Raw genomic sequence first — 61,914 nt, forward strand, 5'->3', positions numbered from 1 at the left:
TCCACTGACCCCTCCTCCCCTCATTATTTACCCCTTCACCACTAGACTAGACCATCCAGGCCACTGTAATGAGTAAAGACTCACACTGAGGTAAAACGAAACAGTCTATCCTGTTTTCTATGAAAAACTTGGCTCACAAAACTACAGGATGCTCACGTATATATGTTCTACTCATTATAAAATGTGCAGTATCAAGAAACTGATCAGAATCAAATCAACAAGTTACCAACATGAGGTATACTGTTTTAATAAAACCCTTACAAAAAGAGGATGAAATAAACATAATTATTGAAGTAATTATCATCTCTAGGAAATGAGAGCATGAACAATTTTCCTCCAAAAAATCTGATTGTTCTAGCCGACAAAAAGACGAACAAAAGCAAAAAAAAGTTACATGTATTTCAGAGACAGTGGTTAAAAGACTTAAAAGAGCTCCTATAAGGAGAGCATACATCCTTTATGCTGGAGGCAGGCTTCATGCTAATCCCCATTTCAGATCCTCTGTGTCGGCTCCACCCACCATAATAACCCACTACTGCATCAAGACTTCAAACACAGGCAAAATGGTGTGATTTAACTGAAATATCTGTGGAAAAAAAACAAACAACATGAAAACCCTAATTTTAAATACTGGATGTTACTAAAAATTTTCAACAGTAGCTTTTACATTAGATTTTGGCAGCTATATTGTCATAAAATCATAATCATGTCATAAAGTCCTGCATCACAAATGTGATATTGTCATTGTTTAACTGACTAACATCCACAAAACTGCAACTCACTGGCACAAATCAACTCATTTCCAAATGTGAAGAATGTCCAATAGAACAAATGTGCTCACTGGTTCAGAGTTTACTTTATCTATTATTGGGCAGAGGAGCATCAGCAAATAATACGTACTTTCTGTTAGTCTACTTGAGTGCCAAATGGCTGTGGTCTGTCTGCAGTGACAACAGAGGCTTTTTCACAAAATTAACACCCTCCGTGTTGGAGAGCGGAACAGCTGCTATGTGCAAAGCAAAGCCTGCTTTTCATGCGTTTATGAAAAATATACATACTAAATAAAAACTTGTACTTGGTGTATTATTTTCTCCTGAAAATGTTGGGTGTGAGACAACTTCACAAGAAATTATAGGGTGTGAAAAGCCTCTGTAAGATGAGGATCAACAAGAAAATGTTTTTGTCACCATGACTGACTCAAAACACTTATCTTTACTGCCCTGATTCAGTGATTGCCTCCCACTTGTTGGTTGTCAAAGCAGTTTTGCACACATTGCAGCTTAGGCTGCAGTACCTGCAAATGCTGTAGTGAATGGAGGAGCTGAACCTGGGTCTGGATGAAGCCTGTCAGAGCAGCAGGAACACAGTCACTGGGGTTTTAGCACGTCTCTTCTTAAGGTAGCATGGCTAATCGTGGCTGACCTGGACTGAGAGAGGTATGTTTAAGATATCAAACTGGAATGCTTTTGAGAATATTTCTGGACTGAGGACTTACAAGTGTTTGAGGATGATGAGAAACAGTTATCAATATATAGAACAGTATCAGTAAAGAACCTGGGTCAAAAATATGCACAGTTTGGGTGGTTTGCTTCAGCTTTTACTGTGTATAGACCAAGTGATCCTCAAGCCACAAGGCAGGAAGCTGTGGCTGCATTGCTCTCTGTACACTTAACCTGTCACCTGAATCAATGAAGTCACAGCAGGTGCTTCACTGTTACCTGCTCTGACATGACTGATTGGACCATGGCCACAAAAAAAAAACAAAACACGCTTGCCACTTTAGATTGATGAGTTGAGAGGTGCAGCAGCAGTCTGCTTCCAATGTGAGCTTTCTGTTGAATTGCTCTTTCCATACTATTCAAATGTGGTTTGCCAAATAGCACTGTGCAGTGAGTGCCATATATTTTAGATGTATTTAGCCGTGAAATCTGAATTCACCTGATATAGCAAACCCCCCTCATGCACACTTAGATGAACTTCCAATTACTGTTTGACCCAGGTTTGCTAACAACACATTCACTTCTGTCCCTATATGACTGCTAATGCAGTAAAAAAAAATCATATTCATCTCGCTGTGATGTTAAGTACATACATGGCAAGGCTAAATAACAAATAAGTCTCTTTGAGGTACCAACTATGCAACAATAAAAGTTTTTAAGCAAACACAATTATGTTGTTAAGAAACCTGTTGAGGGTGTTTCATAGATGTCATGAAGAACCTTTTACATTTCTGTTGCTGATGTGTTTGAGTTGAGCTGGAGAGATTTTTTACAGTTGCATGGACATGGGTAGAAACACAGGCAGGACAGAAGAAGGGGTTTGTCACACTCCTTTTTCACTGCTGGATGACTAGAAGAAAACCACCTGAGAGAAGATGAGACATCATGTACAATAGGGCTGGATTCAATGCTCTGCTTAAATCTCTAATTTTTGTAAGAGGATGTTATCATCATTATTATCATTATTAGTAACTGACCCCAACTTTTCCTTGTTTCAGGATCACGCACATGTATGCCATAATAGCAGGACTACATCACACTCATACAGAGTAACACCAGCCCTTTCTTTCCACCACAAGTTAAATTTGTTAAATTATAGTGTTAGCATCTTCAAAATAGTCTTTCTGGGAAGCACCTATGGGAACTAGATTGTAACTAACTCCCAAACTCATTCACATGTCAATTATCGCTTACCTACAGGCATACACTGTTAAAGCTACTGTCATTTTAACACTTGTGCCACCTGCAGGCAATGAGTGTTAAGTCATGATCACATAGTAACTACTCACAGGGCTAACTGGTGAACTGATTTTGAATAATCAGGCTCATACTGTGTGGTTGTTTTTTTTCCTTTGTGTGGAAAGTGTGCAGTGTTTGATCAGATATGATTGTTTGGATTTATTGCAGATACATGGGAAAAATTCCAGACTATCAACTTCGAATGACTTTGTTGTTGATGAGAGTGTCAGTGCCACAGCAGGCTCACACATCAGGCTGCGAAAACCCAGGAAACGAGAGAGACAAGCTGGCCTTCTGGTCTGCCAAAGATGGTGTGGACACTGCACACCATTACCTAGTATGATTCTCTCTCAATGAACATGACAAGCTTGCCTGTCCGGTCGCGTGCTTGTACTGAAACCCACAAGATACATGACTCGGCGCCGCAGCAGGAGGGTTTCACCCTATACCAGGCGGATTGCACAGAGAAGTCACTGAGGCAGCGCAGAGGTGGTGGTGTACCGACATTAAGACTGTGTCATAGTCTTGCTCTCCTGAACTTGGGACCCTTAATATCACATGCAGACGATTCTATGTGTGCATCTTTCATCCTGATAACGTATACTTCCCTCCTAAGTCCCAAGTATCATCAGACCAAAAGCCAACACACCGTGCAGGAGCACTGTTGAACAGTGTTCCCCCCAAGTGACAGATATGCTGATCAACTGTCTTGCTACAAATGACTGTACTGTATTGAAGTAGCCAAATGATGACTGGACTCTTTTACTGATGTGGTCATGTCTTACATCAAATGTGTTGAAGATGTATGTGCTCCATCCAAGTCTGTAATGGTTTACAGTAATAATAAGCCATGGTTTAGTAAAGATATTAAAACAGGGGAAGAAAAATGCAGCTTTCAATTCAGGTGACAAAATCTTTATAAGACATCTAAGTATGAATTTCAAAAGCCAGTAAAGAAACAGTATAATGACAAGCTAGAAAAGAGCTTAACTCTAAGGACAGCAGAGGGCTACGGCAAGGCTTTCAATTAATCACTAATTATAAAGCAAATTATGTCACCCAAGGTACTGAACCTAACCTGTTTTGAAGAACCTATTGCAGGTTTGATACTAAATCAAACCCACAGCCTTGTTCTGTCACTGTATCTGAGCCTGCTACTCCACCATTTATTTATCAGGGAGCATGAGGTAAGAAACCCACTGTGCAGGCAAAACAGTAGGAAGGCTGCAGGCCTCAATCTGGTATCATCTTTAACTGGTTCCTTGCACAGCAGAGGGTCCCAGCATGCTTAAAATCAGCTGTCATTGTGCCTGTGCCTAAGAAACCCAACCAAAGCATGCTGAATGACTACAGACCTGTTGCTTTGACATCTGTTATCATGGAAACGCCTGGTACGAAACCATTTCTCCAGTGTTGTCCTAGAACCTTATCAGTTTGTATCTACTGATGCAGTTTTATTTGCCCACACTTTAAAAAACCTAGAGGCCTCTGGTACCTATGCAAGTGTGCCATTTGTCGATCACAGCTCAGCCTTTAACACTAAACTCCCATTGAGGCTGTATGACAAAGTCCTTCATTTGGGAGTTAAACAGTCCCTGTGTCAATGAGTCCTTGAATTTTTGTTGAAGAGGATGAAAGTAGTCAAACTTTGCAAATTCTCTACACCCTTAACAATTAGCACTGACGCTCAACTGGGGTGTGCACTGTCCCCACTCCTGTACTCATTGTGCACAAATGACTGCTTCTCTCACTCCGAAGCTGTTAGGATGTTTAAACCTGCTGATGACACAATGCAAACAACCTCAAATGTTTCCAAAAACCAAGGAATTAGTAGTGAACTTTCACAGGAGCTGTTGGGACCACCTACCCCTGGTCATCAACACTGACATTAGCTACAAATTCCTGGGAGTGGCAATCTCCTAGCCCCTTGAAATTGGGGGAAAACGCCAACCACCACAGACTTTTCTTTTTAAGACTATCTGAAAAAATATATCCAGGAATGGTATTGTGCAGTTTTATAGAGCCGCAGTTGAGATCATCCTTATGTATGCAAAAACTAAGTGGTAATGTATTGAATCTTGAATCTTGCTGTAGCTGGTGAGCAAACTGTTAACTTGCTAGCCACACAATTATTCAAAAGAGGTATTTGTACCATCGACTCCAGTTCTGTAAACCATTGCTCTTTTGTGGAACAGTTTTTACTCTGACAGAGGAGGTTAAGTAAATGTTAATGCAGGAAAACAGCTAATAAATAAGCTGTGATAGTTTCCTCCATTCTGGACTCTCAGGCTCTCTGATTATTGTTATTGTTGCTGTTTTCTTGTGCGTGAGTACTTTTAGGTTTCACATTTTACACCTTGTTTTACCGGTCAGGTAAAAGCCTAACGCTAACACACACGCACACGCACACACACACATATATATATATATATTTATACAGTATATGTGTATGTATTCCATTGGGTGTACAAGTGGCACAAGTGTCAAATTGCAGGAGCTATCAATTTCCTTGTCTGTAGCTGGCGTCAGATTGACGGGAACTGCAACTGGAAGAATTTGGCTAGACCTAGTTTTACGTGATTTGTGTGTTCTTGTTTTCTGTAAGGGTTCAACATAATACTGAGTGAAACAATCTTTCAGCGAACTGAAAGGAGGTTGCAATGCACTAAAGCGACATAATTTCCTGTTGAACATAACACAAGAACATACAGTCAGTATAGGACGATCATTTCTGCAAATACCAAAGGCTGTCAAATCAGACAAGTTAAGAAAAAGATCTTAAAAAGGTGCTAGTTACATAACACTAATAAAACCACACTGGAAACCGTCCTGAAAAGAAATGAGGTAGTGCTGTTGATAAGGAGTAGGGATGCACCAGTTCCCCTTTTACATTAAAAACCATACTGACTCACTCAGCTCTATGTATTGGTTAATTAGGAAAAGCAATATGATCCAATGGGGTCAGAGAAAAAAAAATGGAGCAAATTTATTTATTTTTTCTCATCAAACTCCTTTCGTATCTGGGTCTGACTAGAGACCCATACAGCTGAATCAGGTTTGTCAAGATGAATGTCCCGTAAATTAAAAACATGGCAAGCATTTCATATAATCAAAAATTTTATACTGAGCTGAAAATGACAATTGGGTCCAACTAACAGCACAGTATCTTGACAACAGTATGGACATTGGTGCATCCCTAACTGGGAGACAAACCAGAAGAGTGGTCTACAGATGGGTTGTTGTAACATCTCCTCTAGTTCTCCCACCAACATAATTAAACCAGTGTCGACATGAATGTGTAAATACTTTGATTCCAAAATGAGATATCCACCATCTTAAAAAAAAAGCAAAACAAAAACACTTCACTTTTCAACTGAGTGTCCCTGGTTTACAAAATCACACCACCTGGACATATGGCATTTTGGAAAGGAATACTTCATGTGTACCAAATCTACATACTCAATATCTTTTTATATTTTGAGTGTTTTTTTTCCCTTAATGTTGACATGTGTTTTGAACTTGTTCTGAATATAATAATCTATAGAAATATACAGAGGTTATAAATGCACCTAGAATATTCAGGCACCTGAGACCCCCACACTCCCGTCAGGAAATGTGTGTGTAAATGTGTGTTTAAGCGTGACCAATTGAGTTTCTGTGAGATATCATGGAATTAGCTATGCGGTTACCTTTGACTGTGTTTGAATGTGTGTGTGTGTGTGTGTGTGTGTGTGTGTGTGTGTGCATGTGCACCCTGAGACAGCAGGAGGCTGGAGAGAGACACAGGTGTTCTGCACTCTCAGAGTGTGCAGATACTCTTTAAGGCTTATTCCTCAGTGCCACAGTAAAGTAGCATCCACACAGCGAAGCCCAGGGAGACCCACCGAGCCTCCGCTTCCATCCTTCCATCCACGATTATAGCCTGTCCAAGTGCTCACTCACTCAGGGAACGTTCCAGGCTTTTTCTCATTCCTGAGTGGAACAGAGCCATGTGCGACACAGTGGGAATAGCCTCCTTCAATCCACTTCCATCTGCTTGGTTAAGTTAAATCTTTCTGTTCTTTCCTATGGACAGGAAAAAAACCCAGAGGAAAGTATGGTTGCAATGCTAGAGAAAGCATACCCATATACAGTACTCTACCACTAAAAATATACTGTATATGTATACTGTATATACACGTATGAAACAATGGAATCAAAGTACTTATAAAAACTTTGCAAGGAAGAGAAAAAAATCCAATAATGAGGTGCATAAAAATAATCCTTAGGGACTCTTCCTGGGTACTTTGTACTTTTGAAAGAAAATCAGTCTGATGTCTGTGTTTGTGTAAGGGTCGATGCCCTACATGCAGACGCTACGGGCACAGATAACTGTGTGCTGCTGAGGTAGAGTGGACAAAGCCGGAGCTGACAAAGGGGGCAGGGGACAGCCCGACAGAGATGGCCTTCCCTGGTGCAGAAGGGCAGTGTCTGGAGTCCCCGTTCTCCAGATGCTCCGACCTCAGCACAGACCTCACAGTCTTAGGGGAGTGGAAGCCATTGGTCAGCCCCATGTCCTGATGTGGCTGTATGACTGCAACCGGCTGGTCTCCTGGGATATCTAGCTCCCGGTTATGATTACCCACCAACTTAATCGAGGGAAAACTTGAGGGGCTTTGCGCCAGTGATAGTTTTTCTAGAGGTTCCTCCTCTCCTGGCAAGCTTGGCTGGCTCAAAGGGGAATATCTGTCCTCGGATAATGAGGGTCCCCTGGTGGCATTAGAATCCTTCTCCCTCTCGCTGCCCTCTTCCTCTTTGTCCCCTCCAGGATCTGACAGCTCAGAGTGAACAATGACTTCTGCCTCCACCTGGTTACTGCAGAGGGATGTACACAGTTGATCTTCTAAGCCCTGCAAAGAAACAATGCCACTGTTACTTCAGGCTCCCTTCAGACATTAGAAACTATCACAATAGACTGTTCATTAACCACTTCCCTGACAACGATAGTCCAATCATAGCCTTAGCAACTGTAACTGGCCTGTCAAACTTTTTCAACATGCTGAAGTGGTGTGCATGGGGAAAGCTGTAGTCATTTCCAAATGGTTTCTGAAATCTAATAGCCACCCACTGTTTAAAAAAAATTCTAAGAATTTCAATGTGAAGATGAAAAGCTTGACAGGCATAGCAACAGTAACTATGGGGAGACAGGGTTGTGCAAACATCAGTTAGAAATGCTATTTGGCTCAGTGATGCTAAAGCTAAAGCTGCTTGTCACATAAATAGATAAATGAAATAGATACAGTACTGGAAGCAATTGTACTGAGTTCATTCATTTACCGTGCCGTTATCAGTAATTAGCATGTTGAGAGCTCCGTTAATGAGTGTTGGACAGTCTTCTGTTATGGTGTCTCTGTATCTAGTGATTCTGTTGGCCCAGTTATGACTCACAGAGCCGTTCCAAGCAGCCTGCAAGATGAACAACACAATGGATGCATCAAAATTAGAACTATTATCTTTCTATCAACACATAAAAAAATAACAGTGTATCCAAGGCCCATCTGGAAAAGAGGTCCCCCCTTGCAGGTTTTGACCTTGGGTTCAGGTGCAGGGCCATCCTCCCCTTCCCCTGGATTAGCACTTGCCATCAGGCTCTGCTCCTCTGGGGCCTCTGCTAGCGGCTGACCAGACTCTTGGCTGCCTGGGGGCATCAGTGTTTCCAACTCATGGCTATCGTTGCACTCTGGCAAGTTGGAGGGTATGGGGCAGCCTCCTCTCCTGTATTGAGGGGTCACAGCTGTGGAGTCCAGGCCCCCAGATATATCCCTATGTCGAGCAGAGATGAGAGGGATGGTATAGGAGTTGGGACATTATACAAGCCTGAATTTCAATATAGTTGCCTGGTTTGTGATATAGGCTTTCAGTTTGTGACACATTTTCTGTAAGTAAGATACACTGGGAGAGTAGATGAATGCATAAGAGCAGTACAAGTACTGACACTGTAGTGTTAACATACCTGGATTTGCTGTTACGAAAGCTAAAACACATGCAGAGGAGGATGCATATCAGTCCCAGACATACACCGACTATGATGCCTGTGACTGCATGGATGTCCAGCTCTGTTACAATGTAAGATGGAAAAGAAGAAAAAAGAGTTTACACCTGGCAGAAACATTTCAGATCTTAAAAATAAATACCATGTTCATTCTCATATTTGAGCTGTTGCCAATAAACATGTATGGCTGATATCCAGAGCTCCATCTTAAAAAATACAGTCTGTGAAAATGTATTGATTTCTTCATTTAAGACAAAGTTACTTTGGCAAAGGGATATAAGGCAATATTCGGCTTGGGAGAGCAGACCTTCATTGATATTCATTTATGCTGGGTATCTTTGGCAGTCTGGACATGAAGAGGAAACAGATGGCCAAAACTCTCACCCACCCACCAGCCACCTCGGCCCCATTCACACTGCATACTGGCAACACTATCACTGCCCGTGAACAAAATAAACCTGTTACTCTGTCTTTATTAAGGGTTTGTGTTATATAAAATTGCATTTTCAATGTATGTATTAGGAATGCAATATTTACAGTATATATACATATATATACAGTATATACATGTGTTGTTACATGTGTTTATACTGTATACTGTTTGTGATACTGTTTGTAAAGAAGTTGTATGAACAACGTGTTTAACAGGCACATGGTGAATAATCTTTCACAGGGGCGTTATTGGTTCAATTTATGACTCCCTCTGTTTAAAAACAAAAAGGGCATTTAATAATTATAGGTAAAGCTAAAATGCTGACCGATGGAATTAAAAAGTATATAATGACATTGTATGCTTACACACAAAGTGACATGAGAGTAAAGAAAGTGCTTTTCACAGCAATTTTGCTAGGTACAGAGAGCAGTAATTCACAGATCTCCCCTGGAGTCGCTGATGATGCTGCCCCTTTGATATCCACCCTTAATATTATCATCAAAATGCACTAGAATATAAGAGGAGAAATAACTGTGTCCTGCAGAGCTGCATTTCTCTGCTGGCAGGGAAAAATTACCCACTTTAATAGGAAAGACTGGGTGTGTATGTGTGCGTGAGTGTGGCAGTGTGTTTGTGGCCTTGTGTTGCTATCTTTATGAGAACCAATTTCAGTTTTATTCATCGTGAGGACATTTTTGATATGTGTCATCACTATTTCAAAGGACTGTTTGAAGGTTAAGACTTAGTTTTAAGGTTAAATTTAGAACTGGTTAAGGTTGGAGGACAGGGAATGCATGAATGAGGATCAATGAGAGTCCTCAAGAGTATTGAAAAACAAATGTGTGAATGAAGAAGATTAAAATAAGGAAAGAATAGCAAATGTATTGTTACTTCTGCTTTTATGTTCTGAATGTAAAAAATTATAATAACAAATCATCAATTAATCATCAAAAAAATGTTGTTAATGAAAATGCATACATTTGATTTAGATTTCTGTTTCTTTCCCATGCTGTCAAAATTCCTTTCCTTTCCTCCCCCATACTGCTACCAGTGTTCCTAAAACTACTATTATTTCTTTTCTACTTATTATTGTCACCTATACATATACTACATGATATGTACCATATGTCTGAAGGGGAGTGTGAACATCCTTTACAGGTGAATAAGGCCCTGGCCCCACCTCAGTAGACGCTCCCAACTTAAAAAAGTAATGGGTGCCACTGGACAAACCCTGGACCTCCACGCTGGTAATGCTCCCTGAAAAAGACAGCGACAGCAGAGAAATATTGTGATCCATCTTCAATCATACAGATTTTATTGTGCCAAGCATTCAAGTCAAGTCATGCCAGCCCACACCCACCATCCTGGGAGAGATTTTTCCACAGGTGCTCAGGCTGGCTGAGGTTGCCACTGTACAGTATCATGTAGCTGATGATGACACCATTAGGCTCCAGTGGAGGGCGCCAGCTCACCAGCACAGAGGAGGAGTCCAGAGCACTCAGCTGCAGCTCCTCCGGAGGTGTGGAGGGCCCTGAAGGAGAAAGAGGGATTGGGTCAGTAATTAGAACCCAGAAATGAGGCCTCACAGCTGGGGATTGTATATTGTCTTTGTGGGGGATTTGACATGTTGTGCACCAACCATCTGCGTCCTCATGTCCTCACCACCTGGGTACAGGAGAGAGGGGATAAGCAGGGCAATGGGGGAATGGGCTGGGGCTCAGGTGATGATACTTGGTAGGGGAGAGCGTGACGGGGTGACTGGTAGTAATAATGTCATTAAAAGTGTTCTACTCTACACTCACCACCCTTACTTTGCTGGAAGAAAGAGCTACTGGCCAACATAAGAGACAGTGCTACACCTGGGTGTTTGATTACAGCCAGTTATCGGTCATCGATGCCAACCACTAATTCCCATGTTCACTAGCACTGGCCAGCTGGCACACTGATTTGCACTAGTGATCACACACGCTCGGCCCGATGCATAAACGAACTAAGTGCTAAGGGTCCCCGTGGCCACCAGAGGGCCCCCAACAGCAGTTGAAATGTCCCACAAGAGACCTTGAAACTGAGCCAGGTGGTCCTACATGCTCACTACACAAGTAGCGTAGGGTTCTGCAAATCACACAAAGACCCCCTCTCCCCCCCATGTCAAAATGAGTGTCAACATTCACAACTTCGATGAGAGGAAGAAGCAGAACCCTGGTCACAAAAAGAGAAAAAATTCATGTGCATCTCTTTCTCATTTGTCTGTCTCTCTAACCTAGCTGGGCAGTGCATCTCTCGGTCTGTCAGTGTCTTACTTGCAGCCATTTTCTATGACTTTGTGCCTGACAAAAGTAAGAATGAAATACAACTATATATAACGTTTGATAAACACCAACAGACCACGATGTTTATAAACTGCAGCTTGGAAAAGATAATCATGCACCAAATGAAATTTGTGCTTTCCAGCAGCAGCCTCTGTAGGGACTAGTCCAGACAATATATGGGTGTGATGGCACTCGTCCTCATAGGCACACACATAAAACAAGACAATGACTATCTGGTCTTTCAGTCAAGGTTTACTCACAACTCCAGTCTAAGAATGAACACAATGGACGGACACTGACTTTTGAATAAATATTGAATTTAAAATGTGGATTACCTGGGCATACAGGGCCATGTGCATTCACATCTCTCAGTAAATGAACATCAAGTATTCAGCCAAGCCATAGTATAAATTTGGTCTCACAGGTCAGGTAAGAGGGCCCCTTAGCAGAATTTTGCTTAGGGCCCCAAGGAGGTCAGGACCGCCTCTGTGTGCACACATTTACTTGCATGCACAGGCACTAAAGCAGACCTTCAGACACACATATATTACAGCATTTGAAGACTTACGAAAGCAAAAGCTGAACACCTTTACCTCCCTAGCTCGAGACCAATATCAAAATGATAACATAAAACAGGTACAATTTAAAGGTCCTTTCAATGAATACCCAGAAAATCTAAGCTCTTACTTTCTTTAACCTTTAACTCTTTGAGCAGGTTAAGTGATTTGTTCAAGGGCATTGCAGAGGTTTTGAGGGAAAGGAGTATTTTCATTCATCCATACAACACGAGTCAGAAAAGATGAAACACACATTTGAGTGAATTCTCTAACCAAGTAAATGCATGTAAGAATGCTCCCACCTACCGCAAGAAGATTGCTGATTACTTATCATGTTTTAAAGCCTGCAGGGAAATCGTAAAGCCTTTTGAACGCTGGGTCATTAAAAACTAAAACAGGAAAGAGAGTCAAGTGACTAAATTGACAGGAGCACAGTGCAGACTCACGGTCAGACAAAGTGGACTCCTCCACTGTGCCGCTGAAGGGTCCCACCACATCCACTCCATTAGACTGTACAGCCAGCTCATAACGGGTGAAGGGCTTCAATGCCCCGAGCAGTATCTCCTGAGCAGAGCTGCAACACACAAATAGGTGAGAGTCCTGAGTGTGTGTTGTGTCTTTTCTATTCTACATCAAAAGAAAGATTTAATTAGATTTGCTTGTGGACCACTCTAGTCTACAATATCTATTAACTTTATAGCGTCACCTCTTATCACCTGCTATTGTTAATATACTGCGGTTGTAGGTATTTCTGCACCTCTTCAGCCCAAGAGCTCTATACCCTTACTGAAGACAAGTGTTACAAGTGTAGAAGGCAATATCAGTATAGAGGCAATGTTATGTGCTAGTAGATGGTGCTTCTTAGACACCTCATACTGACACTTCACTTTGATTGCCGTATGAATGATGGTTAATAATGGAGCTACCCAATGTTATTCAAAATATGATGGAATTCTCACATTGGTTTGTTTGATGTCGGACAATATTTTTTATGATAAGAAACGCAGAGGGCAAGGTGCTGTTAAAGATTAAAAAGCTGTCAAAAAAAAGACAAAGGAGCAAAGCAAGAGAAAAGCCTAAACTAAGAGCCTTTATTTAAGGGAGCAATTCAGTGACTTCAAAGCTAAACAGGTTTTGCCAATAAAAAACAAATGCCCAACTAACTCAAGGATTTAAATACACAATATCTCTTTGCTCTGGCTAAGAGTGGCTGAAAAACATGTGACCAATTTTTATTAAAAGTAAAATCATGTTGCTTCAAAAGGTGTTTAATTGACCAGAGTTTGGGTTTGTGTATCATTAAAAAAAGATAGAGCTTTGTGATGTAGACCTTACTACACCGTAGGTTATGCAGAGAGCATTGTTGTGGTACTGGTGTTCTGACCTGGTGTGGTAGGAGACCAGAGAGGCATTTGTGGTTCCCGCTGGGCTGCAGCGCACCGTGTAGTTGATGATGCGTACGTTGCTGAACCGCGGTTTCTCCCACCGCAGCCAGATGGAGGTGGAACTGTTGGTTGTGGCTTGGATGCTGCTTGGGGGCAACGGAGGGGGGCGCATGGGCGGCGACGGTGCTTTAACACACACACACATACACATCACTTGTCTTGAATCTTGGGAAGTGTAAATATAATTTCTTATTATTTATTACACTCATTCATTCATCTATACACGCGCACATGCAAAGAGTTATCTTACTTCTGTCATGGGCTTTGTCTGTCCTTCCCTTCCACATTGCAGCTGCTCCATCTATCTGCTTGTTGAATGCCCAAACTCTCACCTCATACTGCCGGTCAGGGACTGACACATGCAAACACACCGTGAGAGAGGGAGACAGAGTGAGAGGGAGAGAGGGAGGAGTGGAGAAAGAGGGAAAAGGAGGACCAAATATTAAGCACAATAGATAAAAGAATGATAGTCGTACATGCTGTATAGAGTATACCCAGACTGGCTCTTACAAAGACAAGACTTCTAAGTGCTGTCATCATGCCCTAGGTGTAATCTAAATGCAGTCAATCCATTAGCAGTCTCTCTAGATGCTGCACCTGTATCCTGAAAAGCATGAATGGCAACTGTTTTGAGTTTTGAGTTTGTCTGTTCATTCATTCTTTCACTCATTCAGTGCAGTTGTTTGTGCATACACGTTCTTATTCTGCTGTCATTTCAGACCATGCCACTCCCACCTGCCTGCCTTTTCATACCAGTAGAATCACCTGAGCTGCTCCTCCCTCCCCACTCACCTATTCACCTCTTCCCTATTCCCTCAGCTCCAGCACCAGCTCCCTCCTACAAACACCGGTCCATTTCCGGCTGCTCTCTGTCAGGTTACCTTTGTGCTATGTGCCTTTGCTTTCCACTGCTCTGTTCTTTACCTGCCTGTTTTATTCCTGATTGTTTTGGACCTTGCATGTGTTTTTTGGGTCCTTTGTACTTTGTTTGCCTGCTTGGATTTTACTTTTACATCTGTATCATGAGCCAATGTCTCAGGTCCCTTTTCTGAGAATCCTGACAATGCCAGACAGCTTTTGAACAAGATGCATGATTATTTTTCATGAGTGCTGCCTGTGTGTCTGTTAATTACTCTTCAAGTCTAAGATTTCTTGTTAAACAACCTGAGAGTGAAATACAATGGTCTATCTGCCAAGGACACCAGTAAAAGAAGCATTCCTTTGCTCAGAACTGAAGCAAGATGACTATCTCAAAACTAGCAATACCTTAAGTGTGCAAAAACATTTTTCTAAAGGGAAGTGGGCATCATTTGATTTAATATTTCGCCAGAGGAAGCTAAATACAAAGTTAACAAAGATGACCATGAACGTGGTGTGGCCTCTGTTAACAACTCACCCAGCCCAGTGAGGAGATGATACCGAGCCTTCTTACGGAGCCTGATGGTGTGGGTTTGTGTGCTCCTTTGCCCATTGGCTGACTCCTCGGCCTCGACCTCACGACAGGACAGCTTGTAACCAGAGACCAGTGTGTGATTGGGTGAGGGATGCCAGGTCACATTGAGTGTGTTCACTCTGGCTCTGACCTTCAGCTCAGTCGGGGCAAAGATCACTGAAAAAGAGGAAGAAAAAAAAACAAAACAACTCTTGTGACCAGGTCAACGTGATGCAACATTAAACATGAGACCATGCACTTAAAGTTCTCCAGCACTGTGCCAGGGCCATTTCAGATTTGAAAATAGATAATTATATGTCTATGGAAAATAGTTTTGCATATTTTTTTAACTCTTGCATAGCAAGAATATGGCTACATATATTGTTTATATATATAGGTTATATATACAGCCATAAGGAACCCTATATTTTGTATTAATCAAGTAGACCTACTTTATTTAATAAAAACCATTGTTTACACTTTGGCTCAGTGAAGAGTCAGCTCAATAATGCACGTGATCGCGCTACTTTGAAAAAGCACTGCAATCAGAAGGCTATTCGTCATATCATGGTTGATATCATAGTATCTTTTGGACTTATTTGGCAACAACATCGTTTGACAACAGTAGGCCTATTATGCCGCTACGCCATTCAGAGACCAACGGAGGAACGAGCGTTGAAAAGTTTGAAAGATAGGCGTATTGGATAGGCTAATCTTTATGGCTTCGAAAGTTGTGCTTAGACTTGCATACAATTACTGTGTATGTACTATGGTTTCTGATTGAGGAATGAGTGAGTGTATAATGCATTTTTATTCCATTTGGACCATTCAAATTCTATGTTTTTATCATCTCATACCAACAAAGAATCTCTAATATCATCCAGTTGTTATTTGCTTGTGTGTGTATATTTTGCAGAGAAATTATCCTTGCTTTAAGCCCTGTGAGACTTCTCTGGCTCTATTTTGACCAGTTGTTTGTAAAAAAGATCACATACTCTCTAAATCTATACAGTACTGCCAGCTCACTACTTGTCACATGTGTCATGTTGTAGGGGATACAAAAATTCATATTAGTTTGTTTAATGAGATTACAAATGACTGTTAGCCTGCTTGTATGTCTAAGTGACTAAATGGTGAATGTTATTATATTATGTTATATATTGCCTTTAATGCTCCTATGATGCGCATTCAATCTTTATTTTATTAGCTGTTTTATGATAATGTGTTGATGTGGAATATCTTGGAAAAACAATCTCAGAGATTTTTCTTATTGATATTGTGTCTGAAAAAGTTCTCCATCTACCTGGCTCGTCAAGGTGAGCCTAGTGCTTTTTTTCCCATTTTAAAATAGCTAAATGCATCATTGTTTACAAGCTACAATACAATATTAAATGTATAAAGAAGCTTCACAGTTACAATTGAAACACCCAAAAACTATTCTTTAAACTGTCTCAATTTAAATTATTAGGTTCAAGATATATTTATCCACTAAGAGTCAAATGCAGATATTATTTTCATGTCTATTGTGATTGACAAACACAGGATATAGATAGGTCTGACTTTACCACTACAAATGATTAAAGTTACAGAATTTAAGAAATGAACAAGGTTTGGTGTCGTCCTCACCCATACTGTGGTCACTGTGGTTGTAGTGGGCTAATGTTTGGTGCTGGGCCCACTCAGATGGGATCCCAAAGCCAACACCTGTTCCAGCTGCTATCCTCAGTCGGTAGGCCTGGTTAGGCTGCAGTTCTCTCAGTGTAAACTGAGTCTCGTTACCCCCTACCTCCACTGTGAACACTGTGTCCGCTGTGAAAACAGACAATACACACTCTCACACATCTATACCCATTTATACAGTATATCTACATATACATATATACAAATATGCCTGGATGTTTATTTAGAGAAAAAGCAGAGCTATATATTTTTGTCTTGGAAGTGATGATTCAATAGATTATATATAATGTAGAGGGGGAAAATGAGTTCTTTACTGTGTTGTTTCTGCAATAATTCAAATAAATTGCTCTTTCAAGGACAAACTGTTATGAAAACAGCTCCTTTCAGAGTGAGCTTGATCTCTCTGTACATTCTGGAGAGATGGGTATTCAGAATGAATGATTCTGTTCTGCACATACTCTTTTGCACTGTCCAAATGTAATTAACCCTATCATACAAATTTGTGAACCTCTGCACTCTTAAACCAGTATGAACTATTTTCCGAAATCACATAGAATTTCATTAGGTAAAGTAGACTGTCAATGCTGTCAAGCAACCAATATCTCCCAAATTATCCCATCAGTGTGTCACAAAGATGTTCTTTCACTGGCAGTTAAAATCAACTTGTCAGCATTGTCCAGCAGGCGTTACCAACCCTGATCCAGAGAGCTGTACTCAATGCGGTAGCGGGTAACAGCTCCTCGACTGTGCTGCGAGGACAATGGATGCCACATCAGCCTTATGTCTGTTGGGGAGGTGCTGGCTATAGACAGCTGAGGAGGTGCACTCGGTACTGCAGGAGGGAATGAAAAAAGGAGATACTGAGCTGTCTGATGATTCACATTCAAGCCATATCCTACATATCTGCACAGTTGTAAAGCACACTGTATCTATAACTAAACTATACTTTGTTTTCTTAAAGAATTGGTCAAGTTTGATCATCTTCTTCTACAATAAAATATGACATAAAATGTTGGATCAGCTTTTAAAAACAGCTGTAAAGAAATACTCTTGCGTCATGTCTCTACCGAGCTGCTGTGTAGCTAATAGTGACAAAAAACACTGAATGGATGACACTGATGATTCATGAGTGCTTAAAAATCCCGTGGAGTTAATAGTGTTTGCTGTGTGATTCATTGAAGCATCCCAGGCATTATTTTACCTGTTTATTAGTTTGATAACTCACCATCCTCCAGCATCTCTACAGTAACAGGCAGGGATGGGCGACTGGCACCCATGGGAGAATAAGCCACCACAAAGAATGTGTATGCAGTATGGGGGAGAAGCTCTTTGAAGTGATACTCCGTGGTGTCGTTGTTCATCGCAAACTGGTACTCCACATTATCCGAGCCTGGAAAGGATAAAAAAATGTTCAAATCAAAAACTTTTTTTTTTTGGAAAATGTGGAGATGGCTATTATATGGCTACACAGACAGACACACTTATGAATAGAGAAACACCTGCAGCGCGCTGGCAGTGCACAGAGTAGCCGATGATTTGGTCCGAGTTGTACTCAGGTTTCTCCCAGGTAAGCAGAGCAGTCGTGCTGGAGTAGGGTGTAGCAGACAGGTGACGAGGAGGGCTGGGCAGACCTTCCCTCACAATGACCGTCAGCTTGGCAGTGGCACAGGCCGTGCCCAGCCCATTGTCTGCTATGCACTGGTAGTACCCAGCATCCTCCAGTGCCAGCTGGTTGATGAGCAGGACTCCAGGGCTTTGGGTCTTCACTCGTCTGAATGACTTGATGGGTTGGCCGTTCTTCAGCCAGTGCAACACGGGAGGAGGCTCCCCAGAGCTGTTGCACACAAACCTGGCTGTGTTTCCCCGGGAGAGGGACACTGTCTCTGGGGGCTGGAGGATCACTGGAGGGGCTATTGAAAGTAGGAAACAAAGCTTTTACTTCTGCACTGTAAAACTAAAGGAAAATTTAATATTGCACTTGGATAAAGTAGTGAATCTTGCAAGACAGATTTTAAAAGGAAAGTGAAAAGTGATGTAGCTTCCTCTAATTCAACGTGATAGCAACTTTTTTAGATCTTGGAGTGCCCCTTTAAAGATGAACATTTTATATTTTATATTAATTAGGAATTAGTGTTAGCATTAGCATTTTGTTGCAGAGGAGCAATTGTTGATGTAACAATACAAATACAAATTTTGGCTAAAAACTTACAGTTATCTCTTACATAAATTATGAAAATTCCTAACTTTTTTCTTCATATAAAACGTTACATTATTTATGATGACTCATCTTGAACTCGAGGCATGCACATAATTTTATCCAATCAAATATCAAAGTTCGTGATCAGCATCAACCCCCCTCAGCTACAGGGGCACCCTGAGAGGCAGTTATCCACCAGCAGCTAAGCTGGCCATTAAACTCTGGGTTTATAGAAAATTAATGACTTAACATACACGATTATGCTAAAATTGAGCTTGTGTGCATAGATAGAAGTAACCTCTAAGTTGTACTTATATGTTTTAGTTTTTTCTATAACCACCAGACCCTCAGTTACATGGTGACTTCAGACAAAGCTGGTGACAGAAAGTAGTCTCTATGAATCAGCTCTGAGAAATGTCTCATCTACCATTATGTACAGTACATAACATGACTCTTACCAGGCACATGCAGCTCAGCAGCAGCAATGACAAACTCTCTGGTCTTGGGCTTGTTGGCCCGGCAGACATAGATGCCGGCATGGTGACGCCTTGTGTCCCTAATCACCAGGTTTGTTGCGAGGACGACCACATCAGTGGAAATGGGCTTTCCATCTGATGAAAGGAGAAAGCAACAGAGAACAACAAAGGACAGTGCCAGATCATACAGATGAAAAAAAAAACTAAATTGGCCCTGAGTGGAGATCATTTCTCGGGCTTTCTGCCACCTAAGAAAAACAGCACAAAGGAGAGAGGCAGCACTTTGAGCAGCAGGGGATTTGACCTGTAATCACACAAGCTGACCAACAGGTGGCTCTGTGATTTTTCAGTCTGGGTTCATTGAGCCGCCTGCACTGCCACACTCCTGGGCTGCAAGTGAAATCACTCACTATTCACCATATAGACCACTATTTAGTTGATCCGCCATTTTGTAGGGTTGTCGGATGCTCTACAGACCCGACTGATCATCCCGTACAGTACAAGTCAATTACCTCACAACAGCACATACTGGAAAATAGTGATCAAGATATAGCCACTAAGCAAGCACCAACTACTAATTTGCAGTGCTGATGATCTGCATAGTGTTGTGCAGTTTTTGAGTACTGACATAATGTGTAACCCTCGAACATTAATTGGGAATGAAGGAAGAATTTTTAATGCAGACAAATCAGAGGCTGCAGAAGGAATTCCAAACGTTTCATTCCCACCAAGACTTCACAAGTGTGTGTGTCTGTATTTGTGTGTGCTCATGTGTTTATGCATCAAAGTTGTGGAGGTGTGAATGAATCAGTGTGACAAATGATCTTATGTAAAGCTTGGCTCAAAGCACAATAGAATAGCAGGGGACTGGTTGAGAAGAGACAGCTATTATCACTAAAACAACAGCTGTACAGCCACAGGTATGCAAATCTGATCCTGAAATATAACAGTTTGTTCTTCGTTTGTGAAAAACAGATAGTTACAGAGTGAGATGCAGATAATGAAAGTACAGCAAGTACAGCAAGGAACAGCAATTGCTAGTATTACCCTGTCTGCTCCAGGACACCAGTGGTTTCGGCTGGCCTTGTGCCATACACTCCATCACAGCTGGCCCGCCGAGGACTACCGTGGCATTCTGAGGTGGTGCAACAATCACAACTCTGTTCAGGGCTTCAGTAGAGCCTACAACAACAAAAAAAGTGCATACATCAGTCTCAGGTAAATTAGTGCTTCTAACAGGAAAGTTGACAGTTTGACTCCACTGACTTCAATATTCACCAGTGAAGTGAAACAAAATGGCAATCCGGTCCGCTTCCGTCCCATGTCTCAGTGATTACTGCAGAAGTTTCTGACCCTTCCTAGTACTATACATACTAGAGTAGATCTTTTACTTAAATACAAGTATCAATACCACAGCATAAAATACTCTGTTACAAGTAAAAGTTCTGCATTCAAAATGTAACTTAAGTAGTATAAAAGTAGTAGCATCAAAATATACTTGAAAATTAAACACCTTACATAGCATTTCAGAATAAAATATAAATTATATTATTACTTTTATCAACTAAAAATTGTACTTAAGTACAGTACTTGAGTAAAGGTTATGTAACACCACCAGTAAAGTTGTGCTAAAAAGCTTCTAACCACTCTAAGTTGTAATCACAGCATAACAGCATGTGTTCTCAACTACTTACAATATTAGGTTAAAGAAGATGAGATAAATAAAGGAAAGCGGTCAGCCTTTAAAGTTTTAGTCAACAGTTTTCCTTATTGAGGTGTGATTAGGGTTCCTCCCCATTTCAGGATGAGTTGTTGGAAGTCCTTGCACCCTTGGCGAACAAATTTACCCTCTACCTTCTACCTGCTACCTTTTACCTTCTACTCCTGTATGCACACTTCAAGTTCAAGTTACATAACCCATTACAAGGCAGGGCGTCTGAACATACTCATGTCCAGTGGGTGGTGGCATACGCATCTTGTGTTGGCCACCTTGTTTTTAGTTGATAAAATGGCTAAAAAGAAGCAGAAATGCTGATTTTGGACACATAGCTGAACCACTGCCCTTCTGTCCTACAAAAGGAAATGCAGGTGAGAACCAAAAACGGATAATCCTTTGCATTAATATTTGCTAGCATAGCCTGCAACTGAGTGGCAGTTAGCATTTTACGCAAAGGTCTCAGCTGTAATGATGTTCATGCCATATCAGAAAATCTGTGTACTGCACCAGAAGATAGGACAGGATTTAAAGAGCTGACCTCAGAGGAATTTTCAGTGACTCAGAGATAGACTTCATTTCTAACACAGCAAGTCACTTCATCATCAAAACAGTCTCTGTAGCTGGCTGATTGGTATCTGGTTGAGGCTTCATCAACTCTTATTAGATGGTGGATGCGGATAGGAGCTGAATCTAATAGGAAACCTTGATTAGAGAGGTTCTGATGTGAGAGGATATGCTGGGGAAAGGATGGAAGCCCCGTACAGCACAAATGATTATTTACAGGTAGCAGCTCCCATCTGACAGGGTCCCTCACTAACACACTGCAAACATATTGTACAAAACCACAAATGAGCCATGAACCAAAGAGCCGACTGAGGGGAGATAGTGAGACAGAGAAAGGAGGGGATATTTCGAAGTGATGACAGACATCTCATAGTGCAAAGAGGTGCTCTGAGACACGGGGAGAAGAGGGAGAAGAGAGAACACGAAAGAGAAAATCCTTTTGTGAGAGAAAAGGTAAACCATTAAGTCAGTTGATGGAATGACCTCAAATTATGGAAATGAGGCACATCTCTTCAGTGACTAAGGATGTCAGTCAAAGCATATTGTTTATGGGTTGAAAGGACCACATACTCATTTCTTGAGTGTGTCTCAGTCCCCAAGGTACTGTTGGTGTGAGAGGTCCTTCCCTGCAATTCTGCTCAGCCCAGGCAGTCTCAGTAGCACATAATGCTAATGATCACCAGAAAGACCCCTGGCATTCTGTAAACGTGTTATAAATTAAATATTCAGATTACGTACCACAACCCTTGCTTGTGCGTAGGGATTTAACTGTGTCAGTCTGCCTTTGTGAGGACTGCAATGCAGGGTGCACCTTCGTAGGGGTCTTGTGTGAGGATATGATGGGTGTGGTGCAGTGTAAAGCATGTAAGAAACAAAGAGGTCGTTAAGGAAAAAGTGGAAGAAAATAAAAGGTGGGGGTTTAAGGCAGCTGGACGTTTCATATTTTTCTACATCCTCTCAAGTATTTGAACTTGATGTCAGCATCAAGCTGTCAGAGCTTGGCTATGAGAGTTGAGGTATTCTATTCATAGAACTCTGAAGTGCAAGCGAGTGAAGCGATGACATTAGATCTGACATCTGTTTCATTTAATGGTTCACAATAGAGCCTTCAAGTAGTTTCCTTCAAGGGTTCCACAACAGCAGCAAGAATACAGAGAGAAAATAACATTTATAAAATTTTATATTAGTGCTGAACAATTAATCAAAAATAGTATCGAAACTGTGTAAAAGTGTAATATCCAAAATTGCAGAAGCTCCAATTTTTTTTTATACAGGTAAAATGTTTCACAACGTACATAAATGAGGCATTGTGCTGCTTCAGAGATGCCTTGGCCTGCAAATCATATTCTGCAGACGTAAAGGACTATGTGTATATATGTATATATGTATATATATATATATATATATATATATATATACATGTACTCATTTCTTAAAATGCTCATTGAGAGGATTATTTTCCCTCTTATATTTATATTTCGTATTCAAATGACGATTAAAGCATGAAAACAAAAACATCATTAAACTGAGATTTGAACTGATATGATATGATTGAACTTGATGACTTGATAACTCGAATTGAAAATGAAAATAAGAACTTGAAAGGTTGCTGTAACAACTGTGTGGAAACTTTAAATGTACATGTGCTGCATCTGACTCACTTGCATTGGCCTCATCTTGCTTTCTCTCTCTCTCTCTCTCTCTTTTCATCACCCTTGTTTTTTGTCTTTCTTTTGAAGGACACAAAAGCGGTGACTCAAAAAGGACACAATGGTTTCCACAGAGCAGCCAATTAAAGTTGACTGATCTCTCGCTAGCTAGTGGCAGAGGCAGATAATGTGGCATGGCTTTAATGTGGGCTGCCTAATGGTGAAAACTCACTTCACAATACTCGCGAGTGATTCAAAGCATCATGTAATCACCAATACAAGTCCTTGTAGGTTGCAAGGTTTTGATCAAAGGTGTGTGCTAACGTCAAAATAGTCCGATGTTGAACACACAGTATACTGATCAGACAGCATTACTTGTTTCATTTTATTGTTAGCATGGAGTGTCATGGATTCAAGCATAATTACACCAAAAATGCAACATTTACACTTTGGTTATTGCCATGTCATTATAAATTGATGTACATGACATTTGATAGTTAGATTTCTTCTTGTCTGTGGTGTAATGATGTGCATTAATTTTCATCATAGTAAATTGAGTCACATTATAGAAAAGAAAAGGCTATCTAGATAACAGATTCAGTTTAAGGTACTAATAAGAACATTATTGGAAGACAATTTAGTGAATTCTACATAAATACTTACTTATTTATGACTTAAACAAAATTTGCACCTGAATTGGAAATTTATTCACAAAACTGAATCACTGAAAAATTTGCAGCTCTTTAAGATAATGAGGCTTTATCAGTGACTCACAAGATGATCAAAGCACAGTGCCAGACATTTATGTAAGACTAAATTAAAAGTGTAAACCCAGTGTCAGCAGCATACAGGGGGTGACTATAGTCAGTCAACGATCAGAGAATAAACATTTATTAATACTGTGTTGCAGCAAATGAAACCTGAAGGACACGGTAAATGTACAGAACTCTCAAAAACAGAGTAAACACTTTGTGTGCTTATATAATAAATATGCTTTCAGAGAGAAATGGAGAGGAAAATTAAATATATAATAATATATACGTAACATTGCATAATGGCAAAGGTAACTGAAGTGCTGAGTTGATAAAAGAAAATTTGTTGTAATTACACAACTGAATACTGCTTCTCTTTGTTTTCATTAACGGGTAAAGTGTTCCCCAGATAACCTGAGTGTCAGATATCAATTCAGACAAGTGACATGGCTCTAAACCTTGAGCCTTTTCAATGAGTTGAGTGACAAAATGTTTAACTCTGAACTGAACGCAATGTTATATCCAAACACGGTTTATCTGCTGTCCAGCTTGACGAAAAACAGAGGCAAGGGTCGTTTTTTTTCTCAATGGAAACAGTTAAATATTCAAATATACTGTTCCCTAATCAGGTCCCTAATCCACACTGTAATACACAACGACAGTGATGACCCTGGTGCTGAAGTAACTCTATGTGGTTATATTAATGCAATATTTTGATCACATTAAACCAACTCTCTTCTCCTCTTCCTGGTTATATTGTAAGGGAATGAGCGAGAGATTCGGCTAGACACTGTACAATCACCATTCACTGACAGCAGCTACTGCACATGTGCAGCGTCACCTATTTGTACAGCTGAAGTGACTACAGTCCTGGAAGTAAACACACCATTTCTAAATGTACTTGCAACTAGAAACGATTCACTGTATTCTATTGTATTCCATTAAAATGTATTTTTAACTATTATAGAGACCTGTTATTATTATAACAAATTATAACAAATAATACAAGAACCACACCTGCTAGGCAAAACAGTTTTACCAGTTCATTGCAAAATAACGTTGATAAAATATTTACCAGCAACAATACCGTTGTGATTTAGCTTAGCCGAGTCATGGTAGTTTTAAACACACAACGCACACGACAAACACAAGGTGAGAGAGTGGCACTCTTTGAAACTGGCCTGGCAGCTCCCAGTGGGGCCTGGCTGCCTATTCAAACACTATAAAGCACTGCAACAGACCTCACCTGAGGTGACAGTGAGCTTGGCTTCATGACTGATGTCCTTCCTGGCAGAGTTGGATGCAACACAGCGGTAGGCACCCTCGTCCTGCTTGGTCACCTCTAGAATCTGGAGCACCCCGTTAGGAAGGGAAATGAACCTGTTGCACAAAAGGCAGAAAGGGAGAAAAAACTAAACAACTGACTAAATGGCTTAGTGCCCTGCAGCATGAAACATCCAGATGATCAACTCTGTGATGATCCTGTTCGGTCCTCACAGGACTCCATCGTTCTTTAATCAGCAGCAAGGCTTTTGTGTACAACCACTACAAAGAGGGGTTACAATTACAAATACAAGTCAAAAAGTAACTGAAATACATGGATGTTTGTGTTGTGTCTTTTTGGGTACAGAGTGTATTTTTCTACTCTTGATATTTACCGTGTTTGCTTTAATTCTACCTCTCCCTGTCTTAAAGATGTCATGTTCCAGACATATTACCATCCCACAAGCTTTTACCACCTTTATAATAGCCAATTAATCCCACCAAAATGTGACCAGTGGAAGCCTGTTCAGCAGGGAGGAAAGTACAGGGAGTGAAGAAGAAGTAAGGAATAAAAAGAGAAAGAGAGAGAGAGAGAGAGAGAGAGGAGGGGAAAAACAGAAGAATAAGAAAAAAGAGAGATAATGAAAGGTACACTAAAAAAAAAAAAAAAATTGTGAAAGGAAACAGATGTAGAGATGGAACGGGGATAATAGCGAAGAGACAGAGCAAGAGAGGGAGAAAGGACATAGAGGAAATGGCACATTAGAGCAAAAGAGAACAGAGAGAGAAAAAAGCCAGTGATGTATCAGACATCCTTTGGCTCATCTTTGTGAAAGGCCATTAACGGCGCCTAAGGTGGGAGAACCACATCCCACCAATAAGACCTTGTAAGCAGCGCACTGTTTGCGGGTCATGCAGGGCTACAACAGCCATTAGCACTTAGTCCTGTGCAATAAGGCTGGAAACAAATTCCAAGGCGAAGGGGCCAGTGAAGCAACAGTGAAATGTCAATATTGTTAAGTGGCCCAGTAAATGAGAATATTTGTGCGAGAAAACTGACAGAGAAACCTAGCGAGGCAACAGGCGTACCTTTTGAAATAGTTTTTTTTATCTGTAAAAGCACAGAAGGTTTATGTTGATATAGTGATATAGCTTGTTTTAAACTCAAGGTGATTCTTCAGTGCTCTTCTGAGAGCTGCTGAAATGTTGAATATTTAGTTTGAAAACAGTGCACTTAGACCTATCTACTCCACTCCACACCTGACAATAAACATGGCCGCATGTTGTGTTAATTCTTATTGTTATTAATAAGTCTTGCATCGTAGTGTTTAGCTATTTCTGCCCTCTGACCCCTTCTCTGAAGCATGTAATTGCATCCAGTATTTGCTCCAGAGGAATATACAAACAAATGATGATGCTGCAATTAAACAGCATTAAAACGATCCTGCATCCATGTGTATGTGTCATACCTTTAATGAATGTAGAGGTGACATTTAAATGCAATGAAATGGTTTTCTGATTTTTCATGTTCACCTTGTAGCTGTGACGCACTCACATTCACAGTTGGGTACAGACGTGCAGGTGTGTCAAAGTCCTTGGACCCTTTTCACTCAGTTAACAGAAACTCACAGACTTGGATGTAATCAACAAGTAACTCCTATGTAGAGTGACCCCGCTGTTTTTTCTAATGCAGACAGGTGAGAAGTTTGATATAGGTTCATACTTTGTGAGCGTTTTATGAGATTTTCTATAAGAATTTTTATATATATACACAAAACTTTGGCTGCGTTTTCACCTTGAAAATCCAAAGCAACTTATTCAACTGAAAAAGCACATTTATATATAGCACATATTTCAACATGGATTAAATATAAAACAACTGATAATTTGTGGATCTCACTGCATGAACATTTCCAAATGAACTGTAACACAGTGACACAATATTTGTTGTTGTTAAATGAATTAGATGACTGCAACAGCTGGCTTTTATGTAACTGGGATTAAATATTTTGTAATAGAAAACCCAAACGGTAGAAATACAGTTCAATAGAAGTGACATCCCATGGACTGAGGTCAGCTTGGATAAAATTCTCACGTAACCTTATATATGTGAGTGTGTTTCTCACATTAAGTAATATATTTCACTAAACTATGTTTTTTTTATAGGAAGGAAAGAGAAATGTTGTGACATGATGTAATGGACAGTGCTAGCACATCAATAGGGGAACACAGAAAGAGGAAAGTATCAGGTAAAAAAAGCACTATAAAAAGAATAAGTACTCAAATAACTGTGTTGAAATCCTAAAAAAAAACAGAATTATCACATTGATTCTTCATCAACGATATTGTAAGTGAATAAAGAGACCGAAGAGATGATAGAATAAGACGGAGATGAGGGACAACAACACCTAAAGAAGGCTCACCTTGTCACTTCAGTGACAGCCTCTTTGTTCTTTTCCCAGGTAATAACAGGTGTGGGTACTCCCTCAATCTGGCACTCGAAGCGGGCAGCTCCCCCAACGGGCACTGTTTGGGGTGATGGCTCCTGATGGAACTTGGACAGACCTGGAGGTAAAGAAATGATAGATAAGGGAGGGTATTTATCAAAGCAGAAACGGTGACATTGGAAAGACACAAAAAAAAAAAAAACAGCCCATATCTAAACGAATACCTGTGCAACTGACCTTTTTTAATCACTTGAAATCCGTGTCATGTCGTCTACCTCTGGTATAATGAATAGGACACACTGTGTTTGATGTAGGTCACACATGATGTGACAGACTGCAATTATATTAAAGCCATGGCCCACAATTTGTCCACAGCTCCCTAACCCCGACCCCATTCACAGCTCTTGTTTGAACAACCCAATTAAGGGGAGTTTCTTTATTTCACTTGGTTTACTTTAAAAACAGCTTGAGTAAGTTCAGAATCGGTGCATAACACTTCTATAATCTTTATTTCACAGACTTCTGATTATTGGATTCACACCATTTTAGGGCTTTTAAATTGTACTTTTTTAAATTTTTGTAATTTAATTAAAGACGTGTTCAGACCATTTAAATACCCTTGAATGTCGTGATTAGGAGAAATTTGAGGATTTAATCAGGCTCAGCTAAATTATTTCTCTCCAGGTTGAGTCTTGGCAGAGCTCCAATTTTCTCAGCCTCCGCACATTTACACACAGACAGGAAAAGCGTCCTACTGTAGGTAATGCTGAGCACCAGGGAGCAGCAGTGAGCACTGTCTGAGGGCCTCTAACCTCTGACCCCGAACAGGCTGTTGGAGAAGAGAACAAAACTGGTTGGCTGTCCCAGCCACTTTGCCTGCAGCTCTGACTAAGGAATAGAGAGCGGGGGGTGGATCAAAGGAAAGTGTTGAGAGAGAAGACAGAACAAGGCAACCAAAGGCAGGAAGAAAGAAGGAAGGTAGCAGAAAAGAAGGAGACTCCAAATCCCAACTGGGGGCTAGAAAATACAGCATATACAGTATGTAGTAATGGAAGAAAACCAACATAAGCCACATTTTAAATTGTATCATAAAAGGTATCTGAATAAATGAATCATTCTTAATACAAAAATAATTGATAGCCAGTCATTCTTCCTGCTTTCTGTATCCTGTTCTGTTCTCCATGTGGAGCTAATCGCAGAACTGATACAGACCAGATTTGCATAGTATGAAAACATAGATTATCCAGCAGTGCTAAATAAATAAATCTACCTCCCAGGAAAGACAAAGCTGATTCACACATTTCAAAGAGCTGCTGAAGGCAGAGACGCTGTTTTATTACATAAGTGGTTAGGTGTGAACAAATTACTCAGCTATCTTTATTTATTTATTTATTTATTTTACAATTAGTAAGTTTAGATCTTACTCAGGGGTAAAATGTACAGTGATGACATGTTAGATTTTGTTTGGATTTTGTCACTTCCTGTTTTATTTTGTAGTTGGTTTCTTTGTGCATCTCAATGTTTTTATTTCCTGTCTTTGTCCTGTTTGGTGATTATCTGCCCCGCCCTAATGTGTTTCACCTGTGTTCAATCACCCTTGCCTCCCTCATTCCTCCCAGCCAGCACCCACGTCGGTTGTCCGGCCCCTTTGCACGCTGGCTGATCACCTATCTCCTTTTTGGGGAACCCGGCTAGCCTTCCCTGGGAGGTATCTAGGATAGGGAGCCCCTGGGAAGACACTCAGGTCACGGAGACGCCGGTTCCCCAAACTGCCTCAGCCCCAGAACTCCCAGCCCTTTCAACAGCCGACTCCAGTTCCTGATTCCCAGCTGGCGATCTAGCCGATACCTGTTCCTCATGTTCTGTCGGCGGCCCAGCTGACTCCTGCTCCTGTTACCCAGTCAACTCCTGGTCCCCCTCTAGAGGAGCTCCACTTCTGACACTGGCATCCTGCTTGCCAGCCTCCTGTTCGCCAGAATCCTGCTTGCCCTTCAGAGGGGCTCCGCCTGCGACGCCATTCTCCGGCTTGACCTCCGGAGAGACCCAATCTTNCTGTCGGCGGCCCAGCTGACTCCTGCTCCTGTTACCCAGTCAACTCCTGGTCCCCCTCTAGAGGAGCTCCACTTCTGACACCGGCATCCTGCTTGCCAGCCTCCTGTTCGCCAGAATCAGCCCGCTGTCAGCCTTCAAGGCGGTTCCGTCCGTTTGCCCGACCTCAGGGTCGCCCCACTGAACTGCCCTGTTTTGCCCCTGGGCATCAGCTCTCCTGCTCTTTCCCTGTGGCCCCATTCTCCTTCCCTTGCCCGGTTACTGTCCTCCTGTTACCCAGTCAACTCCTGGTCCCCCTCTAGGGAAGCTCCACCAGCAACGCCGGCCTCCTGTTCGCTGGAATCGTGCTCGCCCTCCAGAGGCGCGACACTGTGCTCTGGCTCGACCTCTAGAGAGACTCGGCCTCCAGGGTGGTTCCGTCCGTTTGCCGGACCTCCGGGTTGCCCCATCAAACTGCCCTGTTTTCCCCCTGGGCATCGGTGGATGCTCTCCTGCTCTGCTCCTGTGGCCCCGGTCTCCTTCCCTTGCCCAGTTACTGTCCTTCCTGGCCCCTGGATCCTTCCTCTGGACCCCCTCCTCTCACCCGACTTAGCGCTTTTGTTTTTAAGGGGGGGGTACTGTCATGGTCAGTAAACATTTTTTGCACTTCATTCCCCTGTGTTGGCTGCATTTGGGTCCAGCCTTACCTGCACCATAACAATCTGGTCATAAACCAAAAGATTGGACTACATGAAATTTTGACCAGATTATGGCACCAGCTGAAAAGTTATGGGATCAATAAATTTATTGGGAACATGAATGTCTGTACAAAGTTTAATTGCATCAATATATCCAATTGTTGTCAAGGCATTTAGAGCAAAACCACAAATGTCAACCTAATTGTGTTGCTACAGGCAAAGTCATTAGGATAGATCATCTGGGAGTCTTTACACAATTCAGTGCCAATCAGTTCAGTAGATATTGACTTATTTTTCTGGATGAGTGAAAACTCAGACCTACTGGTGGTGCTAGATGAAAAGTCAGGGAATCAAAGCAGACATTAGAATTCATCCTCGGGTTATATACATGGCTGTAGCAAATTTTAAGTGTTAAGTCAGTTTTTAATTTGTGCAACTAATTCAAAACCTGTTGAGGCATTTCACTGAAAAGTAAAATTGTAAACCTGATGGTGGTGTTGAAAGTGAGGTCACTGAATCAGAAAAGTCAGTACGCTTCATCCTTTGGGACCATGAATGTCTGTAGAAAATTTCATGGTAATCCACCCAATAGTTGTCAAGATATTTCAGTCAGGAAAATTAAAAAAAAAAAAAAAAAAAAAAAAAGGGTGGACTGATTATTGAATTGTCTAATAGGCTGACAATAACATCCCTACAGTCACTGCTAGTATGGCTAAAAAGCTGCGTGGAGACAGTCACATGTCATCTGACTTTAAACAAACAAAACTATGGCAGGGAGGATTCAGAGCAGAGGCCAGCACCGTCTCTCTAACTTGTACACAGGAGTAGCCACTTTCAGGTTTGGGTGTTTTCAAACTTGCAACCAAAAGACTCAGTATTCCCCCTTTTTTTTTTTTCTTTTTTTTTTGGACACGATTTCCTCCAAACCACTGAGAGCTCGAGGGGACACAGGCCCTAAGCCCTATCACACCAGCTGTTAGTCATGGCAACAAACTGGCCTTCTGTGTTTTCCTACTGCACTGAAGGAACAAAGTTTCTCAATGTGCACACAGAGGCTGACACACATACTCGGGCCATAGCAGCAGAAAGCGTTTGATTCATTTCAAAAGTCTTGCAATGACTGTTGCGTGGACTGTTTCAGGAGTAGTTGATGATTAACCCCTGCCACTTCCAGCCATTACACACGTTGATGCCCTCATGTAAACACACCACCTGTAACACTGCCAGAGAGCACCTGACAGGGTGCCAGATTCAGTGAATGTGTGTGAGTGTGTGCAGAGCTACTTGTACTTCAGTGTTGACTCTAGTGTGTGTCTTGATGCCTGTATCCAGACTGCTTGTGATTACATTACTTGATCACTGAGTGCATCTATGTGCACGTGTATGGTGGGGTGGGGTGTTTCTGTATGTGAGTGGTGAACAACAGCTGATCAGCGCTGTAGATGTTAATTCAAAGGGGGGCAAAGGGTGTTCAGAGGAGACACTTTGCCCATGCTGTGAAGGAACAATGGCAACTAGCTGTGCTTCCACCTCCGCTCTGTCAAAGCATAATCATATTAGTCTTTTCCCAGGACTCCGTGAGTGTCCCCAGGCCTGCGATGAAATTCCATGGCAGATCTATCCGGCACCATGCAGAGCACACACTCAGATTTTTCAAAGCTGACACTGTCCTGCCTGGGCTTGTGCTGACATCCAGGGCAATTTTTCTGAGTAACACTCCCAGGAAAGGTGACACATCAAGCCACAGGGTCAGAAATATGTCCAACTGTTTCCTAGCAACAAGATCTTTCTATGTTTTTAAAGGAACATTTCCAAGGCAGCTCCTTGGGCCCTTCTCTATGTAAAGTGTGTAACCCTTCCATGTGCTACATTAAAAAGTCCCCATCTTGCCTTTCTTTGTTCCCTCTCATTTTTTCTTTCTTCGTTACTTCTCTTCCCTCTCTCTCCTGCCCTTGACTTTACCCCAAATCTCTCTCCGTCTTTGTCCGTCCTTCTATCTATGCCCCACTCTTTGGCCCCAGAGCTATCAGATTGCAGCGCTTTTCCCCTCCCCTTGTGCAAGCAGATAATTCTACCCATGACCTCGTTGCTACCCAGCTTTCAGGCAGAGTAACAGTGTGGAAACCCATCAGGAATGCCCCCAGCCTCAATAGATATTTGTAACAGCTACTGGAAAATATGCGCAATATGAATTTTTTATTTCCTATTTACATTACACTACCACTTTTATCTTCATTGAGGTGCTCTGTTCTGTCAGTTTTGACATGCATGCAGGAATGCCCTGTCAAATAGCAACAAATCCGCAATACTTTTTCTTCTTAAAGTAAAAGGTTTGAATATATTCTTAAGATTGTCAGATGTGCTTAGACTAGAATTTTCCAGCTTTAAAAGTGGTTCTTCTCGTCCTCTTTACCATTGTAGACGGGGTGGGTGCATTTAGTTGTAAAATGAGAAGGTTTGAACACAGTAATATTTGCCTCAAGGTAGCTCATTATAATCTTGTGACTCTAATGTGAGAGGCAGAAAGACACAGAAATGCTCTCATGAAAGAAACAAATTCATTACAAAAAATCTCATAAATTAATCCGTTTCTGTTTTACTTCGACCATGAGGATATTAAAACACACAAAACTGTGATGAAGACCAAAAACTAAAACATGTAAACTAGAGCAGTTTGGTCGCCTGGAGGAGAGAAGTACCCTTTTTCAGGTTATGGCATCAGCTGATTGAAATGCGTTGAGAAAGCTGGCAGGAATTAAGAAATATTGACATTCACCCCAGCAGTCTCATAATCAGAAAGGTTAATTGGTCTAATTAACACTAAAAGCTGCTTTTTTTTTCACAGTGTCATCATTTACACATGGATTTATTTGGGAAACGTGATGTGCGCACTGTGTGCCACAAGAGAAAGTTAAGAGACTAAAAGACCTATTTACATTTTTTTGTCTGCATTTAAAGGAGTGGGATCTTTCACTGTCTTTTCTCCGGCGCCGACACGTCCTCATGTTTTTTTTTTAGACAAGGTCACATGCATCATATACCGCCACAAGGAAACTGGAGCAGGTGGCTTTCATAATGTGTTTTCACAGATGTGATCTCTGCTATGTTCTCTCCTCCGTCTCATTTCTGGTAGTGAGGACGCAGTAGGAAATGAGAATGCCCGCTCAATGTCAATGTTGAGGCAGTTCGGCTTCGACCTCCTGCACGCTGGTCCCATCTATCTCATAGCCTCTCACTGCTGGTTTAATTCAAAACCCACACACACACACATACATACATGCACGTACACACACACATACACACAAACTGAAGGTCATTCTTAATGGTCTCTGAAGCCTTTCCTTTCACCATCACCCCAAACTCTCTTCAACCTTTTCCTCCTTCCCACCATTCATCCAACATCGCCCCTCCCTCCCCTTTACTACTTATTGTCCCTCAAACAAGAGATCCTCATAAATAGGCCTGTGACAGCTGACAAAAGTAGGGGCATCCACAGAGGATACTGTCTCATTTTACACAAAGCTAATGACTAAATAAAGACTACCACTTAGGAGTGTGAGAGAGAGGCCTCCGTGGAGAGGCGATTAAAAAGCTGCAGCCTGTCCTCTCGTCCCTCACACTCGCATCTTCCTGTTAATTTCTTTCATTTCCAGCCACTCTTTCTCCTTCACTCTGTGCCTTTTAACAGACTGTTGTTTAAGAGTGTACCTGTTCCCAGGACACTTGTTAGCGCTCCACCAGAGGATAAGTCTCCTATCTGCGGCAGAGGAGAACCAAGTTCATCTCCATCCATGCAAAGAAATTCCCCCGACAAATCTGAAAAATCACATTGCCCTGCGTGTGCATGTGCGTGTGCGCGTGTTCGTACCCAACTGAATACTTTAAGTGGATGAATGAATCAAACCAGTATTCTTTCCATCACATTATCTTAGAAACGATGAACAACATTTTGACCACCCAAACACAGAGGCACAGGCCAACATCTGCGATGAACATAAAGTAGCATTAATTAAGCTTGATACAGTGTTTTCATGATCGTGAAATCAACATATTTCAGGTATTAAAGAAGTAGTTCAACTGAAGCAAGAAGTGTTTTCTTGCAGAGAGTTACATGCCTATCAGAGCAGGCATTGGGAGAAAGGAAGGGCTCACCCTGGACAGATCACAAAGCTAACACCCCAAGACAGACAAAATCACAGACTCATATAACATCTATGGACGTTTTGAGAAGAGAGACGTTTTGTTTTAAGTGTGGTAGGAAACCAAAGCACCAAAATAAACCAACATGCTGTGGCTGTTGCTGGACACCTACTTGCCAAGAGTACATTTACAGTCCGGCTGGTCAGGGCTCCAAGGGCGCTGGCACTCACGCAGCTGTAGCCCCCCTCCACGTCCTGGGCAGGGTGGCCATCCTTGGAGGTCGGCAGCAGGAGGAGGGATCCATTGCCCAAATACTGCAGATAGTCATCGCCCTCCTCCAGAGGCAGGGTCTTGCCATCCTGAAGCCAGGTAACATTGAAAGGTGTATCGCTGGCCCCCAGATTGCAGTCCAGCAAGAGGGGCGAACCTGGCTCCAACACTACATGGCTGGGCCCAGCCCCGCAGCTCAGCTCCACCGAAACAGGCTTTTCTGTGTGGGACAAAGAAAGAAAAGCTAAATGTTAACTATGCACTGCACCTTCAACAGAGTAGGTTCAGCTAAGATCATCTTTATTCTGAAAAATATGTCCTTATATTTGCACCTTCTAGTGGATTTGACAGTATAACCTGTGTAAAATACATAAACAGACCCTCAATGAAACCCCTTGTAGGAACCTTCCTACTGCTCTGTAAACACTCACAGCTTAATTTAAATACTGCATGTTTTCTATTCATTAATCTGATTATTGTTGTTTTCTCACATTTGCATCATTTTTCATATTTTGCTTTTTTTGTCTACTTTGTCAGTTTCAGCATTTGTCAGTTTTGTAGCATAACTTCAATAGAGTCAATAGCGTTGGCAGCACAGATGGATAGGGGTGGTGCATTCCAGAAGCAGGGTGTTTTGGGGACAGAGCGGAGGCCAGAGGAGGAGGAGGAGGAGGAGGAGGAGGAGGAGCTCTGCAAATGAAATGGGTGTAGAAGCATGAAGGGATTTGTATGTCAGCAGCAGAACAATAAAGTCCGAGGGAGAGGGGAAGTCCTGGAGTGAGAGGTTGATGAGCTGGTGTGAGATGAGCAGCAGATTGCCACATAAACTGGAGTCAAAGGAGATGTTGTTGTTTAAAAACAGACATTTTACACTGATGAAACTTCACCATGGTTTATTTTTTTAATACTTATCTAAAATTATAAACATCCAGTCCGTCATTAAACAACATATCATTTTGAAATTAAGTTGCAGATAATTAGAAATGCAAATGAATGCACTTGCAATGCTATCAGGCAACACAAGGAGATTAGTTTATTCTTCCTAATGCACTGTGCATCTAGATATTTTAATACACTCCTCACAGTTTTCTCAATCTCCTATCTTTATATCGCTGTACCTCACCTAACAATTTGATATTATATCTGCGTTTTCCTCCTCTATTTTAAAACAGTAAGTGCAGTGAAAGACAGTTTTAATTCATTTCTGTGAAGAACAAGACGGAGAGAGAAAAGGTAGTAAAAAAATGTAGTAAAGCATCAAAGGAGAGCTCTTTGGAGAAAAGAGAATTAATGAAAAATGAAGAGGGGAAAGATCAAGACGGAAACGGAGATAAGAAATAAAAAGAACTGAACTGACTTCATATCTTGACTGACATGATGGCACTTAATTATCTGTCATGAGGAGGCTGGGTAGAATTATAATGGATAGAGAAATAAGGGGAAAAAACTGTAAAAAGAAGGGTTAAATGTAGCTCTACATTAGACTGTTTCAAGCAGACTACACAAATTATCCTACACATGATCTATTGTTAATGCTTTTAATGAGCCCATACTGTGTCATACATTATTCATTAACATCTGTTTTGTATCTTGTCTGTGTAAGACCAGAGGAAATTATTTTCCATGTAAGTGGACAATTAAGTTATAGTGCCAACTATATCAGAAAATAACTAACAGAAAAGTAGAGTAAAACAGAACCTTCTGAATGTGCTTCTCTTAAATTGTAAAATACTGTATTTTTATGCTTGTATTTTATTATGGAAGAACTGAAAAACTACAAAACAAGCATTTTTAAAAGAGCTACGTTGAGGAGCTTAGGTATGTTAGCTTAGGTTAGCAGCAATTGCACAACAAGTCCTCCAACCTAAACAACCATATAGGTCGTTTTTTCAAGCCTCTGACATGACCCATAGGAGTGTCTCCTGAAATAGCGCCCCTACGGCGGCATGTGTACCGGACCTCAGTTGTCATGGTTATCATAATAAACACGCGACAGTTCGGTTAGGTTTAGGCACAAAAACTACTTGGTTAGGGTTAGGAAAAGATCATGATTTGGGTTAAAATAAGTACTTCCTCAAAATCAGTTTTCGTGGTTACAATAATAACAACAAATGGTCACGGATAATAGAAACAATATAAGCTACTGGTTTTACATGGGAATCGCACACCAATCTGCTGTGTCATATTTCTGTGTTTTGTTGACCCATCCATCCACCCACCCACCCCAACCTCCTCCAAAGGTGGACTTTGTCACTCTTCATACCACGTCACCGCACTTTTCCCTTTGCTCCTGTCATAACTACTATGGCCACTAGATGTCGCCTAAAAACAAAACGTAACTATGGGTCGTAATAAGCTGCTGCACAAACGACCTGTAGGCTCATTTTACACAGGAGAACAGTCTCCAATTGCAATACAACATACAGTATTTTAATAACAGCAAGGCAGGCTCGATCAAGTTAACACAATCACACTGAAGAAAATAATTCACTGCAACCACTGCATCCATAGTTTATCCATCCATCGTTTCACTGTTATGTACTTGTTCCTCTTTGTCTATGCAGTGTCTATATTTGACATGTACATCATGATTTTCAAAACTCTCCCCCTTGATATAATAGATCATCTAGTTTTAGCTTTTTGACTGAAGCACCTCCACTTTGACAGAGGCAGTTTAGCATCTTTGGACATCATATTGCATATGCTGGAGTCTTATTGTCAGACTTCTTCTATAGACAAACCCGGCAGCAGATTTATGTGTTGCACAGCTGCCAATACTGCTGTTGCAGAATTCAACTGAACACATTTACACAGGCAGTCAAAGTAGATGTTTGAGTTGTTTACGGTTGGCAGGCACACCCTCCCAACAGATGACGGTAGTCTGTCTGAATGTGGAAATTATTCAGTCCCAAAAAGCACTAGTTCGAAATTAGTTTTGACAAAGTCCTTGGGAAAAAAAGAAACACATCCATAGACCTCCACAGTCAAAAACTTGGTGGCTTGTAAATCATCAAACTTCTTCATGTGTGCCTGTGTAAGACATTTCATTTAATCAGAGGAAATACATCATTTAATAAAAATCGGAAACACACAGTACTCTGGAATGTCGGCCAAGAAATGTCAAAGAGTGCCCAGCTAGCAAGAGATGTGTGGTCCGTGCGGCTGCCTCGTGGCTGATCACTCATTCTAGCGGCGGATCCCTCACTCTACTGCATGCCACTCAGAGTGTGACCGAAACATGAAGATTTTATGGAAATGTCTAAACGTATAACTGATTAAATAGGGTGTAGGCTTGTGGATTTTGTTAGTTTATAATTTTCATTTGACCTTAATATTTAACATGTGAAAGGTTCTATAGGATCTCTTGGACAGATTTCTTTGTGAAAGTGCTTATGAAGTGAAATCATTTGAAGGCATTACATATTGTGTTACATATGAGTTTAGAAATGAGGTTTACTTCTGCATACAACCCAAATTTGTCAATAGGTGACAAATATAGCGAAATGAGGTTAAGTCACTTCAAACGTCTTTTACATTAAGTCATTACATGATTTCATATGTGCCAGTGTAGGTCATCTCATTTAAACTTCCCCTCTATAGTTCATTTGACAGACCTCTTTGTGAATCCAGCTAAGAAACATTTTCTCACAGAGGCACACACACGAACACACACACAGGGAGGTTTCTTTCAGCTTCTCCTTCTCTGGCGTTGGATTAATTAAGTTAATGGGAGATGGAATTTTTTCCTTGATTAAATGAGGCCTGACCCCCTACCATCATTTCTTGATGAAGAGGCTGGGTAATGCTGAGAAAAGCTGCTGTACTTCGCTCTGGCACACACAAACACACACACACCCAAAAACCCATACAAACGCAGACACACATGTAAAGAACACTCAAACATGCACACAGTCTTGTAGGAAGAAAAACACTTGCGCACCAACACACACTGACACAGATCACCTCCACAGCTCCTCTCTTCCTCTCTCCTATTTCAACTAATTAGGTCTCATTAAGTCATTAAAACGTTAGCAGCCATTTCCCAGCTCACTGCCAGTGGTTTCACTTGGCGAGAGGTGGGGATCCTTCTGCGTTGACATGGAAGCCATTACGCCTCACAAAACTGGATGGAGGCGTGATAAGCAACACGAAAACGCAGGAAAACACAAATTTCCTTTCAGCAAGGCTTAGACATGTGTTAAACTAATACATAATTACTACATAATAAGATGAAATAAAATATAGATATCCTTCTGAGAAAAGTGAAGTGAAAAGTGAAATATTTTTAGAACCGAGGAGTAGCATGACCTACTATCCTTTAAAGAAGTAGGCATGGTAAGCACATCACATATTTCAAGTAGTGGTTATTTCATTTGGGAATAAAACGCTTGATATTCACACACAAACACACACACACACACACACACACACACACACATTCGCACCAGAAACCTCGACTTGCCCTAGATTTGTGGCCATGAGCACCACGCATGCACATATACACGCATTTTCGCACGCTAACATATACCCATGCGCACACAAACACCCGTTTCAACACACAGACGCATACACACCCGCACACACCGTAACTGTCAGTGTCTCATGAGGACACAATGCTGTGAAGAGGGGGGATCTGTGAAGTGGCCATTTTGCCAGTTTACTGACAAGTGGGAGCTGCTGGAAAGGACAGGGTACACACTCTGGGATATAGTGGTGGCTGTGCGGTCTCGCTGAGCTGTAGTGAATGGATTGCGATGGCACTGCGCCAAGAGGTTCATAGCTTACTCTAACTAGAGAGAGGACAGCGGTTTTCAAAAGGAAGAGAGGATAAAATAGAGGCCAACAGACAACAGGAGATGATCAAACACATAAAAAAAAGAAAATGAAAGAAGCAAACATATCACCCATAAATGATACAGTGCCCCTCTATCTATGCCTGAGCAGTTACAATTTTGACACTTTACCTGGATTTTCAATGGCTCTCTAATTGTGCCAACAGCAGTTATTTGGTTAAAGTAAGAACACAGAGGTGGTATGATCCACATGAATTTAAATCTAATGCTTGGTGTACCTCTATATGTCTGTCATATATCACATGGATAAATGGATAGACCAAAGACTGACTTCTTATATCCTATTCACTAATGAAAAAGGCAAAAAAAAGACAGTATAGAGAGACATAACACACGCTGACAAAGAAACAGACTGTCCCTGTCACTCAGGCAGAGAAAAACAAAGAAAAGCCCGGGGAGATGGAAAAGTGAGGAGGGCAGTGCTCTTGATACCATCAACACTTATTCCGCTAGTCCATTTCTGTTAATGGATCACCTATTCACAAAATGTTTGGGAAAACAGAAGGAGAAAGAGGAGGAGCAGGAGGAGGAGAGTGACCCAACACAGCGAATATTTCGCTCGACCCAGCTCACTGTCAACAGAGCCTGAACACCCCATGACCCCGAGGCCACAGCTCAGGTTTCCACAGCCTCTAAAGTGAAGTGATACAATACCTCATGCCTATTAAGAACTAGAGATATGCACAAAGAGCCTCGGCTAAAAGGGTCCAAAAACCAGTGCTTCTGAATATTCTTTTTTACTAATACTGATACCCAAGTAGCCAACAATATATTCTGCTGTTGCTATGTTTTGTGGAGTTTTAGCTGAGTTGCACAGTTATTATGTTGTCCTAATGTGCATTATGCTGGCTTTTATATATTTGGCTGCGTATATTAACAAGACAGAGATATACAGTCAGAATTAATGAGTTTGTACTACAGAGAGGCAAAAAGCAAGAGGTTTTACAGCCATGCTAGGAGCTCTGTGAAGCTGGCACAGCAGTGATTTGAACTCAGTGTTAACGTCAACATGCTAACATGCTCACACTGACAATGCTAAAATGCTGTTTAGCAGGTAATGTTTAATATGTTCTCCAGGTAGCAACACGAAACTTCTGGCCCAACATTATGCCTGGTTCGTTGGCCCAAGTCTGGTCCATATACCTCCACATCTGGGCTGATTCTGGCTGTTATCTTCCAATGTTGGCTGACACCCAGCAAATTTTCTGTGTGCGCTAGAATTGGTCCAGATGTGGAAGTAGCTGATAGTCACGCTGTATGTGGGCCAGACTTGGGCTGATGAATTTTGCATGTATTGAGCCAGAAGAAACACAATATGTGGCCCACTTATTCGCCAGAATAATTTTGTTACCTATCTCCATCTTAGTTTAACATATTAAAGAAATCACTGTAAAATCAATATTATACATCTCACTTACCCCTTAGCATCTTGTCATGCCAGGTAAAAGTGAAGGACCCTCATTTTTTGTACTCACAGTGACAAGAAAGGGACTGTGAATGTCTATAATAAAACATCATGGTAATCTATTCAATAATTGTTATATTGTTATATAATTGTTATGTTATATTTATGTCGAGAGAAAGGTGATGGACCAGCCACCACACTGACATTGCCATTCATAAAACCACACTCCTAGCAGGGTTAAAACTATAAAGTAATAGTTATTCATGAACAAGAGCCGGTTAAACTGGAAGAGATCTAAAAGTTCAAAAAGGTGGAGATGTGAGGTAAAAAAATCGAAAGAAAGGATATGAGACAAAGAAAAAGACTCAGAATTACAGAATGAAATAGAGGACTGAGCAGTGCAGATAAGATTAGAGCAGCCTTGAGATTCAATTGAAAGAGAGCAGCGAAATGTGATTACAGTCACTTTTTGTGAAGAGGGACCACTAAAGCACTCAAATGCAGTGATAACCAGATTGCCTTGTACATCTTCTAAATTGACACAGCGGCAGTAGATAATTGCTATGAGTTGTTCCTGAATGATATTAGCAATGTCTTGTATTGTGCACGTTGGCAGTACTTGTCTCGGAAAAAACAGGGTTGTAGGACATCACTATGCACTGAAACCTAAATACAGGCTGAGTAGACAGGGACAGATGGTCTGATTGATAGCGCGGAGCAGTTTACAGCAGGAAAACTGAGTGTGTGTGTGTGTGTGTGTGTGTGTGTGTGTGTGTGTGTGGTAGGTCTGGTTGCCACAAACCAAACCTCAAACCAAGCTCAACTAGTGCTCGGCTGTTGTTTCAACAGTGCCTTTGTTTGCTAATTCAATTACTTTACATCAATAACAACAAAGTAAAAAATAGCCCTGGCACTTACATATACTTGTGGCCAAAAACTTCGCAGCGTGTGAATAAATCAATATTTTGAAGCCACAGTTGTGATAATCTGAGCAGAGAGGCAGCTTGCGATAAAACCCTGCAGGGAGACGGAGACTCTCATGTTTCACTATCCAGGTGGAAAATGTCTGTGCAAGAACAAGAAACGACTACTGTCTAAACATTTAGGCTTTTATCTGGTATCGCTTCGTCTCTGGATTTTCATGTTAAAGTTATTGCCTTGGGTGTTGGGTTCTTTCTGTTAACATGTAAAACACAATTTGAAGCCTGCTAAACATTCAACCCTCTTTATGAGCCTTAAATTGCTCTGATGCCAAATTAAAACAGTCTGTTTACTAATTAAGCAAAGCTACACACAGAGGGCTCAACATTTCACCGAATCCACACTGAGGCTGTGACTCACTCAACAATCTGAACAGCTGCCGTGTCGGGTGTTAACCGTTCCAGTTGTGTTTCCTCCCATGATGATACTGCGGGGCTGTTCTCACACCAAGTCATCCTCACCACAAACACAAACTCACTTTCACTATCAGAAAGCCAATGAAATGATTCAAATATTTTATTCTGACCTTAAGCGTTGGAGGGTTGATGGAGTTTAAACACACATATACAGGGCTGAATTTATTAATATAAACTTTATTTACTTTAGTGGATGCATTTTTTCCCTGATGGAAAAATGTTTCAGGCATTGGGATCCCTGGCCTCCATATCAAGTGACATATTTAACTTTATACTTAAAGCCGACCAAATCAAAAATTATTACCATCCAATTACCTCCTAAAAACACATTTCATCACATTATAAGATAAAAAAGAAGTTATTTTCAGTATTGATTGATTGATTTTAGGATAATTTTGTTCAATTAATCACTTAGTTGTTATATCAGAAAATACTGAAAAACTTCTTAAAGCCCACGTTGACATATTCTAAATGCTTGTTTGGTCTGACCACAAGTAAAAAACTGTTTAATTTACTATCATAGAAGACTAAAACAACCAGCAAAAATGTATTCATTCTGGCATCAATTAATTTTGGCATTTTTGTATAGGAATTACTTAAAATCATTCTTTAATATAAAAATAGTTTCTTTCTACTAATTTAACTGACTAATATTTCAGCTTTGTAATATGTATTTGTCAACCTGCCTTTGCAACTGATGCTGCACTGAGATGTACAAAAGCTCTACTGTCGAACATCAAATGTGAATTTGCCAAGCTCTGCATATAGTAATGAACTAGAAACATGATATACACTTATAATCAGTGAGATCATACAGTGACCCCCCTCTCACTGCCAGTGTAACAACACATGACATGAAAGTGCACAATGAAAAAACAGAGGTTGTGGTGAGACAAATACAGGTCCTGTGTCCCACTAAACTCGTGTTGCGTGTGTGTGTGTGTGTGTGTGTGTGTGTGTCTGAGAGGGAGACAGGGAGCTGAACAGAGAATGAAGGGTAGAGAATGAGAGAGGGGGCGTACCAGTGCACTCCCTCATGTCTCCTGCTCTATGTACAGTGCTCATTCATCCCAGTCAGATTTCCTCCAATCACAGAGCAACGTTCCTGCAGGCAGGGCCTACCAGCAGCATGGGGCCTCCACATGGCCATGTCAAGGGCCAGGCCCACTTGCATGAGTCAACACGATGAGCAATAAAACTAACATGGGAGTAACATGGGAGATCCGAATCACAATCACAGTTTATTCACGCAGCAGCACGGTGAATGTACAGGAATGCGTTTTGGGGGACAGTGGGGCATGAAACTGGCAACACAAAGCTTCTCAGTGTGCAGGACAAAAGGAAATAATGGAAGGTATTCTACAGAAAACGGACTACAAAGATGCAAAGATAGAAGACACAGGCTGAACAGTCTCATACTCCCCTCTGCCTCAACACTGGTCTTTGAAGTGAGGCACGTGCACATTATAATGCTTGTGTGTGAGGATCAGGGTTGAGCATCTCATACAGGGTCAGGATGATGAATGAGACTGCTATGTGACACTACTTTGTACATGCACCAAGGACAGGCATACTGCGCTGAGCAGGCTTTACATATTATGCTCACACAGCGTTCTCAAAAATCCTCCATCACTGATGTAAGAGGGATGTGCTTTGATCTTTGAGTAATAAACTGCATTTGAACAACAGAGGGGCGTGTGTACTCAGTGTGAATGCAAAAATGATTTATAAATGTATGCTCTTTATTGTATGACGGCTGCATGTAGGATTAGGAGCTAAAGTGCAGCCCTCCTTTGACTTCTATGCATGCAAATGTCCTGAACTCCATACCCTCTGCAGCCTGTTCTCATTAATATAGCATAACTCTACAGTTAAACTACAACCCTGGGGTGACATGCACACACACACACACACGCACGCACGCACACACACACGGCCACCTCCAGTGGAACTCATGTGACCAAGCAGACAGCAGGAAGGAATGTGAATGCAGGTTAGTCGACAAAGTGAGCGCCGCCAGTCTGCTGCTTCTCTCACAAAGGCACGCACACACACACACACACACACACACACACACACACACACACATACACACACACACACACACACACACACACACACACACACACACACACACACACACAGACACACACACACACACACACAAAGATAAAACCACAGTGGTAGAATAAAAGCCACAGCAATGATCGCACAGTGAGAAATCAAGTTGTGCCAGCTTACCAGAGTGATGAGTTTTGATATAATAATATAATCTTCAAAATTAAAATGTGCAGAATGACAGAAGGACCATTACAATAAGGAGCTGGTTGACTGGCTCACCATAATGTCTGGTAACCTCATTACACAAAGTATTGCTGCAGCTTCACTGATCAGTCTTAACGTGATGTTTAAATGCAGATGATGTTCAAGAACTGCCAGCGCGGTCAGTGTCAGTGAAGCTGGGGCTATGGATGGAGCTGGTGCTGCGATTTAAATGAAAGTACAGTATATGATTAGATCTTGGAGTGAGGCTGGTGCTGGATAAGGCTCAAATAAAGAAAGCATATCACCTTCAGTGCCTAGTGTGACCCTACCCGGAGCATTTGCTCAAAATCTCATCATGTACAGTTAACAGACACAGTGTATGGCAAACCTCAGTGACCTAGTAAGCCAACAGGATGAAATGGCACAATCCGCCTGAGTTGCATCACTACAGTTGTAATATTAATTTGTGCTCCTGGGATCAAAGAATTAACAGAGAGCAGCATTTCCAAAGAGCAACTTGGAAATAGACTGACTCACCAACATTTGATCTTTATGTGCAACTGAGGTGCAACTCGGTGCAAAAGCCGAACGGAGAACATGACCATAGACCCTTAAGGACATGTTTTACATGCTGGCATCATCTGAAAAGGACCGACCTGTAATATTTCAGTAACATTTCTACACGGCTCAAGTGTGAATAAAAGCACACACACAAGATTACATTGCTCTTACATACTATATGGCATATATTTTGGTATATAGTGTACGGATGGACGCTGAAGTGTGTGTATGTAAGCAACAGGGCTTATGTAAAAATGGCTGGAAAGTGGCCAAATGGCAAAATTAGAGAGCTATTCTCCCTCAGACAGGAAGTTGCAATAAACAATCTTCACCTTATACATGATATGTAGCTTGACTTGTCTGATGGGCTGGATTCCAAACACCATCCACGCACTGAGGCTCTATCTGTATTGATCCTGTCATGATTATGTGATTGAAAAGAGTAAAAATGGAATGTTTCCATTACTGAGACTCACATGTCAAAGCCAAAAAAGCCATTACTTTACCAGACAGACAAACACTGAAATGTTCTTATATAAATGTTTTTTTATAAAAAATCACTTTAAATTGGAAAAAAGTCTAAGTTCAAAAATACACATTTGAAAAAAAAGGTTACATTTTAAATTCAAGGTTATGATCTCAAATCCCTTTTCGTGAATTCAAATATCAGCTCGTCATACTCTCTTACTTACATTCTCCGTCACAGGTTTTAGATGGAAAAAAATATTTTTGATCTTTAAATTGTTCTTTTTCTTTTACCACAGATCTGCCCCAGGATAGTCATAGACACATATGCCATTATCTCACAAGGTCTCATTTTGGGGGTATTTGTAAGAGGCCATGGTATTTACAGCTGAAAAAAAAAAACAGTGACAAAATAAACTGACTACAATTCTTGCACATCCCAAGAGGGCAAATCATTTGAATTCATAGCAGACAAAATCGAGCTCAAGACTTCCTTTCCCTTCATACAAACACCTCCGTGCTTGAGCTTGCCTCCCTGGCAGCATGAATAGGAGCACACAGGGCACCATAAAAATCAACATATTCACTGCACAAATATACCCAGTTGAAACTCAGCCCAAGGCATCTTTAAATAATATGCATCCTAATTTAGCATGGACTCTCTGGGGATGAGATCAAGATGCACTCACAAATTGCAGCTGACACACCCACACTGCACACACAAGCAGGCAAATAAGCAAGCGGGCAGGCACACGGGGTGTATGTACCTCAGCAAACACACACATGCAGATACTTAATTTACTGCTAATATGCAATGAGCTTTTCTCCACAGGCGCTGCTGTCCGACGAGCTCTGGTTTCAAGTCTCAAGAGATCTGAGCGTGTATGTTCACGGAATTACTGAATAAGAACATAGAAAGTTTGAGCCTGGGAAAACTTCAAATAACGCTAACAACTCGAACATAGTCATTAAACACACTATTTACATAAATACATCATTTACAAATAAATTGCAAATGCAATTACACGAAGGCATTAAGGTGGTGTGTTCAGAAGGAGAGGATCTATAATCTGCTACAGAACATCGAAGAGCAGAATGTGAAAGTGAGATAAAAGCAGGTCTAATGTATTTTTCTATACATTTAGCCACTGCAGTGTACACACAGAAACCTCAGAGCTGATATTATATACATATGTAAACAGTGTAAGCACCAACGCAAGACATACTGCAGACAGAATACGTCCCTCAAGAAATTCAATGTTTCATATTCCTTAACTGCCGCTATATGGGAGGTTGAACAGCTGGCCCCTCCGGTGTAGACACAACAAACTGGAGCTGAACACACTTTAAACACTCAAGATGATGGTAGAGTTCAAGAGAAGGCATGGATGAGAGTGGAAGATATCCTCCCTGCAGTGGCTGTTTGTTAGTCTTCATGGTTTTAAGTACGAGTTACACCAACAGCTCCTTGGACGGACATGCACAATTGCCTAATAAACTTGATTCAAATTCGAGTTCTGATTCCAGTTTCAGACCAAGTATGGAAATGTAAGATGAAGGACAACCTCCAAAAGCACCAGCTGGAAGAAAACTAGAGCCAGGAACCAAAAACCAATAAAACTTTAAAGCTGCTTCGCTAATTTGGTTTGCCACTCGTAGCGCCAACCTACAGTAACATCAGCTGTTTTTTCCCTGCCCATCCGGTGTGAAATATGTATTGCAGGAGAGATGATCACAGAGATGTAAAGGTAACACGCGGCGAGGGAAGAGAATCAAACATCTGTCAGGCAGAATGTCATACCACTTTATCAAAGGCAGTGATATAGTGATACCCATGACTTCACTGTGCTGCAAACTAGAGATTGTGCATTTTGTGGTAAAACTTGGATGTTAAATTTCGTGGCAATTACCCTTGTTCAGACACGTTTGTAACAACCCCACTACATTCAAAGTATCTTCCACTGACACTGTGCCAAGCCGAAAACGTAACCCCTTGTGTAACTTTACATCTCCATAATATCTAAGCTAGAGAATGGACTTTACCCCATGGTACCCTAGGGCAGTGTGGAATAAATGGTTGACTCAAAACACAGTTCCCTCCCACCACCGTGGCTAATTTTCCTCAGGTGTTCCATGGAAATATTAAATTTTATGAAACAAGCCGCTGAGCTGACCTGTGAATACTGCAGGAATAACAGTACTTTTTTTCCCTATAATAGTAACAGACTGCATGTTCTATTTCACAATAAAAGACTATAATTTAATCCATCCCAGGAGTGACCACACAGAGGTAGTCTAAGGTGATTTCAAAGCTAAAATTATGACATCAGCGGTGTGGTGCTGTTGATAGGCAGAATCACACCCTTCGCAGGCATTTCAAGAGCTTGTGAGCAAATGCTGCTCATTTGGATTGAGAATATGATTTGTTTGTCTGTATAATGGTACTTAATACAAGGACAAGGAAGCTGTGAATAAAATAAAATGTAATCATAGATACATGGATTACTGCTGGTTGTAGAAATGTGGCAGAAGCTGAGCTTAGAAACAACAACATTAAAGGCATTTAAAAAGCAATACAATTAATGGTTCTAAAAGTTAATAATAAAGCAATATAACAGCTGTATTGAAAAATTTAAAGAGTAGAAAGACTAAACATTACAAACACAGTTTTTAAGCCAAGCCACTTTTTGCTGCATACAGAATACTTCTTTTAATCGACGACATGAAAGGGGGACACTGGTTGTGATGAACCTACAGAATTATTAGAGCTATTGCCTGAATCTGCAGCTTGCCTCAGCTTTACAGAGCTCAACAGAGAGTTTTAGCGCACAACTCACTGTTCAGCTGTCCAGCAACTTTACTGTTTGGTTCACTCTCACCGCTCTCATAGTGTCGTTTTCCACAGTCTCCTGTGGAAAAGCTTTAAAAGAACCCACTGTACACTACCTGCTCAGCACAAAATGACAGACAGACACAGGAAGTGAGTAGCTGGTGACACAGTGGAGCCAGATATTCCCCTCTGGTGTTGGTAGAGACCAAAACTAGAGGTCAAACAGAATGAGCATCAGACTTAAATTCACCACACCACCTGAAATACAGCAAAAAATGAATGATAGTGTTGTTCCATAACTGCTGGAATTAGAATAAGAAACGGTTTGCTCGGGGTGTTGCCTTTCCCTGTTGTTAGCATGTCTGTGTCTGCTGTTTCCTGAGGGTACTCTTGAGTTTCCCCCATTGACGAGCAGAAGAAGGAGTTGAGAGAATGGATGGTATTTTGCACAGAGATGGGAAATTAATTTGAAGTATTTTTCCCCTTAATCAAGGCTTATGACACTATGCTGGTCCTGTGGAATTGCAGAAGACTGATGTTGCACTGGGCATCTCTCTACAGTGTAACTGTGTGAGTATAAAGCTGGACAAGCATCACGTGAGCTTGATCAACACTTAATGTGAGCTGTTCGACTGTTAATGCAAATGTTTTTCATAACAGTATAGAGGCATTTGGGTAGCGGACATCCTCACCCTACATTTCATCATGCAACTGTTGCTGTGTTAACAATTTTCTTGTGCATAAAAAAAAAAAAAGGCCAAAGGCGTTACAATAATCGGATTCATTTGCTCATAAAGTCCTGCGGGACTGCAGATGTTTTTTTTTATTATGTCCATGAATAACTGAGCGAGTGAGGACTGTGAACACACAGACACCCAGGCACTCACACTCATTCATTTGCTTGTGATGTGTTAAGTGAGGCTGACATATTTTCATTTGATCTTTAGAATGGACAAAACAAGCTCTTTGTTTGTGGATGTAGCAATGGCCCTTGCCCTCAAATTCGCCCCACCAGCAGCCGCCAATTCATCTCTGTCCCACAATTGCCCCCAGCCCCCACTCACTACCAACCTCAGTTCCCACAACCACCAACACCCACGACATTCATGCTCCAGTTTCAGAACCTAACAAAACACACGCAGAGAGAGAAACATGCACACACCAAATCACCCTAAATGACTGCGCCGTTGACTGCTCTTGATGACTAATAACAATGCAGTGTAATTATTTGGTAATAATACATAAATACTAATCTGTTGGTTTGATCATAAAGCATGATGGTGCTGTCAGCAGAGCTCATGAATGCAAATGTGAATTTTGCTCTGAAGCAAAACACTTTTTGATGGCAACTGTTAAATATTGCAGTGGATTTTAGTCTGTGATTCCTTTAATGTTCTTTTAATCGTTTTTTCTTTTTTTTTGTAAATGTGTTGTTTCATAAACTCAAAAGCTTTTTCAGATACCAAGCAAACTGTCAAAACTGTTTGGTACCAACTTCCAGTGATAAATCTCAGTGTGCAAATAAATCAATTCCCTCCTCACTCTTATCACAGACAACCTCCATCACAATCGCCATTTACCTGCAAAAGATTTCATCATCTGGATGTGATCACCCCCCGGTGTGGCACTCACTCTCCTGTCAGGAGGATCTCAAGGGGAGTAATTCCTTATTCTGCCTCTGCTGGAGTCTGCAGGCCATGGTAATCTAACTCTATATAAATCGTATCCTCTGACCTTCTACTACTATATCAGATGGAAGTCAAGGAGGCATATACCTAGTTGCCTCCCTTTTAAAGCCTTCATTTGCATAATTGAACAATGAATAACAGAACTTATGTGATAAAATTCCACAATATCTCAGAGGGAGATGGGAGGTCTAACTGGGTGTGTGTAAGTACTTTAGGGTTTCTGATATATTCATTCCTGCCACGCTTGACTTTTCACCACCACAACGATCCTTGTGCACATTATTGCTTTATATCTCATCGCTGTTGGTAGCATTCACTGCAGAGCACGTCATCCTAAATGTTGAAGCAGCAGCACATCTGTGATGATGTTGAAGTGAGCCGCAGACACAGGAGAGGGATAAAATTATAAATGAAAAACTTTAAGCAGTGCTGCTACTATATTTGCTGAACACAACCACACAACAATATGTAAATATATATTGCAGAGAATATTTGATAGCCTCTCTCTGTCAAACACACACACACACACATAGTACACACAGTCCCACTTGTCTGATCCCCATGATAGGCTCTTAACAGATACACCTGTTAACATGTTAGTGCTCAGTACTTCAGACTTGAACATTTTAACCGAAATGTCCGTCACACAGTTCAAACTTGGAAGCAGAACACTACAGCTACAATCTGGGAGTTTACCACAGTTCACACAGTCTGATGACAGCTGGTTACATTTCACACCTATTGCACTCCCTAAAGCTCTGTAACAAAAGAGAATTATGGGTAATGAGCTTCACTTCATCACTATTACTCCTTTCCCCTCTTCACCTGTGGCTTGTTCTATAATGATTTCATACAGCCATGCAGAACAAAGTTCTCAGATCTATGATGGGACAAAAACACATGTATAGCTTTTGTTCTATGGGAGTCCCCCATGAAGGAGTTTTCAGGAGAAAAATACATGTCTGCTTCGCTATTTTTAATACCCCCCCCCCAAGAGCTTTTTAACCGTGTAACCTTCCCTGATATTCTGCACAGGTCTTTGTCATGCAAATGCTGCGGCCACTCGTCGTCGCCTGTGTGGGCAGACTTTCCTCCTCAACCAGCCCGCTTCCTCTCTCTGGAGCTACTGTGCATCTTTCACTATCATCTCCCTAACACATTTTTTTTTCCACTGCAAGTTTATGAAGACCGTGTGTTTGTTATGACATTATGACCCTTTTTCACATATTCTTTCGCTCAACTTTATAAGCCAGTGGCTACAACCATATGCAATGCGCACAGTCGGTCAGGGTTATTAAGCTGTGAGAAAAAGTTCAGACTTTTTGGCAAAGCACTCGACACATTTAAGGGTGGTTTGCTTCCAGGGCGCTCCACTCTTATTAAGCACCACATCTCGTCTGTTTGATCCCAAACTTCCCCCCGGCTGGTTCAAAACCCTCTGGCCGCCCTGTGGCAACATTCAGGGCTGCTCCTTGAGCAATGTGCTGCAACTTCGTAACGCCAAAACCTTCCAGCGCGTCCTGGGAGAGGCACCCACGAAGTAACAGTACACCACTACCTCATAAGCACCGGAGAGGCCACATGGGGTGAACACATAATAGTACGGAGGGGATATAGCAGAGGACCGCGCAAGGTGCAAATTCATCCAGTAGCTCTCCCCTATCTTTTATCACAGCCCACTTATGTTGTGAGTAACTGCACTTCAGTGTAATAAGAGTGGCCCGCTGCCTCACACATGCACTCCGCTGAAAAACCTACAAAAGATTAAAGTGAGCTTTACCTTGCTTGGATGGACCACAAAACAGCGAAAGAAGACAGAACAGCCAAATTGTACTCTCCACCGCCATGTACAGCCTTTGATTTCCACCAGTGGGGTAGCAGCGTGCGTCTATACAACCAGCTATACCGTTATAGCGACATGCATATGTTGGAATCCGCTATTGTCTCCGCCGGTGCGTGAAAGAGTCTCTGTGAATGTTTAGGTCTCTTTGGTTAACAGTCCCCCCGGCTTTCCTAACAATAGGGTTGCATTAGACGGGGGAGAGCCGTCGTGTCTCTCGGCGCTCCAACGCCATGTTGCGAACGAATTTTAAGTGTGTGTTGGCTGCTGGTCCACACACACACACACACACACACACACACACACACAAGCAAGTATGGACGCACGCGCGCGCTCACATACGCGCACGCGCACACGCACGTTCACCAGACACTGGCTGGCAGGTCGTCGCTGGAGTCCTGAAAAGCTGTCGGTGATTCTAACACACCCCTTCCTCTTCCTTTTTGTTCAGCTCCATGCTTTCCACTAACACTTGGAGGATCAATTTAAAGGCGGATACGCTGTAGAAACACTTAATATCAAATTTGTTAAAATATATTTTGCCCCAGGCGCCCTCTCTCTCTGTCTGTCTGTCTGTCTGTCTGTCTGTCTGTCTGTCTGTCTGTCTGGGACGATGAATTCGTTAGGGTAATGCTTCATTCTCTGTTGGAGCAAAACGAAGTGTGGAGAATGGTCTGGCTGAGCGGTTATCTGTAATGACTGTTAATGTGTTGCCCTGAATGAACTCAGTGTTGGAGATACTGCTGATGTTTACGAGGTTCACATATTCAGAAACACATGTTCCAGTCAAAATATTATTTTCCAATCAGGCAAAACCTACAGTCATTAATTTTTACAACTTATAAAAAATGTCCTAGTGTGTTTTAGGATTTCCTGCAATATCTGTGAGTGAGGACCTTTGTTTATGCACATGCATGGACATGTATGCTTGGCTGCATTAATGCTTCTGTGTGATAAAGTAGGTCTGGGTAAAAAAAAAAAAAAATGGAGAGCAGGAGAGGCACATGTGCTTTCTGAGCAAGAACAAGCAGGAGGAGGAGGTGTGTTTGTGTGTGTGTCTGTGTGTGTGTGTGTGTGTGGGGGGGGGGGGGGCGTTGGTGGTGTGCATCCCAATCAATCAACCAGCCTGCCTCCTGCACTGAGTGCTAAGGGACCCGCTGACTTTTGCATGCAACCACATAGCAGGAGCCAGCTGGAGCCCAGCCTTCCCAGATTAGACAAAGACTCGTCTCGTGCAGTACTCTCAGCATCACCAATATCAGCAGCATCCCCACATTCACCAGCGTGCACAGATAGAGCAGGAGAGAAAAACACAAAGTGAAGGCTTTTACCAGTCAGATACAGCCGCTCACATATCCATCAGAGCTACTACTTGTTACACTGTAATGGATTGTTCTTTGAAGTTCCAATGTGCCATATCCACCTTTTGATGATGTGACAGCCACTCATAAATTGCTTGTTGGAAAAGAAAGAACGCCTATTCCACATCATTAGGGAGTCATCTTGCACCATTTGAAACTTAGTGTAACATCTGTGCTTTTGAATACAGCCTCCTTCTGTTTATTTTTTTATTCTTATTTTTTAAATGGATCTACAGCATGTAAGAGCTGAATGCTTTGTATTATGCCTACAACATAAAGAAGAAAGACAGGGAATCATAAAGGGCAGTGATGAAGGACTTCCTTTTGATAATAATAGCTTGTCCAGCCAGATTTCTCATCCCAGCGTATTCATTTAATACTGATATAAGATTGATTTGAGCTGATGAAATGAAATGGGATGGATGCATTTCCCAGGTGTCTGATTAAAGCAAATGTCTGGGCCACTGGATTATGTGATTGCATTGGAAAACTAATAGCTTTGCTGTGTCCTCTGTGATTGTGGTCAAGCTGTAATTTCCCTGCCTCTCCTTTTTCCTCCCCAGCTGCCGTAAAATAATGAACACAAACTACCAGCTGCTCGCAAATCACTGAAAAGCACTATGATATCAGTGCACAAACCATCTAAAAGAAATAGCTTTAGTTCAATTTCATCATAAAATGTTGACACTTCACTATTTGCCGGAGGTTTGGCTGTGTGCCGCTATCCATCACAGTACAAGTGTGCAATGCAGGACACAATATGTTGCAGTGCCAACAGTCCAGACAGACAGAAATTAAACAATCAGTGTCCCGTCAAAACCTCAAAAGCCAATCCAGTGGAGGGTACAACCTGCTCCCAGTTATGTTCTTAATTATGAGTAACTTGATTCCCTCAATCCACAATCCAACTGAGCACACTGCAGCAACAGTTGAAACCCCATCTGCAAACTGTTACCCCCGACAGACGAGGCTGTCCATGTGCTCTGGTTGATATGTATTATGAGACTGGTGGTTCTATGATTGAACACTGGTCGCTCATTATCATATTTAAAGCAGTTTTGTACAACATAAAAACAGTGTGCTTCAGGAATTTCAGTACAAAACGGCCTTCCAACAGCTTTCTTTTCACAGTCAAAGAAAGAAAGCCATGCTCGCCAAAGATAGAGCAGGCCGATTGCTGAGAAAATTATTTACACATTTGATGCTCTGCCCACTGAGACCAATTAGGATAGTAAAGTTGTTTGGCTTGAGTCAAACAGCAAGAGGTTTCAGTAGTTTCTCTTGGCAGTAAGAGGTAGGTTAGTGTTTCTGTTTTTCACTGAAATCAAATTAGATTTTTCTACTACAGACAATATTGCAATTGGTTGGTGAAGAGCTGAGCAACTCTGCAGCACTCCAAATGTCTATCTTATTAAGTGCTGTGTTCATGTTTATATAAAGACACACTTTTCTTTAAATTACTGCACAGGACGAGAATATTCTTGACTCAGCTGGAAAAAAAATACAGTCCGCCTTCATCAATATACTGTCACGCTCATTTAGTTTGACTTTTCTGATGTCAATATTACTGCAAAAGTCAACTTTAAAATCCAATTAGTACTGAGCATAAAAACTCACTTGCGTATTTCACACAAAGATTCATTATCTAGCTTTGTTTTGCATAATATATATGAGCTCAGAGTATATATAATTTTTTTTTTTTTTTAATCAATTATACAGCACTAAAGGAGATTAAATTAGAGTATTAGGGGCTTCAAGCTGAACCAAACACAAAAGAAACGATCAAATTAATAGTTTAACTGTAATAACAAGCTTTTCTGGTATCTTTCCATGAGCTAATAGCACGTTATATGTCCTGCGTAATGATGATGACATACTTATTATTCATGACCATTCATAAAGAACACATACTGTATGCTGCATGATAAATTACAATCATTGCTATAAGAGATTATTAGTGAACCATCATAAACTTAATCACTTATTTAAGTATCTTGTCTGTAGTGAATGTGAGATCAAAGCAGTGTATTTTTCTCTCAGTAATGGTGAATTGTAGAGAAATGTATATTGATGATTTAATTATTAGGGTTAATTAGCCACTCTGGTACAAGGACACACACACACACACACACACACACACACATATATATATACATATATATATATACACATATACATATATATATATATATATATATATATATATATATATTTAATACAAATTAAAGGACACTGAATAAATGAGTAGAAACACACTAAAATGCTGAGCAGGCCCAACTGGGTCTGATTTTGTATCAAGATGGCAAGAGGAAAAGATCTAAATGACTTTAAAAGAAGGTTCATTGTTGGGACAGAGATAGCAGGAGCTTTCAATAGTAACAGTGACATCTACATTTAGATCTATGGGAAAGATGTCAGTAAATAAGGTCAGAGATATTTGATGACCATGAGGCTCATGCATTAGTGCGATATGTAAGGAAAAATAGAAGAGCAACTCTTCCTCAGGAGACTCAGAATGTGAGTGCAGGATGTGTCAGCAAGAATAGTCCATCAACGGTTACATAGAGATTATAGTATTATATTATAGTATAGTATAATTACAGTGCATAAACCCCTCGTTACAAAGATGAATGCACATTTGAAAGTTTAGTGGTGATAACACCATAGGCACTGGTCTATAGAGATGTGGAAAAAAAAGTGATATGGTCAGATGAGTTGTCCATCACCATATTCTCCACAACTGGACAAGTGCATGTGTGGTGTGCAGAAAGAGAACGGTACAAGCCTGAGTGCTCGACCCTTACAGTAAGGGGATCTGGTGGCTCTGTTATGCTGTGGGGGGCATTTTGCTGACATGGCACAGTTTGGGTCCTCTTGTCCCCTCAGAGGGAAGGGTCACTGCAAATCAATACAAAGTTGTTCTGAGGGATCACCTTTATCCTGGGATGAAACATCTTTATCCTGATGGGAGTGGTCTCTTCCAGGATGATAATGCTTCCATTCATAGGGGACGAGGTGCCACTGAATGGTTTGAAATGGTGTGAAAATGATGTGAATCATTTGCTATGGCCTCCACAGTCCTCAGATCTCAACACCTACGCAAGATTTTGAAGCGACGTGTTTGACAGCGCTCTCCACCACATCATCAAAACAGAATGGCCCTACAGTAAAGTTGAGAGACTTGCAGAATCAATGAGAAGTAAGCTGTTTAAGCGGCTTGTGGTGACACTTTATGTTGGCTTTTCCTTTGTCATTCATATATATATATATATATATATATATATATATGTGTGTCTCTGTGTGTGTATGTGAGAAATATATATATATGTGTATATTTAGCCAGTTTTTGTGTTAAATAAGTGAACAAAGAAATGTATGCTTATGTGTTCTTGTGACGAGTTTGAAAAGAGCATTTTAATGATTTAAAAGAGTAATTTTCATTACTGCCATCGTCACAGCAATGGGTCCTGCTGTTTGAGAATAATTGCTGGATTATAAAGCAGTCCGTGTGACTGCGTGGCAGTCAGTCACTGCCACAATTACTGCCCCAGTAAAATATGTTAATGATGCTTAGCTGCTGTTCTGTTTCTTTGATTTCATTGCTATTTGGCCTGTTAATTAGTAGCCTTTCTATTTTACAAGTATTTGTAAGAGTGAGAAAACTATCCTGTTTCTGTGATATTGTTGTATAAGCTTATTTATTCTACTGTATGTCAGATGTAAAAAGTCATAAACATATAGCATGTGATTTTAAATCAAACCAAAAATAAATCACATGTATAAACTACAAAAGTACCAATTTTAAGGAAGTATACTCCAGAAATGCTAATGTGGTTAGAAATAAAAATAAGAAAAAAGTCAGTTATCAGCTTGCTCCCGCCCTTTGTTTGTGTCCTTGTCTCTAGGCCACATGTATTCGGCGGTGAGTCTGTGAGGTTTGTGCATTTCAGTGCTGTGTACAGTAGCTTCTGTGGGGCATGTCTTTCATCTTCCTCAAGGTCAGAGACACCTAGCTCCATCTGACAGCAGTGTGTCTCCTGAATAGGTAAGGAAATACCACAGACTCACTGACAGACAGATAGAACAGTGCCCCCAGCTGGAGGTGCGGAGGAGCCACTACATCATGCATCATTCATGTCAACTGTACAAAGGGAGCAACGGTGATCAGAATGCTGAATGAACCCAGTGTACAAAGATAGATATTTTGTGTATTCTCCCCTGTAACTTCCCTTTCACCTGATTTCTTTATCTTTCCTTTTTTCACACAATTTCAGAACCAACCTTTATGTCGTTAAAAAATACTAATCATCACCTATAATCATGTGTCCTCCATTTTCCAGATGGGTTTAATCAACTACTGTGAAATGTTTAGTGAACAAACACTGCATGCTACGGTCCATGGTTCATGTTTAGATATGTAAATGAGGTTGGTGTATGATTGCCTTGCCACAATGTTATTCCACCTCCTTCCGCTGGAGGGGTGCCCTCCACATACTTGGCCTGGAGGAAAGCGTCTCCATAGAAACTAAGACAAAGGTGGCACATGGGCTTAGAGGGTGACTGGGCAAATGGTTTTTCTTTCGGAGGACAATGACACTGGGGCGCACTGGCACTGGGCCGCAATTGAGAGCATCAAGCAGGGATATTGAGTGTCGAACAACAGACACTTATTTTTACCTCATTTAAAGTGCATTTACTCACCCAGTGATGAGGACAAATAAATGTATTCAATATGAACGAGTGGACTAACGTGTGTGTGTGTGTGTGTGTGTGTGTGTGTGTGTGTGGGCGCGCAAGTATTTGGGTGTGTGGTGTTGCAGGACCTCCACGTTTTACTGACAAGTTTTTATAAAAATTTTAGCGCAAAGTGAAAACAAAATGTTACACGTTTAAATGATAAGACATATCAAGATGATGAATGTACCGTAGATCATGAATAAATCATCAACTTTTTACTTAGTTTAAATGTGCAATTTCATAAGTCTCTTTTACAGATTATTTGTGGATTAATTGAGGCAGAGAGGGAATTTTGACTGACCCAAACAAAACTATATACTTCAATAAATAAGATGCTGTATCTCTTCTGATGTTCAATAAATGCTGATGCTAAGATGTTCTCTCACCTTTCATTTCCTCTCTTCTCCTCGCCCTCCTCCTTCTTTTTCTCTCCCACCCTTCTCATTCTCTCACCGTCTTTCTCAATACTTAATATCCTGCTTTCTGTCTACACCCCATCCAGGATAATGACAAAGCACGCAGCAAAGAGGGCCCAGAAAAGACTGAAAAGTGTTGCATTAATGTGTTGGCAAAGCTTACGGGGCGGGAAATCTGACTTTCCCATTCTAATCTATGCAGAGTGAAGTACTGTTGGTGAGCTGGAGTGGGAGGGAGTAGGTGGGCTCTGTTAATACAGAGTAGGACTATTACTCCCTGAAAGAAGCAGCCCTTGTTCTAATTAGCTTGAAGAGTAGATTTTGAATCAGAGTCTCAGCTGAAGACTGCAAGGTGTCAAACAAAGGAGCTCATCTCAATGGTCCAGTTAATGGTGGCCCTGTTGTTTGTAGAGACAAGAGTGAGAAAGACAGACAAAGAAACAAGAAACAGAGACCATGTAAAACCCGCTCTTCTTGGATTTATATGTAAGGTATGATGGCCTTTGAACAACCTGTCAGAAGCTTGTCTAGACTGAAACTACTTCTGATAAATATTAATTGAGAGAGGAGAAGAAAAATGAGAGAGTGGTGGGAGTGACAGTGTAAGATAAGGGGGAGTGAGAGGGGAAAGCTTTACCAGCTCTCTGTCCCCAGTGACCTTGATTTGACGGATGATAATTTGACAGTTGATCAAAGATGTATTCTTTTTATTACCTGTTAATTTATAGAGTTGTACGGTACAGCTTTGATTCTTTCTTGCCTGGACCACACTGCAATGCACTTCGTGCTGGTGTCTGGCAGGTCTCCCTCTGCTGGTTCAGACTGTAACTGTTTCATTTATTTAGTGTCATTAGTCATTTCAAACGAAGTGTTAATGATTACACAAAATTTGCCGAAATCTTCACAGTAAAATCAAAGTTCTTAGAATACACACACTTAAAATAACAATTTTCTGCCAATTCTTAGTCATATGTCTTCTCTTTCCACCAGAGTCATGACAGTTCTTTCAAAGAAAATGTAATAATGAAGGTCAGTTTACCAAAATCTGAAATCAGAATTTAATAAATCATTGTGAGGATGTTAAAAACCTAGAAAAAGTGTCTTATTGGTAATAGCAACACTATTATTACTTTTTAGTTTTACTGACATATCAACACTATATCTCAGAGTTTCTATACCAACCTGATGCCCTTGAGCAGGTTGCTTAACTGAGTTTTGTTCAGATTTAGTCCTCTTCATGCTGAGAAAGTATTTATGACAGAAAACAAGGTTGTTGAAAGCCAATTACAGCCCAAATTGCATCATTCTGCTCCTACTCCTACTTACACTTAATTATATGGTTCAGGTCTGTTATTACAACTTGAATTATTTTATGAGCTCTTACTTATTAGTGAACAAAAGACCTCAGAAATCACAAAAGGACTCAATTGCTTCTGATTAGTAATTGAAAACATTATCTAATTAAAAGAGAAACGACTCCAAAAATACTGGTGGTGTGTTAAACTAATTTTCACAGATTGCAGTATTACAAGATATTTCTAATATACCCCATAGACTAACCTAATCGTTTAATTGAAAACAGAAAGTTGCAGGAATCTCAGTGTGGGTTGTTGGAGAAAAGCCCAGAGAAAAATTAAATTGAAATGAAATGGTCTCAGATTGCCTGGCCAATCATTTGGGCTGATCACAATATATTGTGTCTGTTCTGTTGGAGGTAATTTGCAATGATAATGTAAATGGTCACCAGAGGAAAAGTCCTTTGTTTTCAGGGAAGTAAAATAAGTACAGCGATGTAGTTATTATAGTCTTATAGTAACAAATCAAATAAGTGTGATAAACCAGTCAGCAGAGGGAAGACCTCAGTGCAGTTGAACACATTACAATCTAGGTATCAAATATTAAAGATGTGACGTAATTTGAAAATATGTTATTGAAAAATGACAGTAATGATTTAGTGATTCAATGTCAGAAAGAGAATTTTCAACTAATTGTCTGTCAGTGAGCTCATGTGGCTTGACTTGATAAATGTCATTGTAACAATATAAATGTCATAACACTAAGCCTGCACTAATCCTTCTGTCACATTATAAATTAAGGTTGACCATTGCAGAATGTGTGATGGATTGATTCATATGCAACTGGTAATTAATAACATTTTCACATTTGTATGCATACCGAGCTATGATGGTTGCATCCTTACTGCCTCCATAATGACACAAAACAATGCCTCATTAAGGAATATCAGCATAACACACTGAGGATTTTATTTTCCATTTGTATTTTGGCTTCAATATTAATTTTTGCATGCAAAAGTAGATTATGTGCTATACAAACAACGTTTTATAATTGTTCTTTTCTTATTATTATCATTTGATTCTCTGTTACTGATGAATCACCAGTCTACTAACTAAATGATGAAAGTGAAAGCCAAGTGAAGGCGTGACAAAAACAGATTGTCTGCTTGGTTACACTTTCCCTCCAGAGTCCCTCACAGCAGTGAAACAGCAACCCCCGCTGGCGAGCCAGAGTCCACTTAGTATTTAGGTCAGCAACAAACTCAAGTCTCATATTCAATTTTGGACTGTTGGTATGAGCAGTGACCTGACTGATAGTATCAGGTAGGGTGTGTTACAGCTGAATTTTCACAAGATAAAGAAAATCACTCCTAGGCTCTCCTCTCAGGTAATCAGGGTTTCAGTCCCAGTGGTGGAAACGGTATTCAGGTTCTTTACTTAAGAGTAGAAACTACAAAAAACCCCACTGGAACTACATTCAGATGTTTAATGCAGTGAAGGTGAAATTACAGAAGCATAGGCAACAAAATGTACTTTAAATATAGTGAAAGTGCTCATTATGCACAATAGTCACTGTTAGTATCATATTATTTGATCATTATTATTGATGCATTAATGTGTAAGTAAGCAAATTTGGGGTAGTTGTCACCATATATAATAGTGCATCAAAGTAAGTCATACTTAAAGCTGTGGAGTAACTGTTGTAGAGTAAGGAATACTATACTTCCCTATGAAATGTCATTGAGTGGAAGTATAAAGTAGCATAAAATGGAAACACTCAAGTAAAATGCAAGGACCTTAAAATTGTACTTTAGTGCAGTACTTGAGTAAATGTATTTAATTACCCCCAAACACTGTACAGTCCTCAATTTAATTTTTGATTTATTTGCGGCTGTTGTCTCTTTCTCATGAGAAATCTGAAAACAGAAAAAAAACCCTCTGATTTATATCACCTACTATTTTCATATAGCCTTCC

General features: G+C 40.9%; 1 protein-coding gene across 1 annotated transcript; it reads right to left on the minus strand.

Moving 5' to 3' along the window:
* Positions 1–5,762: 5,762 nt before the first annotated feature.
* Positions 5,763–58,036, minus strand: LOC111219170 (immunoglobulin superfamily DCC subclass member 4-like). The gene is given in 22 exon segments (XM_022741785.1): positions 5,763–7,627; positions 8,055–8,183; positions 8,309–8,540; positions 8,731–8,833; positions 10,325–10,459; positions 10,563–10,733; positions 12,515–12,642; positions 13,453–13,639; positions 13,764–13,865; positions 14,910–15,122; positions 16,572–16,754; positions 17,320–17,457; positions 17,851–18,015; positions 18,125–18,535; positions 19,281–19,433; positions 20,346–20,480; positions 25,227–25,360; positions 27,667–27,808; positions 34,729–35,046; positions 52,071–52,193; positions 52,196–52,258; positions 57,955–58,036. Coding segments are annotated over 22 exon segments (3,981 nt in total). The 3' UTR covers positions 5,763–7,093.
* Positions 58,037–61,914: the final 3,878 nt, after the last annotated feature.

Source organism: Seriola dumerili, unplaced genomic scaffold (assembly GCF_002260705.1).
Source record: "Seriola dumerili isolate Sdu_G_001 unplaced genomic scaffold, Sdu_1.0 BDQW01000003.1, whole genome shotgun sequence".
NCBI lineage: Eukaryota > Metazoa > Chordata > Actinopteri > Carangiformes > Carangidae > Seriola > Seriola dumerili.